The sequence below is a fragment of the Protomyctophum parallelum genome, assembly GCF_964188405.1.
Source record: "Protomyctophum parallelum genome assembly, chromosome: 14".
Classification (NCBI taxonomy): domain Eukaryota; kingdom Metazoa; phylum Chordata; class Actinopteri; order Myctophiformes; family Myctophidae; genus Protomyctophum; species Protomyctophum parallelum.
This window is the reverse complement of record NC_139709.1, coordinates 8,728,606-8,800,694: the sequence shown is the minus strand read 5'-3', so window position 1 is coordinate 8,800,694 and position 72,089 is coordinate 8,728,606. Positions and strand designations below refer to the sequence as shown.

Genomic DNA, 72,089 nt, shown 5'->3' with positions numbered 1-72,089 from the left:
TGCTATTTTTGACAAATCGTGAAAATGTGGTGCAAATCTTTGAATATATGTTCTTTCAGAACGTTTTTAACTCAAATCTTTGCTTCTGGGGGGTCCCTGGAAAAACATATTTTCAGATGGGGGTCGGCGGCCAAATACATATAATTCTGGGGGGCCTTGGCATGAAATAGTTTGAGAACGACTGACATAGAAACATGGGTTTGTCAGAAAACTGTCATGATTTAGAAGACATTTGTAGAATCGACCTCAGGTCTTAATATCACTTACCCTACCTTTTAGCTTACTTTATGCTCTGACTATAGTAGACCTATAAGCTCACAACGCGTTGCCTTCACCAGTGCCAGTACGGTCCCATCACCTCAGGCATCAACACAGGTGTGACTGTTTGAGCTCATGTAAAGTGTACTGTATATATATCGCCGGGGGGGGCGATATACTGTGTGTGCGTGTGTGTTTATGTTTATTTATGTTTATTTGGATCCCCATTAGCTATACTACCTTAGTAGCAGCTACTCTTCCTGGGGTCCACACATGAAATACATTACAATTACATCATATTAAATACATTTTACAAGACTGTAAAAAGACTGTAAAAAGTTTAAAAAAAAAATACAACTAAATATAAAACTGTGTTTTATAAAACGTGTGTGTGTGTGTGTGTGTGTGTGTGGGGGGGGGGGGGGGGGAAGCAGGACAGAGAGAGAAAGAGAGAGAGAGAGAGAGAGAGAGAGAGAGAGAGAGAGAGAGAGAGAGCAAGTGAGGGAGAGATAACGTTTGACCCTATTTTATGTATCAAACTATAATTCACTCAATGTCTGTCTGATTTAGAAGCCTTTTTTCAAATCGGCGTCGGGTCTAAATGGGTTAATTGCTGAAAATACGGTAACGGTAAAAGGTCTATATTGATGTGCACACGCAGGACCTTCCCCCCCCCCCCCCCCCCCCCCCCCCCCAAACTTCCTAAACTGCTGTCGGTACTCAAGATCTAATTAATATGCCTAGAGCACAGCTTGCATAGTAATAATAATAAAATAATAAACTGCACTTGTACAGTCAACACGGCAGCAAAACGGTGTGGTCTGAATCAACCCAGCCCACCCCTCCCCCCCCCCCTCCCCACACTCACACTTTCACACTAACTGGAAAAGAAATAACCAACTTAAAATGTCATATGAACTGTCACCCCATGAACGTGATTATTGAGTCTCCCAAATTTTGCATTTTAATAGCCCTTTCTGATGTCCATCATCTAAACATACATTGCGTGAGGGATGTGAGGGGCTCGAGGAGTGAAGCGTGAGGGATGTGAGGGAGTCGAGGAGTGAAGTGTGAGGGATGTGAGGGGCTCGAGGAGTGAAGTGTGAGGGATGTGAGGGGCTCGAGGAGTGAAGTGTGAGGGATGTGAGGGGCTCGAGGAGTGAAGCGTGAGGGATGTGAGGGGCTCGAGGAGTGAAGTGTGAGGGATGTGAGGGGCTCGAGGAGTGAAGCGTGAGGGATGTGAGGGGCTCGAGGAGTGAAGTGTGAGGGATGTGAGGGGCTCGAGGAGTGAAGCGTGAGGGATGTGAGGGAGTCGAGGAGTGAAGTGTGAGGGATGTGAGGGGCTCGAGGAGTGAAGTGTGAGGGATGTGAGGGGCTCGAGGAGTGAAGTGTGAGGGATGTGAGGGAGTCGAGGAGTGAAGCGAGAAGCGTGAGGGATGTGAGGGAGTCGAGGAGTGAAGCGTAAGGGATGGGAGGGAGTCGAGGAGTGAAGCGAGAAGTGTGAGGGATGTGAGGGAGTCGAGGAGTGAAGCGTGAGGGATGTGAGGAAGTCGAGGAGTGAAGCGTGAGGGATGTGAGGGAGTCGAGGAGTGAAGCGAGAAGTGTGAGGGATGTGAGGGAGTCGAGGAGTGAAGCAAGAAGTGTGAGGGATGTAAGGAAGTCGAGGAGTGAAGCGAGAAGTGTGAGGGATGTGAGGGAGTCGAGGAGTGAAGCGTAAGGGATGTGAGGGAGTCGAGGAGTGAAGCGTAAGGGATGTGAGGGAGTCGAGGAGTGAAGCGTAAGGGATGTGAGGGAGTCGAGGAGTGAAGTGAGAAGTGTGAGGGATGTGAGGGAGTCGAGGAGTGAAGTGTGAGGGATGTGAGGAGTGAAGCGTGAGGAATGTGAGGGAGTCGAGGAGTGAAGTGTGAGGGATGTGAGGGAGTCGAGGAGTAAAGCGTAAGGGATGTGAGGGAGTCGAGGAGTAAAGCGTGAGGGATGTGAGGGAGTCGAGGAGTGAAGTGTGAGGGATGTGAGGGAGTCGAGGAGTGAAGTGTGAGGGATGTGAGGGAGTCGAGGAGTGAAGTGTGAGGGATGTGAGGGAGTCGAGGAGTGAAGTGTGAGGGATGTGAGGGAGTCGAGGAGTAAAGCGTAAGGGATGTGAGGGAGTCGAGGAGTGAAGCGTGAGGGTGCGCTTCAGAAAGGAGGGGGTTGTGTTAACGACCCTGCAAAAGACCCGGCCGTAACTCGCTCATCCAAGAAGGGAGCTATCGAGCGACGCAGTCCCGCACCAGGACATAATTCCCAATTCATTTTCCCCAAAGACGTTTCAAAAAGTATTTATTTAAAGACCTTTTAAAGCCTCGGGCAAAGCCAACTAGGCAGGTGACAACTCATGACAATAAACACAAATTTCTGGACCGAACAAATAATTAAAAAGACGAAAACAAAAGTTGTTGTACCTTTCCCTTTTTTTTTCGTCTTTCTAATTATCTGTTCGTCCCAAAGATTTGTGTTTATTGTCATGAGTTGTCACCTGCCGGGTTGGCTTTGTCTGAGGCGCAAGAAATTGGGCACAGAGTATATACACAATGTACATTTTAAAACCGGATTTTTTTTTATGTAAGGGCCCTATGCAAAGGCTAGTGGCATACATGTCCGAACATGTGCAGGTGTTGGACTGTACATTTAAGATGACTCTTGAAACTTCTCAAAGGAACTTTTGAGGCCAATTTTAGTCTGGATTGCAGGTCATCCCACGACCAGGAATGGAAAGGTTATACTTTAGCTATTGAAAAATAGCAGATCTACACAGAGTGCCGCGATACGAGCTTGTAGATCTGCTATTTTTGACAAATCGTGAAAATGTGGTGCAAATCTTTGAATATATATTCTTTCAGAACGTTTTTAACTCAAATCTTTGCTTCTGGGGGGTCCCTGGAAAAACATATTTTCAGATGGGGGTCGGCGGCCAAATACATATAATTCTGGGGGGCCTTGGCATGAAATAGTTTGAGAACGACTGACATAGAAACATGGGTTTGTCAGAAAACTGTCATGATTTAGAAGACATTTGTAGAATCGACCTCAGGTCTTAATATCACTTGCCCTACCTTTTAGCTTACTTTATGCTCTGACTATAGTAGACCTATTAGCTCACAACACGTTGCCTTCGCCATTGCCAGTACGGTCCCATCACCTCAGGCATCAACACAGGTGTGACTGTTTGAGCTCATGTAAAGTGGACTGTATATATTTCGCCGGGGGGTGATATACAGTGTGTGGGTGTGTGTTAGGGCTGTCAGAACGAATTTCATAATATGAAAGAAATTCGAATATTAAAAAATATATATATATTCGAAAGCTAAAATTGCCATTCGAATGGAGCTTTTATCATTTATTAATTCTATTTAATATTTTTATTTTGTTTTATGTTATTTTATCCGCTCACTAAATGTATTGAGTAACGAATCTACCGCTGTGATATCTCCCCGGCCGCTTCCACTGCATGTGAAAACGTGCACGTTCACGTCTCGAGCGAATGTGGGCCGGGTTCCGGACCCCATGGCCTCGCGACCGTAATAGAGACGGCTTAGTGGCCCGGTGATAAATGAGCGGAGACTAGCCAGCTACACGAAGGTGACAAGGACCCCGATTGCAAAGGCTGAGCACGCGGTCAAAAACGTCGAAATGTCTCGAAAATATTTTCGGAGGCTCGATTTTCGTGCGTTCTAGGCGCCGTGGCCTCGCGGTACCGCCGCTAACAAGCCCGCGGTTCCGTGGGTCCTGAGCGGGCCGACGAGGGCTACTCCGCATGGTCAAGCCCGTCGCGCAGAACCCAGGCGGTACCCCCGAAAAGTTTCGAAATGTCCGGAGGAGCGGCGGCGCTTAGAGTGACCGCAATGACATGACATAATGTCCGTGGAAACACAAGCATTCGGTGGGTCTCGCGCTAGGCCTGTCGTTTTACGTTTCACGTTCACTCACTGTAAAATGCATTTGCACTATAGACAGACAACAATCTTACCGTGCTGAGTGCACTGTGCTCAATAAAACAGTTTAAACGCTATTTTGTGCGGTGAAAACCATTATTACGTGTGCTGAAACTGAAAGTACTGCTTTGTCGTTTGGAAGGGGGGGGCCTCTAGTGGACAGAACGTGCATCGTATTATATTCTGTGTATTATTAGAGGCTAAATATGAGCTAAAATAAACAATGTAAATATTCGAATATTTCCGAATATTACAAATAATGAAGCAATGAAATTCGAATTGGATTATAGAGGTGAACTGACAGCCCTAGTGTGTGTGTGTGTGTGTGTGTGTGTGTGTGTGTGTGTGTGTGTGTGTGCAGTGTGTGTGTGTTTAAGTTTAAAATAAATACAGAAAGCAAATATTTCAATAGGAAACAAGATTAGTTACATGTGCTGGAAGGGCACACGGCCAAAGAGAGGGGCAACGACGGCCGTGGCCGCCGTGAAATTCCTGCCCTGGTGGAGACCAGAGTTCATGGAGCTCTACTCTTTCACTGGCTGCACCTTCACAGAGAAACTCTTTATGTGGTGGAGACCAGAGTTCATGGTGCTCTACTCTTTCACTGGCTGCACCTCCACAGAGAAACTCTTTATGTGGTGGAGACCAGAGTTCATGGAGCTCTACTCTTTCACTGGCTGCACCTTCACAGAGAAACTCTTTATGTGGTGGAGACCAGAGTTCATGGTGCTCTACTCTTTCACTGGCTGCACCTTCACAGAGAAACTCTTTATGTGGTGGAGACCAGAGTTCATGGTGCTCTACTCTTTCACTGGCTGCACCTTCACAGGGAAACTCTTTATGTGGTGGAGACCAGAGTTCATGGTGCTCTACTCTTTCACTGGCTGCACCTTCACAGTGAAACTCTTTATGTGGTGGAGACCAGAGTTCATGGAGCTCTACTCTTTCACTGGCTGCACCTTCACAGAGAAACTCTTTATGTGGTGGAGACCAGAGTTCATGGAGCTCTACTCTTTCACTGGCTGCACCTTCACAGAGAAACTCTTTATGTGGTGGAGACCAGAGTTCATGGAGCTCTACTCTTTCACTGGCTGCACCTTCACGGAGAAACTCTTCATGTGGTGGAGACCAGAGTTCATGGTGCTCTACTCTTTCACTGGCTGCACCTTCACAGAGAAACTCTTTATGTGGTGGAGACCAGAGTTCATGGTGCTCTACTCTTTCACTGGCTGCACCTTCACAGAGAAACTCTTTATGTGGTGGAGACCAGAGTTCATGGTGCTCTACTCTTTCACTGGCTGCACCTTCACGGAGAAACTCTTTATGTGGTGGAGACCAGAGTTCATGGTGCTCTACTCTTTCACTGGCTGCACCTTCACAGAGAAACTCTTTATGTGGTGGAGACCAGAGTTCATGGAGCTCTACTCTTTCACTGGCAGCACCTTCACAGAGAAACTCTTTATGTGGTGGAGACCAGAGTTCATGGAGCTCTACTCTTTCACTGGCTGCACCTTCACAGAGAAACTCTTTATGTGGTGGAGACCAGAGTTCATGGTGCTCTACTCTTTCACTGGCTGCTCCTTCACAGGGAAACTCTTTATGTGGTGGAGACCAGAGTTCATGGAGCTCTACTCTTTCACTGGCTGCACCTTCACAGGGAAACTCTTTATGTGGTGGAGACCAGAGTTCATGGTGCTCTACTCTTTCACTGGCTGCACCTTCACAGAGAAACTCTTTATGTGGTGGAGACCAGAGTTCATGGAGCTCTACTCTTTCACTGGCTGCACCTTCACAGAGAAACTCTTTATGTGGTGGAGACCAGAGTTCATGGTGCTCTACTCTTTCACTGGGCTGCACCTTCACAGAGAAACTCTTTATGTGGTGGAGACCAGAGTTCATGGTGCTCTACTCTTTCACTGGCTGCACCTTCACAGAGAAACTCTTTATGTGGTGGAGACCAGAGTTCATGGAGCTCTACTCTTTCACTGGCTGCACCTTCACAGAGAAACTCTTTATGTGGTGGAGACCAGAGTTCATGGAGCTCTACTCTTTCACTGGCTGCACCTTCACAGAGAAACTCTTTATGTGGTGGAGACCAGAGTTCATGGTGCTCTACTCTTTCACTGGCTGCACCTTCACAGAGAAACTCTTCATGTGGTGGAGACCAGAGTTCATGGAGCTCTACTCTTTCACTGGCTGCACCTTCACAGAGAAACTCTTTATGTGGTGGAGACCAGAGTTCATGGTGCTCTACTCTTTCACTGGCTGCACCTTCACAGAGAAACTCTTTATGTGGTGGAGACCAGAGTTCATGGAGCTCTACTCTTTCACTGGCTGCATCTTCACAGAGAAACTCTTTATGTGGTGGAGACCAGAGTTCATGGTGCTCTACTCTTTCACTGGCTGCACCTTCACAGAGAAACTCTTTATGTGGTGGAGACCAGAGTTCATGGAGCTCTACTCTTTCACTGGCTGCATCTTCACAGAGAAACTCTTTATGTGGTGGAGACCAGAGTTCATGGAGCTCTACTCTTTCACTGGCTGCACCTTCACAGAGAAACTCTTTATGTGGTGGAGACCAGAGTTCATGGAGCTCTACTCTTTCACTGGCTGCACCTCCACAGAGAAACTCTTTATGTGGTGGAGACCAGAGTTCATGGTGCTCTACTCTTTCACTGGCTGCACCTTCACAGAGAAACTCTTCATGTGGTGGAGACCAGAGTTCATGGAGCTCTACTCTTTCACTGGCTGCACCTTCACAGAGAAACTCTTTATGTGGTGGAGACCAGAGTTCATGGAGCTCTACTCTTTCACTGGCTGCACCTTCACAGAGAAACTCTTTATGTGGTGGAGACCAGAGTTCATGGAGCTCTACTCTTTCACTGGCTGCACCTTCACAGAGAAACTCTTTATGTGGTGGAGACCAGAGTTCATGGAGCTCTACTCTTTCACTGGCTGCACCTTCACAGAGAAACTCTTTATGTGGTGGAGACCAGAGTTCATGGAGCTCTACTCTTTCACTGGCTGCACCTTCACAGAGAAACTCTTTATGTGGTGGAGACCAGAGTTCATGGTGCTCTACTCTTTCACTGGCTGCACCTTCACAGAGAAACTCTTCATGTGGTGGAGACCAGAGTTCATGGAGCTCTACTCTTTCACTGGCTGCACCTTCACAGAGAAACTCTTTATGTGGTGGAGACCAGAGTTCATGGTGCTCTACTCTTTCACTGGCTGCACCTTCACAGAGAAACTCTTTATGTGGTGGAGACCAGAGTTCATGGAGCTCTACTCTTTCACTGGCTGCACCTTCACAGAGAAACTCTTTATGTGGTGGAGACCAGAGTTCATGGTGCTCTACTCTTTCACTGGCTGCACCTCCACAGAGAAACTCTTTATGTGGTGGAGACCAGAGTTCATGGTGCTCTACTCTTTCACTGGCTGCATCTTCACAGAGAAACTCTTTATGTGGTGGAGACCAGAGTTCATGGTGCTCTACTCTTTCACTGGCTGCACCTTCACAGAGAAACTCTTTATGTGGTGGAGACCAGAGTTCATGGAGCTCTACTCTTTCACTGGCTGCATCTTCACAGAGAAACTCTTTATGTGGTGGAGACCAGAGTTCATGGTGCTCTACTCTTTCACTGGCTGCATCCTTCACAGAGAAACTCTTTATGTGGTGGAGACCAGAGTTCATGGTGCTCTACTCTTTCACTGGCTGCACCTTCACAGAGAAACTCTTTATGTGGTGGAGACCAGAGTTCATGGTGCTCTACTCTTTCACTGGCTGCACCTTCACAGAGAAACTCTTTATGTGGTGGAGACCAGAGTTCATGGAGCTCTACTCTTTCACTGGCTGCACCTTCACAGAGAAACTCTTCATGTGGTGGGAGACCAGAGTTCATGGAGCTCTACTCTTTCACTGGCTGCACCTTCACAGAGAAACTCTTTATGTGGTGGAGACCAGAGTTCATGGAGCTCTACTCTTTCACTGGCTGCACCTTCACAGAGAAACTCTTTATGTGGTGGAGACCAGAGTTCATGGAGCTCTACTCTTTCACTGGCTGCACCTTCACAGAGAAACTCTTTATGTGGTGGAGACCAGAGTTCATGGAGCTCTACTCTTTCACTGGCTGCACCTTCACAGAGAAACTCTTTATGTGGTGGAGACCAGAGTTCATGGAGCTCTACTCTTTCACTGGCTGCACCTTCACGGAGAAACTCTTTATGTGGTGGAGACCAGAGTTCATGGTGCTCTACTCTTTCACTGGCTGCACCTTCACAGAGAAACTCTTTATGTGGTGGAGACCAGAGTTCATGGTGCTCTACTCTTTCACTGGCTGCACCTTCACAGAGAAACTCGTTCCATTCTTCAGTCCACAGCCCATAATGATGCTTGTAGAAACTCTGCTCCTCTGAGAATTATCACCTGCTCCGAGAGACAGCGAAATCCAAGTTCGACCGCGACGGGTGGCCATGGCGTTTGGCGAGTTGCCATGCCATTTGGCCGATTCCGTCGACATTCATGAGTTTTCGTCGCGACGTGCGCCTTTTTTTCGCGACTTTCCACCCGTGCGCCATGACGCTCCTGCCTGCTCCACTACTTTTGTGGTCTACCTTATTAAGTGCCCATGTGGACTAGCATATATAGGTAAGACCATTAGAGCCCTCCGAACTCGCATTAGCGAACGTAGAAGTAACATTAGGTGCGGCGATGAGAAAAACCCTGTAGCAGCACAGTTTAAAAAAGTGTGGACATAACATCTCTTCTTTACATTATTGGGGCATGGAGAAGGTCGAGAAGTGCCTTAATATAATATTTCTACTTGACTATGCTCTACAAATGTATTTTAGCTTATGTCAGTAGATGTGTGTGTGTGTGTGTGTGTGTGTGTGTGTGTGTGGGGGGGGGGGGGGGGGTCATTTGACTACTCTGATTACCTTCATTGCAAAGACAGCTTGTCTGTATTTTAAACGGACTAGAATTGCAGACTACCCTATGTAGTCATAGCACTTTATAGTACACATGTATAATATATAATATAGTATAGTATGTATAGTTTACATAGATACTCCACTGTTACGTTCTTAGCTCACGCATGTTTCATGATAACTACTTTTTATATATGTGATGTATGCCATGCTTTTTCTTATTGCTTAACCCATTCTGAACGGGCACCCATTTTGGTGTTAGCGTCATGTTATGCTTTAGCTATTGAAAAATAGCAGATCTACAAGCTCATATCGCGCCACCGAGTGGCGCGATACGAGCTTGTAGGTCTGCTATTTTTTTTTAATCGAAGAACGACTGACATTTTTAGAATCTGATCTCAGGTCAGAATGGGTTAATCAGACCCAGTGTGTGTCCAGTGGAAACCTCGTATGAATCTGATCTCAGGTCAGAATGGCTTAATGTAAGTCGCTCTGGATTAAGAGCGTCTTCTAAATGCCTAACTTGTAAATTGTCGACCTGTATATAAAACACGCCTACTTTGGTGTATACTCATTCCTGAAGACCCGGACAGGTCGAAACGTTGATTCCTGATTCCTAATAAAATGAATGGGAGCTTAAAGAACGGTGTGCACTGTGCAGACTTCCTACCTTCTTCCTCTAGGATAGGAATGCAACAACATTAACCCATTTAGGCCTGGTAAAAAAAGTCTTCTAAATCCTGACAGTTTTCTGAAATATCTATGTTTCTAGGCCTATATCACTCAATATCTCATGTCAAGGACCCCAAAAATGATATGTAATTTGCCTCCGACCCCCATCTGAAAATATGTTGTTCCAGGGACCCCCCCAGAAGCAAAGATTTGAGTTAAAAAACGTTATATTCCAAATTTGAGGCACATTTTCACGATTTAAAAAAAATAGCAGAACTACAAGCTCGTAGCGCGTCATTCGCTGGCGCGCTATGAGCTTGTAGATCTGCTATTTTTCAATAGCTAAATTATAACATAATGTTTAAAACACCAAAAGGGGTTCCCGCCCCAAAATGGGTTAATGACAGTGAATTGTGTGTGTGTAATTGATATAAGTCATTACACGGCATAATACATCATTTTTGGGATGAACTACTCCTTTAACTATAATTTCCAGTAATATGTGGTACTGCAAATGTTTTCTATATCTGGCAGATTTTAAGTTTGAAGTTTCCCCCCCCCCCCAAGGAAAGAAAGAGGTGCAAGTAAACTCTGTGCCCCTGGAGACATCCACGCCACCCTCATTTGTCATAAATGCCATGTCTATTGTCAAGGCACACTCCCAACAGATGGTGAAATGCCACTTTTGTGTGAGCACACACACACACACACACACACATGCACACACGCAGCCACGCACGCACGCATGCACACACACACTCACGCACGCACTCAAGAGGACTTCAAATTTGTTCGATTTAGCAACGAAAAACAGGAGGAAATTGTCTAGGCAGCACTAATTGTAATGACCCTCCCTCTATGGCAGAGGTGGGTTGGCAAGTTGTTGGCACTGATACAATATAATGCGTGGCTGACAATCATCACTGAAGGTGTAACAGTTGGCTAATGATGCTATATAAACTAAAGCATTCCATTCAGACCACCATGTCAGTGAGAAGCGATGAAAGATGCAACGGGCTATTATGAAAGTGTACCGTGAGAATAAACACTACAAAGCAGAACGCCTGCAACGCTCCAGATTAAACAAAAGTCTCGACGTGCACGGCTCAACAAATCGCCCTCACGCTGAGGACACCGTGTGAGGTTGAAAACGCATCTGTTGCTTTTTGTCCATGGAGAGAGGGGTAAATGAACTGTGTGAAAAGCCCATTTATTGTGTGCTGGCTGACAGTTTCATTCTCTTATGAAAGTGCGACACTTTCCTCATCAGTTTGAGGTCAATAGACGGCACACCGATAAGAAACAGCATGCGCGCGCATACCGGCAGCACAAGAACCCTGCCTCTCATAAGATGCAATGGAAAAATTCGAACTGCACTCACGTGTAAAAACAAAAATCACCATCAAACTTTCAGATGCTGTTTTTCTCCCAGTGTGGAAGAAGAATGATTAGGATTTGTATTGTGATCTCTCGCCCTTGAAATATACAATCCTTGGTTTCTGTTGTGTTTGAACAATAATAGAGCAATTCAAATCAATTCAAAACCACATCTCCAGTCGCTGTCATAAGAACGGGAGGTGCGCTCATGAAGAGCCTACATGTTTTGTCCATGGCTGCAACGTGCACCTGCAACCCATCAAGTATAACCCATTCTGACCTGAGATCAGATTCATACGAGGTTTCCACTGGACACACACACTGGTCTGATTAAGTATAATTTATGCTTCGTCCCGCGATGGTGTCTCGCACGCAGACCTCTACGCTCACAACGGTCGCATCCGCGATGCGATGTGAGCTCGTATATCAGCTGTAAATAATTGTGCTTATTTGCCACAAATTTCGAACAACCTACATTGTGAAATATGATTAACAAGCTCTGCTCCGGACAGCTCAACCGTCTGGGCACCTAGGCTGCTGAGCCAGCCTGACGGTCAGCTCAACCGTCTGGACACCTAGGCTGCTGAGCCAGCCTGACGGTCAGCTCAACCGTCTGGACACCTAGGCTGCTGAGCCAGCCTGACGGCATGCCGCGGGTTCGACTCCCGATCCCGACGGCCTCCCCATCTCTCTGGTGCATTTGGATATAATCTCCTCTCTACTATGCATGGTAGCACGATGTTGACGATACTGGTTGCAAGTGACTTATTAAAGTCTGTTCGTTTCCTCTGTCAAAAGTCGTATACTGTGAAACTAAAATGCCTGCGTGCACATGAACTAGATAACACGATTACACATAATCTGGGGAATGGTAGCGTAATCACTGTTTATCATCGTCTCCGCCTTAGATACAGAGTTATGTACGTACACCAGAACGAACACTGTGAAATGAATCTCATTCTGTATTAAAGAATTATAATAATTTTGTCCATTCTGAAAAATACATGTAACAGGGTATCTGTCAAGTCAGATTTAAGTTTAATCTTATATGTATTCATATTGTGAGCTTGTAGATCTGTGCAAGCTGTTACTTTGGGCTTGTTTATCTGTAAAGACAATCGGACCGATTAATCGAACCGATGCCGATTAATAATGCAAAATAAATAGTAGAATCGGCCGATACCTATGCGTTTGCCGATTAATCTCCCATCACTCGTCTCCAGCCTTCGGGCCGTCAGGCTTGGCAGAAACAATATGCAATTGACCCAACAACAGCATACTATTTAGAAGTGAAACACGCAGAGGGCCTTTGGATTGGTATTATGAAGTACACAGGAGCATGGGAAGGCATCTCTTCTTACCCACACATCTCTGAAGATCCATTTCCTTCAAGGGTCATTACCAGGCAGACATCACCGTCACTAAGCAACGGCGAGACCTTTCTGACGGAGTGAGTGTGAAGAACATCGCATACATTATTACGGCGAGCTTGTCAAAGGTTCAACCTTGTGCGGCGTGCTCGTTACACCAGTGTGATGTTTACATACAACATGCTACATGTATATATATATATATATATATATATATTTGGCATCCTTCATCCTAACTTCTGCGGTATATACGTCAGTGCTGGACAGAGCCATTCAAAAGAGCCTGGAGGCGGTCAGCGTCATCAGCTCCTGTGTGGCCATGCAGGTCACTCTGGCTGGCCACGTTCTCCAGCCCTTGGACACATCACATGTATTCCTGGACCTTTATTCCCCTCCCCCCCCCCCCCCCCCCCCCCCCCCCCCTCTCTCTCCCTCTCTCCATCTCTCTCTCCCTTTCTCTCTCAAGGACACTTCGACACTAACTCTGGGGGAGCCCGGGATCGAATCTCATGGTTCCCATCCAGTCACTCTACCCCTGAGCCACCGCTGCCCCCGTGTCACACTGAGGAGGTGATATGACCAGGAGTGTCAACACCAACATGGCAAAAGTAGCACAAGACAGGAGGAGGGCAGCCAGCACAGGGGCAGACAGGGGGAGGGCAGCCAGCACAGGGGCAGACAGGGGGAGGGCAGCCAGCACAGGGGCAGACAGGAGGAGGGCAGGCAGCACAGGGGCAGACAGGGGGAGGGCAGCCAGCACAGGGGCAGACAGGAGGAGGGCAGCCAGCACAGGGGCAGACAGGGGGAGGGCAGCCAGCACAGGGGCAGACAGGGGGAGGGCAGGCAGCACAGGGGCAGACAGGGGGAGGGCAGGCAGCACAGGGGCAGACAGGGGGAGGGCAGGCAGCACAGGGGCAGACAGGGGGAGGGCAGCCAGCACAGGGGCAGACAGGGGGAGGGCAGCCAGCACAGGGGCAGACAGGAGGAGGGCAGCCAGCACAGGGGCAGACAGGGGGAGGGCAGGCAGCACAGGGGCAGACAGGAGGAGGGCAGGCAGCACAGGGGCAGACAGGGGGAGGGCAGGCAGCACAGGGGCAGACAGGGGGAGGGCAGGCAGCACAGGGGCAGACAGGGGGAGGGCAGGCAGCACAGGGGCAGACAGGGGGAGGGCAGGCAGCACAGGGGCAGACAAATCTTTTAGAAATCTTTTGAAAATGTGGCGCAAATCTTTGAATATATATTATTTCACAGCGAACGTTTTTAACTAAAATCTTTGCTTCTGGGGGATCCCTGGAACAACATATTTTCAGATGGTGGTCGGCGGCCAAATACAGATAATTCTGGGGGTCCTTGACATGAAAACCCTAACCCTAACCACTGACAGAATTAGAAACATGGGTTTGTCTGAAAACTGTCATGATTTAGAAGAATTTGTAGAATCGTCCTCAGGTCTAAATAGTTTAACATTGAGCTCTCGTTTGCACTTATATACATTTGTATATATATATATATATATAGCATCAAATTCAGCTTAATCCCAATTGGCTATTTGTATTATAGCCGATCTACAAGTTCACACAAAGTGCCGTAAACTTGTAGAATATATGGAATAGGCTTGTGAAGATGTCTGACCGGAGACTCACAAAAAAGATTTTTAACTGGGATTTTAGATTTGGTCACCCCTGGACAAATGAGTTGAGGTGTTTATTTTACGTCTAATGATTTGTTTTTGTTTCCAAAATTCAGATGGGGGTCCATGCAGTGCATGCACGGCCAAATACATAATGCCAAATTGGGGTGTCCTCGACATGAAAATGTCTATGCAGGGAGGGGTCTAACGCAAGGAACAGGCAGTCTGCTCAAGCTCCGTGCAGTCACGTGCTGCCAGGCGGCAGGCAGGCGCCACTTCTTCGTAGCAGTGTTGATTTTGACAGCAAATTTTTTAAAAGTTCTCATTTGGCTTTAGTCACATTTTACTTTAGTCAACTGGAATGTCTAGTTTTAGTCGATTAATCTACAGTTGATTTAGTCGACTAAAATGTATTTTGGCGGGCCTTGATGCCGTCGTAATGGCTGATTTTACACTTGCTGAAAATAGCCGATCTACAAGCTCACAATGTGTCACAGCGCGACGCATTGTGAGCTTGTAGATCTGCCATTTTCAGTATGTAACCAAGTGTAAAATGACTTATACTGGATCTCTTGTCCACTAGTCCCTTCCTAACATTTTAGCCCGATTTTTATTTGATGATGAAATTGACAATTTATTTAGTCATAGTTTTAGTCATCGTAGCTTAGTTTTCATTTAGTTTTCGTCAGTGAAAAAAAGGTAGTCGACGAAAAAATAATTGTGATAGTATTAGTCGAGGAAAGCAACACTGCTCGGTAGACGGTTGGTACGTCTTCTCCTCTGACTCCCGGGTCTCCCGGGTCCCAGTTAGCGGTGCATACTGTACAGTAAGTAGTACAGTAGAGGCTCTGCCGACTCCCACTCCTGCTTCCAGGATGCCGCCAGCCATGTGTTTGTAGACACATGCCCTCAGGGATAGTTAGAACTGAGCATCTCTTGTGCAGCTTATTATATATGGGCGGGAGATGAGGCTTTTTGGAGGTCTCTGATGTCATCCGACACTGGGCTCACTTCCTTCCTGGACTACAATTCCCATTATGCTATAAGTTGGTCCACTGCTCCTCCTTGTGGATAGGGGGAGGGCTGTCTGAAGCCCAACACACACCAGCATTTTGAATTTAATTGTGTCCACAATTCCATGCTGTATTGATGTGGTACCATAGGGGAAGAGACACAAACGTTGATCAATAATAACACTCTTGAGTGAAAGATCTATATATGGGTCCATTTGGTTACCAACTCCATCATTTAGCTGGGGACCACCTGAAACCCAAGGACCACTGGTTGAAAATAGATGGATGGATAGATAGAATAAAACAATCGTTCTGACAGGTAGAACACATGCAGGCGAGTTGTTAATGACGGCATCAACCTTCACTGAACTGTGACACGGTTTAATGCACTCCGACATGTAGGCTAATTGTCTCCACCAGGCCGAAGGCATGGGGAGAGAGTATGTTTTGTACTCCGGCCGTCCGTGTGTGTCCGTCCGTCTGTGAACAGCTAATCTCCGGCACCGTTAACCCAGTCGATGCCAAATTTTGCACACACAACGATGAACCTCTGCCCCAAGATTTCCAGAACGGCCTGTTATAGCGCCACCAGGAGGCCGCTTTGTGCAAAACAAGTTTCTGGACAGTACACCTACAGATTTTGTCCAAACATCACGCAAATTGGTACACAGTCTCTCTAGAGCCATTCAACAAAACGGGTCTTTCAGATTTATCAGACTCCATCCTGATTGGCTAAGATTGGCTTCCAAAGTTCGTAGGAGTGCTCAGTTTCAAACAAAATGCTGCAAATCATGAACACATCATGTGACTCCCCAGAAATTGTGCACGCACATTCCCACTAGGCCGAGGAAGAAATGCCACGTGAACATTTTCAACTCAGCCTCATGGTGGCACTATAACTGGCTGAAAAGTGTATTTACCTCTAACTGCACGGATCTGTGGATAACTTGTATGCCAACTCCCTAGAGGCCAAGGAAAAACCTTTGCCTGGAAATTTTCACAGCTGCTCTTTGTAGCGCCACCAGGAGGCCAACATATGTAAAACACATTTTCTAATATTACTAATATTATTATTACCGATTTTAGCCAAATTTCACGCAAATCGGTACACATGCTCTCCATAGTCATGTGCTCAAGACGGGTTTGTTTGATTTATCATAATCCACCCTCATTGGCTACAATTGGCTTCTAAACTTTTCAGGAGTAGCCCGCTTTGTAGAAATCGCCACAACTCCTCAACGCAGCGTCCGATTGCGGTGTGCATGCATAATCAAATAAAATTCAAATCAGCCTCATGGTGGCGCTACAACACACACACACACACACACACACACACACACACACACACACACACACACACACACACACACACACACACACACACACACACACACACACACACACACACACACACACACACACACACACACACACACACACACACACACACACACACACACACACACACACACACACACACACACACACACACACACACACACACACTCCTGGTGGAGAGCTGTGCCACTTTTTCTAGTTCCTTTTAAATTTAAACCAAGCTGAAAGTGACAATGAACACACAGATAGTACTTCAGGACAGCAAACTACAGAGCACAAAAGGACACTGATATTAAAGACACTTACTGTAAGTGAATCTCCCGGTATGAATTGCCCGTGGCCTCCTACAGCAGAGGATTTAAATGTGTCCGAAGTGAAATCTTTTGTGCCAGTACAACTATTGTAGGGGAACCATGATAGAACCACATGATAGAACCACAATGTGTCTGCATGTGTGTGGACGATGCAACTGTGCCCTAAGGGCGTGCCGGTCGTACAAAATTACAGCATTATGGAGAAAACAAGCAAATATTGCCTCCCCTATTGACTTATTAAGGTCAATGATTGCAATCTGCCAGCAACGCACCATGAGCAGTTTAGGACAGACAAACCTCTATAATCCCTCTCTGAGGGAAAACAAACACAGCCAGATGGCAATAAATTCACTGGGAATGACAGACTCTCAGAGGCACATTATATCAACGCCACGCGCATGTCGGAAGCTGATGAAAACAAAGTGCAGACAGACAGACCCAGGTGGCAGAACCACCATTACCACCCATCTTCTAAATCATCTTTTTTTTTCTGAAAAACCTCATGTTTCTGCATCAGTAGTTCTCAATATTTCATGTCAAGGACCCCAAAAATTATACGTAATTGGCCGCCGACCCCCATCTGAAAATATGTTGTTCCAGTGACCCCCTGCAAGCAAAGATTTGAGTTAAACATATTTGCTCTGAAAGAACATTTTCACGATTAAAAAGAAAATTAGCAGAACTACAAGCTGCAAGACAAATCATAAGCGCTCCTCCATTACAACCATAAGTTTAACTAGCTCCGTTGTTTATCTCTGCTAGACTTGAATGTATCGACGTTCAGCTATGCCAAACTTGTGGCAACAAACCACCAGCCTAAACTCTCTTTATGGACACTAATGGATGGATATTTGATACCATGGCAGATTTCATGATTCTCTAATTAATCTCAAAAGAACATCAGCCTCAGGACACTTTGGGTATCTGTCCCAGAAGTGCATTACTATCAAGAGAACACCTACGCAATCAAAGAGAAAAACAAGCTCATTAGAGCGGTTTCCCCCTCAAACAGCAAGGGCTGTGGAAGGAGATGAGCGTGGACAGACCTTGTACCATTGTTACCACAGTGACAGCCACAGGTATTGAGGCAGACAGGGAGCTAGGGAGTCTGCCTTCTCCCCTGCTAATTAGAACCTAGGGACACCTTTTAAAAGGGTAATGTTGGCCCTGTGTCACTAACCCGAGGGGAGATGTGCTGACAAAACAGGCACTGCTATTAACTTAAGTATTATGTCAATGTGATCCTCTCACACCCAACAACCTGGAGAAAAAATATGTGGGAGCGGAACTATCTTTCAAAGACAGAAATAACGCACAGCCATCCTTGGTCTTCAGTGTTGAGTTAAACTGCAAAAGCATCAAAGTCATCAACGGAAATGTTGATGGCCTTAAACGTGAGTTGTGAGAACTTGCATCGAATGCTCTACGTAACCTTTATTCAAAGCAGTTAATTTATTATTATTCAAAGGTTAAAGTCCTACTATTTGTCACATACATTGCTGCTGTATGCAAGATTTGTTCATGTCGCATTTGACCCATCTCTTGGACCGGTGAGCTGCAGCCGTACCGCGCTCAGGAATCATTTGTAGTTGATCTAACGCCCCAACTCTTGATTAGGGTTCGAGCTAAATAAAAAATGCGCTGTCAATCAAGCGCAGAGAAGCGCTTCTGCGTACCAACAGCTAGGGCCGCCCAGAATGATAATTATGGCCAGTACATTCTGTGGCGAGAGCATTTCCCACCGACTGCCACTCAAAGTGGCTACTGGCCAATCACAGCACGTCTTGCGAGAGTGCACTGGCCATTGTGGCCAATCACAGCGTGTCCTTACTCAAACGAGGGAGGATTCCAAATCCATGCACCCATGCTGCTTGCTACTGGGAGGAGAAAAGTTTACTAGGAGAAAAAGTTACCCGACACATAATTCTTACAGTATTACAGCCAAACTCTCGTCAAAATGTCCAAGAAGCAAGCGCCATTAAGTAACTATTTTGGTGTTCCAGCACCACCACCTCCAAAGAGACGCCAAACGGAACCACCACCTGAACCGTACAGAAAACGTGTGTTTGCGGAAAAGTGGTTGGATGATGTCGGTGATGCAAAATATGTCGTGAGCATCCCAATCTGGCCGATAAAAACTGCACCATACAGGGACAAAGAATTTCAGTCACCCAGCTTTTATCATAAAGTCGCGTAGTGTACATTATTTATTTTGCACCGAGGAGCCATGTTTGTCTGACTCTGTGTTGACTGTGTACATCGCCTCGGCTAAAAACAAACGGGAAGCCTGACATATGCTCCGCCGTACGACGTGTCGTATGTTAAATAAATGTCTGATCTGCAAGCTCACAACGTGTCGCCACCGCAGCGCGTTGTGAGCTAGTAGATCGACTATTTAAATAAATAAAATAAAAAAGTATCTAAATATTGCTTTGATGCTCATATTATCCTTAGGAAGTATTAAGAAGTTTGTATTAGAATATGCATATAGGGCTGGAATACACATGGACCTATAGCTGCAATTTGCAACTCTAGATTTCTTTTTATAATGGGATGAATCTAGAGTTGCAATACTCTCCATTGACTCCCCAGTCCCCACTTATCCAATAAATATCGTTTTGCTATAAGTTATTCATGCATCCCTCTTTTATCCATCCGGCGAGATGGGTCGCCGCATTTTAGGAGCACCAAGTAACTCCTCCAGGTGCTCCTCTGAGTACTAGACCAAAAAAGTTGTGTGCAGCCCTGCTTATTAAGTACCCGTTATCAATAAGCTTTGGGCTTATCAAGCCTGTTATCGAGCATAGCGGCCCATGACGACATGAGGCGATCACGATATAAATGTAAACACCCACGCTGGCATAAACATGTCGGTCTAAAAGTGTATTGATACCTGCCAACCAGAGGTGTCCGGGTAAACAACATTACGCTTTTAAAGTGACTATACACAGTTAACAGTTTCTTTAATATCATTTTCCAAAAGTAAAATAGTCAATTGCCTTCTGTCTGTTAGAAAAGTACTGTATAGTAAAAGATACTGGTTCTGTTCAGAATGTATTGTCTCGCCTTGATGCTGAGTGCCAATCCAACGCTTGATGCTGAGTGCCAAGCAGGGACTGACCCCCCCAATCCAAACGTTGATGCTGAGTGCCAAGCAGGGACTGACCCCCCAATCCAACCCTTGATGCTGAGTGCAAAGCAGGGACTGACCCCCCAATCCAACCCTTGATGCTGAGTGCAAAGCAGGGACTGACCCCCCAATCCAACCCTTGATGCTGAGTGCCAAGCAGGGACTGACCCCCCAATCCAAACCTTCATGCTGAGTGCCAAGCAGGGACTGACCCCCCCAATCCAACCCTTGATGCTGAGTGCCAAGCAGGGACTGACCCCCCAATCCAACCCTTGATGCTGAGTGCCAAGCAGGGACTGACCCCCCAATCCAACCCTTGATGCTGAGTGCCAAGCAGGGACTGATCCCCCCAATCCAACCCTCGATGCTGAGTGCCAAGCAGGGACTGACCCCCCAATCCAACCCTCGATGCTGAGTGCCAAGCAGGGACTGATCCCCCCAATCCAACCCTTGATGCTGAGTGCCAAGCAGGGACTGACCCCCCAATCCAAACCTTCATGCTGAGTGCCAAGCAGGGACTGACCCCCCCAATCCAACCCTTGATGCTGAGTGCCAAGCAGGGACTGACCCCCCAATCCAACCCTTGATGCTGAGTGCCAAGCAGGGACTGACCCCCCACTCCAACCCTTGATGCTGAGTGCCAAGCAGGGACTGATCCCCCCAATCCAACCCTCGATGCTGAGTGCCAAGCAGGGAGGCAGGGATTAGGGTGTATTAAGTGTCTTCTTAGAGCAGGGGTTCTCAAACCTTTTCATTTCAAGGACCCCACTTTGAGAACCAGTGTCTTTAGAGGAAACTGGTGAGAGCACAGGGAGGAAACTCCTCAGTGCAGGTGCACGTCAGCGAGGAGCGGGGAGGAAACACAACAGTCCCTCGGCCATGGAAACGCACAGTAGGGATGATATTTTCAGCCTGTGACGCGTACAGTATGCTGGGAGTTGGAACGAGCCGGTGGGGTGGGAGAGGGGTGAGCAGAAGGGACAGCCCAGTCCCCACCAGGGTAACTTGGGTGTTTGAGGCAGGATGGAGAGATCAAGAGAGATCGGACAAAGTGTTCTGCGGCCCAAAGCCCAAACAGCCCAAACCTCTACCAAAGTGAAATTGGGCCTTTAACTATCACGATATGAGGTTCACGATACGATTTGTCACGATATTAAAAAATATATACAGTTTTTTTTAATTTTATATAATTTATCTCCCCCCCTGACATTTTTTATTTAACTACATTGCAAAATAAGTAGCATTACTTTTGACAGTGCAGAAACATATTTGCCTTCCTTGATGAGCATCAACGACCATCATCACCTGTGCACAGACACACACAGCTCCCCTCTACAGTCACAGACACACACAGCTCCCCTCTACAGTCACAGACACACACAGCTCCCCTCTACAGTCACAGACAGCTCCCCTCTACAGTCACAGACACACACAGCTCCCCTCTACAGTGCTCTACTACTGAAAGTGACTATAATTTCTCTCCAAAAGCACATTTCACATCACACACTAGCCCCCCTAAAAAGAATAAAGAAAAAAGAAATCGTCTGGATTAATATCGATATACGATATATCGTTACATGCCTATAGCTTTAACCGATTGAGACCAGCTCAGTGGCCTTGTGGTTAGAGTGTCCGCCCTGAAACTGGGAGGTCGGGGTTCGATCCCCGGCCGGGTCATACCAAAGACTGTAAAAATGGGACCCAATGCCTCCCTGCTTGACACTCAGCATCAATGGGTTGGATTGGGGGGTCAAATCTACTAATCAAATGATTTCCGAGCGCGGCACAGCTGTAGCTCACCGCTCCTTGGCTGCTGCTCACCGCTCCAAGAGATGGGTCAAATGCGGAGAACAAATTTCACTGCGGTAACGTGTGTGAAAGAACTTACGACTTTGACCTGAGGCCAATTTAAAAAATAACTTTTAAATCGTAACAGTTTTCTACAAAACTTAAGTTGCTATATCTTTGTTGTCGGGTGGAAACTGGAAACCTTCTACTGTATTTCCAAACCTTTTTATCATAATTTTTAAAACATTTTAAAATTGTGAAAATATATCTACAATCTCGCAGCGGCGAGGCGTTGCTTGTAGGTACTGCGACACTCATGTATGATGGAAGTAGGCCGGGCATTGATTTACGAAATGATATTAAAAGTTGAAACATGAAGATACATAAGGCTGTAGCAACAGCTACAATCTAAAATGACACAGATGCTTTCCCGGTTTTTACGGGTTAAGACAACCAACAGTGTTTTTTAGGCTAATTCTGAACACCCATGAACATAGTGTCAGACTTGTGCACTGGACTGCAGACCAGTCTAAACACCCATGAACATAGTGTCAGACCTGTGCACTGGACTGCAGACCAGTCTAAACACCCATGAACATAGTGTCAGACCTGTTCACTGGACTGCAGACCAGTCTAAACACCCATGAACATAGTGTCAGACCTGTTCACTGGACTGCAGACCAGTCTAACCAAGATTTAGGCGCATGTGCCTCCTTTAGAGCAGCACTTGGTTCTCAAACTTTTTCATTTCAAGGACCCCCAATGTTTGACCCGCTGTTATAGTATAGTTTGTGGGACCTCTGGGACCCCCCACCCCAAAGAATAACATCATGTGGAGAGACTGGAGACCCCCAGGGCCCAGGCCCCAGGGCAGGGGGGGCAAGGGGGGGCCCAATTGACTGACTTCTATGTAATCCAAGATTCGATTACCCCCCCCCCCCCCCCCCCTCTAAATAGCATACCCCCCATAGCACCCCCAGTCACAATTTCCTGGAGCCGTCGCGGTCCCGACCCACAGGTTGAGAACCAGTGTGTTTAGCCCATTTAGACCTGATTTAAAAACATTCACTTTGAAAGAATATATATTCAAAGATTTGCGCCACATTTTTACGATTTTTCAAAAATAGCAGACCTACAGACCTCGTAGCTTGTAGAAATTATAACAATGTTTAAAACACCAAAAGGGGTTCCCGCCCAAAATGGGTTAGAGGAAGCAGGTGAGAGCACAGGGAGGAAGCTCCTCAGTGCAGGTGCACCTCAGCGCTTGGCGGGGTTTTTGATTGATTGAAATCTTTATTAACAGTTTGTAGAATTTACAGTACATTTTAAGCACAAACTCAATACAAAGACTGTCAACTGTGAGTGGACGACCCAATTAAGCATTACACTTGTTTACAACAGGGTCCACATTGTTCAATTCATCAAAACATTTAAAGACATACAAACATTTAGAGACATACAAATAGACATTTCTCTGTAGGTAAAGAACAGAACAGGAATTCATCATATGGGAAGCAAAAAAGGGAAAAGATACTATATACAGTGAGGGAAAATGGGGAGGGAAACACAACAGTCCCTCGGCCACGCATGGAAACACGGCACAGTAGGGATGATATTTTCAGCCTGCTATCCTCTGTACAGTATATGCTGGGAGTTGGAACAAGCCGCTGGTGAGGAAGAGAGGTGAGCATACGGGACAAAAGACACTGTGCCAGCAGGGACCCCCCCCCCCCCCTCCCAATACACGATTTGTGCCGTTAACCCATTCTGAACGGGCACCCATTTTGGTGTCGGCATCATGTTATGCTTTATCTATTTAAAAATAGCAGATCTACATCTACATGCTCATATCGCGCCACCGAGTGGCGCGATACGAGCTTGTAGGTCTGCTATTTTTGAAAAAAATCGAAGAACGACTGACATTTTTAGAATCTGATCTCAGGTCAGAATGGGTTCATCAGACCAGTGTGTGTCCGGCGGAAACCTCGTTATGAATCTGATCTCAGGTCAGAATGGGTTAAAAATGTTACAAATTGCGTCATAATATTTCCAACATTTGTTGCTATGTCCGAGGGGGGTGAGCATAAGGGACAAGCCACCAGGGTAACTTGCAGGGGACACACACACACACAGACAGGTCCAAAGAAGTGGGGGAGAGGCAATCAAGAGAGAAAAGACCAGTACTCTGTATACTTCAAAAGTATATAGTCCTGCAGGTCCAATATAATACTGAGTTGCTCTCTCTGTCAAATCTGTACTTACAAATTGAAAATACTAAATATCCAAAAGTACAAAATTACATTTTGTAATAGCAAACAATTTTTACATAAATGTATTGTTGTATTGATATTATTGGTCGTTTCATGTTGGTGCAGGGCAGGCTATACATCTTCCTTACATACTTCCTTGTTGAATACTGTAGTTAGTTAGTTAGTGGTTGAGATATTGCATAATGTAATGTATTGGGGCAAATTGGGAGTGTGTAGTGGACAGTAGGTAGGTTCTCAAGGTGGGGTCTTGGGACCGACCTAGGCACAATTTGCAACTCTGGTTTTGTCAATTTATAGGTTGTCAGTTTATATCCATTACCCTACCCATCTGAACTCGCATGCTTGAACATTAGCATGTTAGGACATGGGTGGGTGTGTAATCTGTGTATATAATATATATATATATATATATATATGCATATATTTATCTTCATCATGCATTGCTTGCACTGCACAGATTGTTCTTCTCATATCCCTTATTGCGACCACAGGTCGCAGTCAACTATGAAATTGTGCATTTCCCGTCAGTCAGTCAGTCATGCCTCATGCCTCGTGACATCAAGTGAATAGTGATGTCATCAATATTAAGCCCATTATGGAGATCCCTGATGTCATCAATATTGTCCAGCAACGGCCCAGGCCGTAGCGTAACGGTCTGGGCACCGGACTGGTAATCCAGTCGCAGTGTGCCGCGGGTTCGACTCCCGGACCCGACACGGCCTTTACTGCATGTCATCCCCCCATCTCTCTCCCGTTTCCTGTCAGCCTACTGTCTGTCCCTTCAAAACATCAATAAAAGGCGTAAGCCGCAAAAAAATATCTTAAAAAAATATATATATTGTCCAGCAACTCTACATCTCACCTCAAACCCTTAGATCTCCATATATGGAGCTGACCTGTTCTAACATTCCATTATGTTGATCCTTCCCCCCATCCATCCTTCCTCTTCGATGTCTCCCTTTTGATTGATACATGTCCATTTAAACTGTAGACGAACGTTGATCCGACCACATCAAACCCTGTTCACTCAAGACACGCTCCATATATGGCCAGTACAGAATTCATTCCATATGTTGATCTGACCCCCCCCCCCCCCCCATGCCAAAGCGCCAAAGCTCGCCAAGCAGTCTGCTGTCACCCAGACGGATATGTTGATCTGACGCCCCATTCATTCCAAAGAGCCAGCACTCGCCCAGCAGTCTGCTGTCACCCAGGCAGATGCGTGCACGCGACCTCGCTCGCCCTCAGGCATCTTACTGGTTTATATTATACTTTGTTCTTTCCAACTTATTTATTATATATTATATATTCTGTATGTATTCTCTCATTACTGCATTACTTACTGTATTGCACTTCTGGCTAGACACCACTCTTCATAAGATTGTCTGTCGTATTTTTTTTATACTCTGTGCAGTGACACAAAATATAATGTAATCTATTCTAAATATGTAGCCTGTAGTTTTAATTTCGGTTACAGTGGGAATGCTACTGTAGTAGGCAGGTAGCTTACAACTGTACGTGAAACATGCAAAGAAAAGTTATCTTATCAATGTCATCGTGGTAGCCTCTAGGTACCTTTGCCATTGACACACACTCATCATAACTTAAAGGTAGGGTAAGTGATATGTTTTGGTAAATTGTTAAAAAGGTTAAATCACTATATTCTGATAGTAAGCATTGCTACTTTGCTAGTCTCCACTAGCTCTTTAATAAACAGAAAATAAATTTTCAGGTACACACTAGGTGACAATATTTCAGTCAATCAGGAGAAAGTAGCCAGTTAATTATCAGCTTTTTGGGCTATATATTGTTCCCGTTTGTCATCACTTATAATTCCACTTGTTTAATCTGTACTAGGCCTATCCTGACTTGACCTGAGTTCTTTATCTAGAAAATGCATGTTCTGTTTAATAAGAAGCTGGAGAGACATCCTGTTAGTGTTACTGACAAACACAGCAATGAGTACAGTTATCACAAAGAGCTTTTTATCACTTTTTTTAACCATCACTTGCCCTACCTTTAAATTAAACAACAGTTGGACCGAGTAAAGTGGACTCACCGTTCTGTGCAGCACCCTCAGAAGGCTCTCTGTGTGGAGTTTGCTTCTTGGACCCTTCATCATCATCACAGTCCGAATCTGGTACCGGTGGCAGCGCCTCGGAGAGCAGGGACGACGGTCTGCTGTTGTGCGATCCTCCACCCCCTAGGCCAGGCTGGGGCGACACCACGTCCACGCGGCCAGCCCCGCTTGTGTTCCTGGGCCCCCGCTGTGAAGACCCACCTGGGCCAGGCTGGGGCGACACCACGTCCAAGCCAGCCCCGCTTGTGTTCCCGACCGGCTCCGAGTCCGAGTCAACATGCTGGGGCTGCTGCTGCTGCTGCTGCTGCCTGTCCGGTTCTGAACCCACTTTCACCAACGCCCTTGTTCTGGTCAACGCAGATGTCACAGAGCCCATTTATTACCGAGGAGGAGGTGGTGGTGGTGGACGCCTACCTACTCAGTATAGTTTGGTTAAAAGGCAGCCAATATTTCATTTTAACCCGAACTGTAGCCTACTACTACTACTACTACAAACAACAAAGTCACTTTGTTTCCTCAACTAGAACTGTGGCCGGACTCAGCTGAGCACACAGAGAAATAAACAAACACGCGGTTGGCTACACAGTGTAAATCATAAAAACACACTGCTTTGATATCCTAATTCGTGTCTTCATTTTTGATTAAAATAAATCAATGAAATTGTTAGTTAGTAGTCAGGCAACCCGCGCGTTTTAGGAAGCCAAATAAACATCTTCGGTTTGAGTTGAATCATCATGCTTTCACCCCCCCCCCGGGCACGTCACGACACTGAGCAGAAAGTTGTCCTCATCATGGCAAACTGATTGATCTCTCTCGTCGGGGCAGAAGAAAACAAGCCCGCTAATTACCTGGCAAGTATCCAGGATTATTAGAAATGAACAGGAAAAAGCAAGCACCCAATTAAAAAATACTTTAAGCCTGCAGTTGAGTTGTTTCTGTTAATTCTGCGTTTTCTAAATGTGTCTGATAGGGCTACCCTATATTCTGGCTATGCATTAATTATCTCCGTATATATGCATGACTACGGACTAGTGTGAATTTATTAAATTAAAGCTCAAAATCATAGCAGCCATAGTAGCTTTTTGGTGAAATAGACGCAACCTAATTAATGCATTCAACAACCAGCAGATGGCAGTCACACCTAGAAAGTGCAAGAGCGAAACCTCCACTATTAATACTACTATCAGAACAAACAAGCCATTAGCCTGCTTTAGTATTATGAGCTTTTCATATGAAAGACAACCTTTATTTGCAAATATTAGTTATTTACATCTAATTAATAATTATAAAACTCACAGGTAGGCTATTCCATTATGTTACAATGTTATCCAGATCTGCTTGAACAGCAGCCTATAGTAGGCCTACTGTATGACCAAAAATAATGGACACAACATAATATTTATTTGGCCACAGACCCCCCTCTGAAAATATGATGTGACCCCATCGTGTTGTTAAACTGTTTAAAACATATTCCAAATTGTTCCTTGGCAGATCTACAAGCTGTGAGCTTGTAGATCTGTGAGCTTGCAGATCAGCCATTTTCAAATAGGCAATGTATAAAGTGGTTAAATTGATTCTGATGCTATTTTAACAAATGTTGGAATACCCGCAAGGACCCCTGGGGGTCCCCGGAGCCCACTTTGAGAAACCACTGGAATATCAATCAATGCTTTATTTCAGACCCAGGGAGATCCATATTACAGAGGAATAAAATAAATACAAAACAACTACTCAACTTCAGATTTATAGTTTTCTTTTTTTGACCTATTACCAGATAACCTTCTACAAAGTTCACTCAAAAGTATGTTTCTCAAGTGACTGTGCATCATTGTTATTTTCCTGTGACTTGAACTGAACGTATGTGGCGGAGGCCACATATGAATTGCCACGATAGGGCCCAATATTATTTATTATCACCAATGTGAAAATGTCCCAAGCCCCGAAGGAAATGTACCATTTTAATGATGCCACTTCATTGTGAAGCCGTTTCAAACCAGAAGCACCCAGAATCATGAATTACTGTCTAAATGGTTTATTGCTGCTTACACGTGACTGTCATATCTGTTGGCATACATAATGCCTGGAAGCGTGCGCATTGGATTGTACTGTTCAAAAATACTTTTTTGTGTTTGTGACATTTTGTGGACAGTGGACCTCAAAAAGTATTTCTATTAAATGATATTATTCTAATGTAAAAGCTGTCTAAACACATGTAAACAAACGACAATACTATTTTTTTTTCCCGTCTCAACTAAGGAGCATACTGGATATTCACATATAAAGGCACTTTTAGAAGCATTTGTACTATAGTTGGTTGGTTGGTTGGTTGGTTGGTTTGCTCGCTTGCTTGTAGAATCAGGGAAATGCATTTGTCCATTACTGCAGAGAATGGACATTTGTCATCTAAGATGGGGAGATTACTCCAAATCGTCATCATCATGGTCCAGGTTAAACTCATTGGTCACCTGGCGAAGGACGAGGAGACAAGAGTTAGTGTGATGAGCAGTCGTGTGTTTCTGGCGTTTAAATTGACCATCGGAAAATTCAAAATGACTAAATTGACTGAGAGATGCTTCAGTATGATTCTACCTGACCATCCCTGGTTTCAATTGTCTTGATATGGACCCTCTTGAATGATGTGCTTTCAACTTGAGCTTTGGAATCAACCATGGCTTCTGTGGTCATATAATGGGACAGGATGTATTATTAAGTGACAATAGACATGATTCCACACCACAAATTAATCTTCTCAAGACAAGTAAAGTGGAAGCCAAGCCTACCTCTCAGGTTTAGAGCAGAGAAATTTGGCAACGGGGTGGAGATTCTGCAAATGCAAGAGGATATTAATGAATGAAGTGGACTACTAAACTATTTAACCACATGAACCACAGTGTTCACATAACCACATACCGGTATTCAAACATTCGGTGAAAATAACAGTGGAAGCTCACGTCAAAGCATTCAATAATGTGTCGCGATACGACACTCTGTGAGCTTGTAGATGGTCTATCTTTGCAGAAGAGATCCTGGTGTACAATAGACACTAGACAGAAAAAGGAGGTGGCCTACCAGGCCTAGTAAAGACCCCTGGGGGGGGACTCTGTTCAATAATTGGGTTTAAGTGGTTTATTGCTGCATATTAGCTTAATTCAATGAAGTATGAACACCACTCTGCCATTTAGTCTCAGGGTAGTGGTTTTCAGACATGATGGATCCACTTTGCCAGTGCTATTTTCAATCATATTGATTTTACTTGTAAAACCTTCCGTTATATTTTAAAGAGATCAAGTTGCTCAACTCTCAAGACTCAATTAAAGCCTGATGATCAATCTTTAAAAGGTTTTTGTTTTGTTTTTTTAGGAAATCCCAGAATATACAGTATATATATTTTTAGATGTTTGGTCTGACAGAAGCAAAACACAATCCCACTCTCCCACCTGCTCTCCTCTCCTTCCAGCAGTTTCCTGTACGTGGCGATCTCGATGTCCAGGGCCATCTTGACATTCAGGAGGTCTTGATACTCCCGGAGGTGACGAGTCATCTCGCCCTTCATGTGGCCGATGTCCTCCTCCAGGCGGACGATGCTGTCTTGGTAACCATTGGTATCCATGGAGAAGTTCTCCTCCACCTCCCTCAGCTGGCGCTCCAAGGACTCATTCTGGGACGACAGCCAGGGAGGGGAGCGAGTGATACAAAGTGGTGCAAATTAATTCTGCACAGATGTGTTCAGAATTTGGTCAGAATTTATTGAAAGGATAGCCCCTTGTGATGCAGCATCTCATTTTAGAGGGGGTCCCGTATACAGGGAAAAACATTACATACAGTACAGTGCAGTTACACAGATAGACAGTGCACAATAGACAATACAGACATGTACAGATACAGTTAGATTGCTCATCCTCTCCCACCCACTCCCCCATCCCCCAACTCTTTTTGGACAGTGCAGTGTTGCTATTGGCAGCAAAATTTGATTTTAGTTTTAGTCATAGTCTCTTGAATAGTTTTCATTTAGTTTTAGTCACATTTTAGTCACCTGGAGTGTCTTTGTGTTAGTCTAGTTTTAGTCAACTAAATATAATAGGATTTTAGTCGACTAAATCTACAGTTGATTTAGTCGACTAAAATGTATTTTGGCGGGCCTTGATGCCGTCATAATGGCTGATTTTTCAGCATGCAACCAAGTGTAAAATTGCTCATACTGGATCTCTTCTCCACTAGTCCCTTCGACCCTTCCTAACATTTTTATTTGTTGACGAAATCGTCAGTATATTTAGTCTTGGTTGGCTTGTTCTCATACTGGAAAATACTAAGGCCTCATTATAAAACACCATCAAACAATCATTTTTTTAGGCCACCACAATGCTTTTCCAATGGGAGTCACATGGTTTGACCAAACATTTTTGTTTGATGGGGGGGAGGGACAGAACACCACCAGCCATCAGCAATCAAACACAAATGTTTGGTCAAAAGTATGCAGTTTTAAATTTCAGGCAATGAGCTGATGTTGGTATCCTAACCTAAATAACTTGAAGCGATTGAACAGTTAATGTTTCAGGGTCTTAAGGAAACATTAACAAGAGCCAAGACGGATAATGGGCGAATATGCTCTTTCTAGCATTTAACCAAATATACTGTAGCTATGTAGGTAGCCATGTAGGTAGCTACTAGCTGGCTACATGGCACCCTCTTCTTGCAGCTGATGTTGCAAATTAATATTATCGTGCAATGCAAGTGTATATCTCAGTATACTCACAGTTCCTTTGAGGGCATCCACCTCACATGTAAGTGACTGCAGCTGGCGTCTATATTCACTGGCGTCCTGTTTGGCCAATCTCAAAGCTTCATTATTACGGGCAGCAGTTTCAGTGAGATCAGAAAACTGGCAATCAAAGCAGAGGACAGGAGGGGAAAAAGAGTGGGAGAAGAGGGGGGAGAGAGAGATGTACCTTAAACCATTTAGGCCTGACGTCGACAAAAACAATTTCTTCTAAAAATGGGTTAAACCAGTCATGACTCAGATGTTGAATGGAGCGCCAGATAGATTAAAATTTCAAGTATACCATCACGCTGAAGGCGGGCCCCGGAAATAATCACTGCACAACTTAATTCTCTCAGCTTTCTATAGAAGGTATGCGTGTGACATCATCGTACCTGGAAGTTATGCGGGAAAACTTTCCATAAAAATCCACCATAGAAACGTTATGAGCTACTTTCTGTCAAGAAATGCCCTGCATTTGATTATTAAGTGTCAGAGTTTGGAAGTGCTTGTTTTCAATAACACAACATTTTGCTGCCTCCTGCATTATGTGACATTTAGAAACAGGTGGTTGAGTGATTTCCCACGAGCGCTTCCAAACTCCCAACACTCCATGCTGCTCAATGTTTTGCCACTCAGTCTAGAGGGGGGGGCGTGTCCTGATGGGAAAACCATGCATGTGCATGCTCTCTATACCTTGGACTTGTACCATTCCTCAGACTCCTGGATGTTCTTGGAGGCCAGGCTCTCGTACTGCTGCCGGACGTCCCTCAGAGCTGCGGTCAGGTCAGGCTTGGCCACGTCCATGTCCACCTGCACATGCAGCTGCTCCTGGATCTGACTCTGCAGGTCCAGCAGCTCCTGCAGGGGGCAACAGGGCATTGATACGTTGTCACACGACTGTGCCCTTTAGTTTTATTTATTCGCACAATAAAGAAAAAACGGTACAAAAAGGTAAACTTATTAAAAGAGAAAAATAAGTGCAGGTGAGAAAAGAAACCCATAAAGGGCTTATACATGGTTGATGCATGGTTCTCACGAAGATAATAAAGAAATAGTAAATTAGACAAAGTAATCAAACATAAGGTATGACAAAAAACAAATACACTTGTGTGCAGTTGAACGTGTGGGTGCATGAGTCTGTGTGTGAGTGTGCGAAAGTGTATGCGTGTCCGTCTGTGTATGCAGAATAAGGCTACATTATATGGTAGAAGCAAGTGGAGAGGCTTGATTCATGAGGCTGAAGTGAAGATGAGGAGTTGACAATAAGTATGTGTGTATTCCAGAGTAAAGGACCTCTGTCTTTAAACAATACAGCAAATTTTCGACTGAAATAATTGTTGACGAGACGATTTCCTGACTGCAGCAATTGGGTTCAAGAGAAGGGCTGTGTCTGAGCAGGAATTTTGGCCACACTGCATAATATAATATTGTGATGGAACAACTACAATATACTCTTTATCTAGTTTAGTTCTCTTTATGTGTGTGTGCGTTACTAAAGTATGCTGTGTCTATTATATGTGAATGCTCTGCCTGAAACGCCTGATACGAGTCTGACTTGAGATGTATTTTTCTGCAGTCTGTATGTCATGGCATGTTTAATGGGTTGAGGCACCACAAAATACGCTCACCTCTTCATGCAGCTTCTTGAGGAAGTTGATTTCCTCCTGCAGTGAGTCAACTTTCCTCTCCAGGTCCAGTCTAGCGAGGGCTGCATTGTCCACATCCTGTGCCATGACAATAGGGTGACTTTAATCTAATGTGAAGGTAATGTACAGTATGTGCATTATGCACTTGCTGGCACAGATTTTCTGTTTTTTTTAAACTGCACTCCCATACATACCACCCGCACGCACAGGTCAGCAAGGTCCCATAGCACATGCATCCAATATAAACCAACTGTTGTGGGTCTTTCTTGTGTTTTTTTTTTTTTTTTGTAAGTGTTCTCCATCAACTGAGCATCTTTCATTCCACCCTGAGTGATTCGATTAAGGGGGATTGGCAACATATGAGCTGTGTGTGTGTGTGTGTGTGTGTGTGTGTGTGTGCGTGCGTGCGTGCGTGCGTGCGTGCGTGTAAACAGCCTGTCTGTAGCAATCTCACACCCGGGCACAACGGTGTGCTTTGTCAGTGCATCGGCTGGCTGGTAATTGAGGTACTGTATCAGCTCTAAATACAAAAACAAAGTGCGCTATTCAGCACAGTTCCCCAGTGGTGGACGGTAATGATGTACTTACTGCAAGCGCCGTTTTGAGCATCTATGCGATTCATTCATAATGTATTTTTAATACTTTTGGTTGCAAGACACCAAATGTGTCTTTTGGGTCTCAAGCGGGAAGGTTTTGGGAACACCTGGTCTAACTTTAGCACAGATTTTCATTTCTACGACTATGGAGTTGTTCCAGTAGTTCGTTGAATGCGCGGAGGCTTATAATTCACTGTCATTTAAAAATGCTAAACTGTCATTATGAACACAATTGGCCGTATTTGTGGGAGGGAAGCCGGGAAGGCAGTCTTTGACGCTGCACCAGCGACTCCGGCGGTCTGGGCACCGGCCTGTCAGACAGACAGACAGACAGACAGACTCCGGCGGTCTGGGCACCGGCCTGTCAGACAGACAGACAGACAGACAGACTCGGGCGGTCTGGGCACCGGCCTGTCAGCGCAGCGGTGGTATGCGTTGTGAGGAGCCAAAATGGGCGGCAGTGACATGACTATACAGAATGTGTGTAGGGATTGGGGAATTCATTCAGGGAATTGGCTTAACAACAAAAATCAGGAGAACAAACTTAACAACTTAAGATATAATTGGCAACTCTTAAGTGTACAAATAATAATAATAAAACAACTGAACGTGCAGACTCTGTGGCGGGCCTCCCACACAGTAAAATACTGTTAAATGTGAGGGTGTAATAGTCCACTTCACAGATAAATGAACACTGAGGATTTCACTGTGCAGTCCCCAGACAGACAGACAGACAGACAGACAGACAGACAGACACATCACATGGTGGCTTGTCATCTCGCTCTGATAACCACATCGGGGCCGACACTGTTGTACTTGTAGCCAGAGCGAGCAGTCAGTCGGGCAAAAATGATCTCCTCTTATTGCTGGGCCGATTTAACCCAACAGTCACAACTTGGCCTTTTGTGCCAGACGAGGGCCACAGCTCTGTTACAATGCTGTGCTGGATTACAGGGTCAGAAGCTGCTGTTGTGTCATCAGGACAGCACATTCCTCTCCCCCTAGCTCATGATGACCCATAATTGGATAAAGGGAATTTGTTTGAAAATGTGGCTCCTGGTGACAATTCAGTTTTAAGATGTTTGCAAATGTTATATGCTTTTCATGATATGCATTTCTTGGCTACATTACTTAGTTGTTGTTGCTTTGTAAGTGGTGCAACCACTTCATTAAGTAGCTGTGTGTGTCTGTGGGTGGCTGGCTGGGTGGTTAGCTGGCTGGGTGGCTGTCTGGGTCTGTCCGAGCACGAAAATAGAGTTTGGTTGGTTTGGTTTGGTTGGTGTCACTGTTGTGCAGCCTAACACACACACACGCGTGGGGTGGCTCGCTGGAACCGTCCCGGCCCCCTGGGCGCGTTCCTGGGGGTTTGGATGTTCCGGGGCGGTGCTCTCCCTAGGATCCACTATAGGAGTTCTCACACGTACTGTATGTCAAAACCAATATACAGTACGGTATCCATGCTCAACACTGGACCCAAACCAGCTAGGGGGGTCTATAAAGCAGGGCAAAACAGCTCAAGGGGTACATGAGACAAAAGTTGTAAACCACTGGAGTAGAATTTACGCAGGAAATCAATAATTAGAAATGGGGGGGAATAGAGGAAAGAAAGAAGGAAACTTATCATTAACTAATTGTCACTAATCGTGATAATGGTGCACGTGTTTCTGTTTACATTTTTTGCTGTGAGGTAAGGGGACGCTTTGTGTTGATTTTGACAGCAAATTTTGATTTAGTTTAAGTCATATTTTAGTCATCTGAAATGTTTTTGTCAGTCTCGTTTTAGTCAACTAAATACCAGAAGATTTCAGACGACTAAAATGTATTTTGGCAGGCCTTGATGGTGTCGTAATGACTGATTTTAGAGTTGGTTGCATGCTGAAAATAGCCGTTCTACAAGCTCACAGCGTGTTGCACTGCGACGCATTGTGAGCTTGTAGATCTGCTATTTTCAGCATGCAAGATGCAACCAAACATAAAATGACTTGTCTTTAATAGTTCTATACTAGATGTCTTCTCCACTATAGTCTCTCCCTAACATTTCATATAGTTTTAGTCACGATAGCTTAGTTTTTATTTCGTTTTTATTCAGTTTTACTGAGTGAAAAAAAGATAGTCAACGAATATTTTTCGTCATAGTTTTAGTTGACGGAATCAACACTAGTAGGAGACACAAATTTGTGCTTTCCACAGTCAGGTGCTCATACCTGTCTGAAGCTCTGCATGGTGGCTTCTGCCTCCTCCCGCAAGCCTATTTCCTCCTGCAACCTATCACAGAGAGAGAGAGAGGGAGAGAGAGAGAGAGAGAGAGAGAGAAAGAGAGAGAGATTGTTGACATTCTAGTTTCACCCATAGGACCCACTTGCTATTCTCTGGCCTCTCTCCAACTCTTGACTGCTTTTCCTTTCCACTCTTCAACAGCATTCATAGATATGCAAACCTTCAGTGAAAAGAGAGGGACCAGGAGAGGGTTGAGTGGGTGGGTGGGTGGGTGGGTGGGTGGGTGAATGCATGGCTGCTTCGTATGTTTTCTCATGCCAATAAAGCCCTTTGAATTGAATTGGCTGCCTGGGGGGGGCTTTTCAGTTTTCAGTGAGCCACAAAGCTGGTGCTGTCATATGAAATTTGGCACAGTCTGCAAAATGTGCATTTGGTGCACAATTGCACATTTGCTTGATAAACCTGCGTAGGCTAATTAATGTGAAGAATGCTGATCAGTCCTACACTAGGGACTGATCACAGGGGCGACTGTGGCTCAGGAGGTGGAGCAGGAGGTAGAGAAGGTCGTCCAATGATCCATGGGTCAGCGGTTCGAATCTCGGCTCCTCCTGTCTACATGTCGAAGTGTATACCTTGCATGGCTTCCGCTACAATCGGTGTGTGAATGGGTGAATGTAATGCACAATCTATGTAAAGCGCCTTGCATAAAGGCGCTATATAAATGCAGCATTTTATACTGTATATAGATAGATAGATAGATCCTACTTGTCCTTCAGAGTATCGATGTCATCGGTGAGGTTGTCGCGGTGCACCTCCACCCGGGCCTTCTCGTTAGTGAGCAGGTCCACCTGGCGCCGCAGCTCCCTCATCTCCTCCTCGTACAGGTCTCCGATGCGTGACGTCCCTTTGCCCCGCAGCTGCTCCAGCTCCGCCTGCAGCAGCTTGTTCTGCTGCTCCAGGAAGCGCACCTTTTCCCAGTGGGTGGAAATATAACTCAGTATAGGCTACATTTCGGCTATAGACGAATTCACAGAGGGGTGCCCTGGGCGCGGCCATTACTGAGGGGTAATCCATGGAGCAGGTGCTCCGTAGGCCAGGTGTAGCTAATCAGTGCTGCTGCGCTTAATGGTACACCTCAGTAATGGCCACACCCAGGCAAGCCTCTGTGAAGTACAATACTCTGTACAATACAATGTACAAGTTTGAGGTATTTGTACTTTACTTGAGTAAAGTTTTCTGTATACTTTTCCTTCTATACTCCACTACATTTCAGAGGCAAATATTTTAGGCCTACTTTTAATCCACTACATTTATTTGACAATTTCAGTTATAGAACTAGTTTATTACTTTTTGTAGATTTTGAATATTATCACTACATTAACAAGTTCAGCCCTATAAACATTTCCATTTGAAAATAGCCGATCTACTGCTCGCAATGCACTGTGATCTTGTAGATCTGCTATTTTCAAATGTTTTTTATACATTTGAAAACTTGAAGCACAATGAGTAGCCTAGTTTTACTTTTGGCACTTTAAGTACATTTTGATACTAATACTTTTGCATATTTTCAGTCAGTTTTGAATTCCGGCCATTTAAGTATTTCCACATTGCAGTACTTTTTCCACCGTGCACCGGCGGCACTGACCTTCTCTATGTAGCTGGCGAAGCGGTCGTTGAGGGACTGCATCTGCGCCTTCTCGTTGGTGCGGTTGGCTTTGAACTCGGTGTTTATGGCGTCGGACAGGGAGAAGTCCAGCGGGCTGTCCGAGGACAGCCGGGGCATGGCCGCGGCGCTGCTGCTCCGCACCCGCTGGCTTCTGGCCGCGTAGCCGTAGGCGCTCTGCGGTGCTGAGGAGAGCCCACCGAACGGCCGGGCCGAGGAGGAAGAGGAGCGCTGCATCGGACTGGAGAACTGGCGGCCGGAGTAAGTGGAGCGGTTGTTCACTTGGTGTCTTGTTTCCCCGCTAAACATCTTTCTGTACGAAGACTGCTGCGTTCCCGTTTTGAAAGACATCTTGTCACAGTCGTAGTTTACGTGTGCAGTTTAAGATGAATGTTGTCTGCTCCTCCTCGGGTTGTGTCCAGCTCTCGTTGCCCCGCCGCCGGTATGCCTGGAGTTCGCCCCTGGTGCAACAATGTCCGCTTACGGGACGAGCTGTTATTTATAGCGCCCCCGCCATAGTTTCAGTGACATCCTGAGCAAATGAGGATCCTATCAAATGGCGGGATACATGATCACTTTTTGACCCTCCCCTTTTAATTTATTTATTTCCGATGAACTATCCCCACATTTCCCCAGTGATGCTTAAACCTTTTCTGGACCCCCCAAACAATTATAATATAGGTCCTATAGGCTACTGGGTCTATGTTGCCACAGATCCCACATCTGAAAATATTTTGTGGCAAAAAGATTTGTGTTGTTTAAAATGTTTCAAACATTCCACATTGTTAACATTATTTCAAGATTATTTTGGAAATAGGCAAAGTAAATAGGCAAAGTAAAAAAAAAAGTGATTTTTATGCTACATTAATTAACTAATTTTGTTGGGGGTCGTTGCTCCTCAGAGCCCACTTTGAGAACCAGCTGGTCTATTCAAGATGTATTTTATTCTGAGTAGTTAACTCACCTTCAGTGTGTCATCGAGTACAAGCATCCAACCTTGTATAAAATGTAATTGTGAGTACCATTAGTAACTATATCACACGTGATAAATCTAATTGATGAGTGGTAAACAGAGTCTATAGGGGTTCAATTAGGTTAAGACCAGGGGGGCAGTCAGACAGATATTTTGTGAAGCCTGAAACTCCTGAAAGTTCATATAATGGCCTGTTGTGGCGCTGTCACTGGACCCAAAAAAACCCCATAGCCCCATAGAAGTCCATGTATTTGGGCCCAACTTCACCTAGACTGTATTACCTTAATAAACATGGTCATGAATACTCTCTGCTTCCAGTCACTAGTTTAAAGTCTCATTTCTAATGTCATAATATTCTTTTTGGAAAATTATGGTCCCATTTATAAAATAAATGACCATAAAGTCGCGTATGTTCTGAGGGGCGTGGCTACCGTTACAGTCTATGATCGGGAGTCCCCACCCACTCGAGTCAAAATAAAAACCAACGGAGAAGAAGGGGGGAAGTCCCGCCTCGTTGTCTGGGCAGCCAATGGCCAGCTGGGCCCAAACGGAGCCAGCCAATGGCCAGCTGGGCCCAAACGGATCTAGAAAGATGGCGACTTACAGTGCAGGAATAACAGGCTTCATTTTACGTCCATGTTAGACCCGGGGAACGCTTTGTCCATATTTTTTACAGTCTATGGTTAAGACTTAATTCATGTCTTAATTCATTTAAGGCAGCAAGTTTGTAACCACACATGGATAGATGAAAGGTCTCGGTCAGTGCATGCGCTGTTGTGTGCTGTAGTTGTTGCACTTCTGAGATCATGTGTACCTATAGTTTGGTGACAATTCATGGTTAGAAAGTAATCCTCTTTCTATAATTAGGGGTCAAGACCGAAGGGGTCACCATTTTTCGCAGTTTTGGCAGTATACTGTGTTGTCAATTTTCCACAAAATTCGGCAATATGGTAGAGGGTCGTGGGAATCGCTCACGAACAGAAGCTCACAGTCATTCGTCAAAGGACCTCTGACCTTTAGGTCTCCCAATTAATCAATTGTATGATTTGCTCGATCCACTCTTGACGATGTTAAAAAAGCGACGTCAAAGCATTTCGTAGGCTGGTTAACCACTCCCCCTTGAAATACATGGTTGGTTGCAGGAGTAAGTAAGGAAGTAATAGTGACATTTGTAGCCTTTGTGGCACTCTCTAAGTTAAGAGTGTGTGCAGTGTTGCTGTGATCAAGCCAACGAGATTAGCTGCATGTTCACAGACGGGCACACAGTCGGATGGACGGGCGGAAAGGAGTACAAGACAGTCTCGGCCATGCGTTCGGCCTTGCGAAGACAACAATGTTGGTATAACTGCTGGTAACTATGTGGATGATTTGTAAAGTCTGGGGTGGAGTAGCCTGGAACTCATATGCTATGGCATAGGCAGCTCCCGGCAGGAAATTGAAGTGGACCCAGACTTTTTTTTTCTCCCTGGAAATAGAAACGTCTGGGTTTCCGAGGCTAGGGGTGGAGTCAGAGAGAGAGAGAGAGAGAGAGAGATAGAGAGGGGTGTACTGTGGTATGGACCTGTGTATTCAGCCAAAAAAACACCAACGTCAGCTTTGCCGCAGGCTGTCGAGGTAAAAGTTGCTCATCAATCTTCCCTTCCCTGATCTCTTAATTGCAGTGACTAATCAACATGTCTCAGTGAATGCATGCATGCTGCTCTTTCTCAATGTTGCCTATTTGTCTGTATGCATCTCTCTCATGTGCACCCTCTGTCTAGATCTTTCTCTCTTTCTCTTATTTCTTGTCCTGCTCTCTCTTTTGCTCTCTCCATCTTTCTCCATCACCCATCGTCACCCCACCCCCCCCTATCCGCCCTTTTGGGCAGGAACCCCTTTTGGTGTTTTAAGCATTATGTGTTATGCTTTAGCTGTTGAAAAATAGCAGCTCTACAAGCTCATGAACTTGTAGGTCTGCTATTTTTTAAATATCGTGAAAATGTGGCGCAAATCTTTGAATATTCTTTCAGAGTGAACATTTTTAACTCAAATATTTGCTTCTGGTTTGAGAACCACTGATATAGAAACATGTCATGATTTAGAAGACATTTTGTAGAATCGTCCTCAGGTCGAAATGGGATAATGTGGAAAGTTCCTGAATTGCTGAGACTCAGGCCATTTTGATGCACTGGATCCATTTGGGGGGCAATGAAAAATGAAATCAGATAATTTCCTCAGTTTTCTTTATGTTACGCTGTTCTCAACTATTTTCTTTTTTAAATTGGGATACTTTTAATCCTACATTTTGAAAATGTTTGATACATTCATATCAGAAATATATGTTTCTTCTCCCATAGTGGAGACCTTAGATTGGTTTGTTTTACAATGCACTGGTAAATGTTGTATTTGTACTTACATAATCAACAACTCCCATCACAAGATGTGGCCTCATAATAGTACTCTGCAGTGGAGATTTGGATAGATCAATGGATGTTACACATCACAATGCATAAAAGAATATCTGCACAATCTCCATGTTGTGTTAATTGGAGAATGGTTTGTGGTGCAAAGTTGGCACTTGCTTAGCTCAATGTTTGCAAACTGAACTGACCCTGAGCCCTGACCTTGTTTGGGCTCTTTGATACGTGTGTGTGTGTGTGTGTGTGTGTGTGTGTGTGTGTGTGTGTGTGTGTGTGTACTTGTTTTGGTGTTTAATGAGGACATTTTTCATGAATACTACCACACTATGAGGACATTTGGGATTATGAGGACATGTCCAGTGTCCTCATAAATCAAACAGTCTAGAAGTGTTTCTATACCTCTAGAAAGCCCAGATACCAAGTTTCAGCCAATGTCCTAATAATACACAATTGCTTTATGAGGACTATCTCAATAGTGTCCCCAGTGGCCGGCTGTATGTATTGCACCCGCTCATGAATAATTCACACACGTGTATATTTTGAGGCTTTTGATTGGCTGACTGCCGAATGTCCCCATAACTCACGATTCTGTCCCCATAATTCTTGTGTGTGTGTGTGTGTGTCTGTCTGTCTGTCTGTCTGTCTGTCTGTCTGTCTGTCTGTCTGTCTGTCTGTCTGTCTGTCTGTCTGTCTGTCTGTCTTAGGGGGTTCCAGGGGGTCACCAGCAAAATAGTTAATATAGCACTCATTTTAAACACTTTTTCCATATTTTATACGTTGGCTGTAACCCATTCTGGGCGGGAACCTCTTTTGGTGTCTTACCCCCTCAGGTCGGGAACCGATATTTGCGTTCTGTACAGCAGCGGTTCCCAAAGTGGTGTCCGCGGACCCCTAGGGGTACGCGACGCATAGCCAGGGGGTACCCAAGCCCCCTCAAAAAAATTATATATATATATATATATATATATATATATATATATTATTATTCTTTTTTTTGAGGGGGCTAGTGAATCATGGTGTGTGTGATATGAAATGTCCAGTACCTCCCCAGTGCCTCCCCAAGTGCCACCCCAGTGTCTGCCCTGCAGTGTCTGCCCAGTGCCTTCCCAGTGCCTCCCCAGTGCCTTCCCAGTGCCTCCCCAGTGTCCCCTCAGTGCTTCCCCAGTGCCTCCCCAGTGTCCCCCTGAGTGCCTCCCCAGTGTCCCCTCAGTGCTTTCCCAGTGTCTCCCCAGTGTCCCCTCAGTGCCTTCCCAGTGCCTCCCCAGTGTCCCCTCAGTGCCTTCCCAGTGCCTCCCCAGTGTCCCCCTGAGTGCCTCCCCAGTGCCTCCCCAGTGCCCAGCCGAGTGCCTCCCCAGTGTCCCCCTGAGTGCCTCCCCATGCTCCCCAGTGTCTCCCCAGTGCCTCCCCAGTGTCCCCTCAGTGGCTCCCCAGTGGCCCCTCAGTGCCTCCCGAGTGCCTCCCCAGTGCCTCCCCAGTGCCCAGCCGAGTGCCTCCCCAGTGTCCCCCTGAGTGCCTCCCCATGCTCCCCAGTGTCTCCCCAGTGCCTCCCCAGTGTCCCCTCAGTGGCTCCCCAGTGGCCCCTCAGTGCCTCCCGAGTGCCTCCCCAGTGTCTCCCCAGTGCCTGCCCAGTGTCCCCCAGTGTCCCCCCAGTGTCTCCAATAGCAATACAAGAGCAATAATACAAATTAATCTGAATTTATTAATCTTATTAATTAATTATTGAATCAAATTAATTAATTAATCAAAATGTTCGACGCAAGAAGGCCCCCCTGCGGCCTGCGCCCAGCACCAAGCCAAAGCTTTTTCCTGCAGGAAAAACTGCTTGTGGTTGTAAATATATTATCTGTGTTGCGAGGATGAGGGGGTACCTGGAAAAATATCTACCCCAAAAGGGGTACCTGGTCCAAAAAAGTTTGGGAACCCCTGCTGTACAGTATATACAGTATTAAAAAATTACAGTCCGACAGTCCCCAGTGTCCGACAAGTGCCTCCCCAGTGTCTGCCCAGTGGCTCCCCAGTACCTTCCCAGTGTCCCCTGAGTGCCTCCCCAGTGTCCCCCTGAGTGCCTCCCCAGTGTCCCCCTGAGTGCCTCCCCAGTGTCTCCCCAGTGCCTCCCCAATGTCTCCCCAATGGCTGCAGTTTCTCCCCAGTGCCTTCCCAGTGCCTCCCCAGTGCCTTCCCAGTGCCTCCCCAGTGTCCCCTCAGTGCTTCCCCAGTGCCTCCCCAGTGTCCCCCTGAGTGCCTCCCCAGTGTCCCCTCAGTGCCTTCCCAGTGCCTCCCCAGTGTCCCCTCAGTGCCTTCCCAGTGCCTCCCCAGTGTCCCCCTGAGTGCCTCCCCAGTGCCTCCCCAGTGTCCCCCTGAGTGCCTCCCCATGCTCCCCAGTGTCTCCCCAGTGCCTCCCCAGTGTCCCCTCAGTGGCTACCCAGTGGCCCCTCAGTGCCTCCCGAGTGCCTCCCCAGTGTCTCCCCAGTGCCTGCCCAGTGTCCCCCAGTGTCCCCCCAGTGTCTCCAATAGCAATACAAGAGCAATAATACAAATTAAACTGAATTTATTAATCTTATTAATTAATTATTGAATCAAATTAATTAATTAATCAAAATGTTCGACGCAAGAAGGCCCCCCTGCGGCCTGCGCCCAGCACCATGCCAAAGCTTTTTCCTGCAGGAAACACTGCTTGTGGTTGTAAATATATTATCTGTGTTGCGAGGATGAGGGGGTACCTGGAAAAATATCTACCCCAAAAGGGGTACCTGGTCCAAAAAGGTTTGGGAACCCCTGCTGTACAGTATATACAGTATTAAAAAATTACAAAAAATTGATGCTGCTATATAAATATTAGAAGTTTTTCAGAAAGCTTAGGTCAGGCTTTACAAGGCGTTTTTAGAATCAGCCTTAGGCCTAAATGGGTTAAAAATAGTAGATCTACAAGCTCACAGCGCATACACCACTGTGTAACCGGATTTCAACATAGTATTTACAAATAGCAATTGACCATTAACCCTTAACTGCCACAACTAAACTATGCCACCATTTTCAATCAAAAGATCACTATCTGTTTTATCCATAATATTAAACTGCCTTTACAATTGGTTGATAAGGCAAACCCAAACACTCATTCCCAATTTAATCATTTTTGATTCAACTTGGTCAAATTAATGAATTACCATAATATACTTTTATATTATTAAATTAAAACCATGCATATCAGTGACACAACTGTCTAACTGATCTACACCAAACTCACAACACAAGGTGCTGAGCCACATAAATGGCATTATTGTCAACTTTAGAGGCATTAACAGTTGTCTTAAAGGAACTAGGTTGGACATTTATTAACCATAGCCTTGCTAGTTACCAATTATGATGATTATAGAGTTCTTTCTGGGCAAAATGCTTTCATAGCAGCTCTGTACAGTCATAACTGAGACACTACAATGTCTCACTGCATTCTATGATCTATGATCTATATATCCATGGTGGTCCGGGGACCCCAATCTAGCCTCGATACCCAGGCTTTCATTTCGTCTGCGCGAAAGATGAAAGCCTGGAAAAAGCCGTGGGCTGAACCAGTCTAAAAGTGGGAGTCAACCCTTCCGGGTGGGCGTCGCTCTAAATGATGTGACGTAGCGCTGCACTAGGGGGGAGAGGAGGGGCCGGGGGTGACGGACAGATCGATGAGATCCAATCAGGGTGCGCGCATTTCTGAGGCGCGACCCTCCCATCTAGGCCAGAAATGTCTCTGTTTACGTCAGGCTACCCCCAATCCAACCCTTGATGCTGAGTGTCAAGCAGGGAGGCACTGGGTCCCATTTTTACAGTCTTTGGTATGACCCGGCCGGGGATCAAACCCCAACCTCCCAGTCTCAGAGCGGACACTCTAACCACAAGGCCACTGAGCCAAATGGACCCTTATTATAAATCCTTAACTCTGGAAGTGTAAAATGAAACCAAATGAACCCATACCCTTATGGGTCCATTTGGTTTCATCTTACGCTCTCAGGTCGGAGTAACATTATTGTAAAACATACATTCCATAATTTGCAAGAAGTCTACACAATTAGAGAATGTAGAATAATTGTTATTTTGATCAATGTTTGCCTGTTATCTCTCCTAATGGTACCAACACAATATTCTACGTTTTAGGTCTGAGAGGCTAAATGTCATCAGATGGTGGTCCGTGGCTCAGATGGGTCTGAGAGGCTAAATGTCATCAGATGGTGGTCCGTGGCTCAGATGGGTCTGAGAGGCTAAATGTCATCAGATGGTGGTCCGTGGCTCAGATGGGTCTGAGAGGCTAAATGTCATCAGATTGTGGTCCGTGGCTCAGATGGGTCTGAGAGGCTAAATGTCATCAAATGGTGGTCCGTGGCTCAAATTCAGAATAAATATTAGAACTTTATATCAAAATGTTTGAAAACCACTGATCTATGATATAACATATATTTTCTCTGCGTTCTATGGGCCTAATTTATCAATGTAATTTACACCAAAACAATTGGTGTACGGCGCGATGACCGCAATTTTCAGCATTTATCATTCCAGCCTGACTGATGATTCCACGCCAAAACTCACACCTGGTTGTGATTGTCCGACCAGCTGACAGGCATCCAAACATGCCGGTTTTCACTTCTAACTGTATAGCTAAAAAACTAATAAATAATAAATAGGCCTATGTGAAAAGATATATATATTTTGTAATGGCATATATCAAGGTTGTGTCATATGAAATTGGAAGGATATTTCCAACTAAATTAACAATTAAAATCATTCAATAATAAATAGTGTTCCTTTTATGCCCATACAGTATATTCTGTCTCTCTGTGCCTTTATTCCGATATATGTAGTTCTGTGTCAGTCATGCCCAAATATGGAGTGTTGTGGTGTCAGAACAAGCCAGCTCCATATATAGAGCATGGGCAGGGGCCCGGTTCAGGGCCCGGGCAGAGGCCTTTTGTGATGGTTCTGGACACCGTGGTTCCGACCGAATCAACACCGGGCACTGCAGTCCCTGTGGGGGTTCGGAACGAGTGTGTCGAATTTGAAGGCTTAAGGCAGGGGTCCCCAAACTACCGCCATGTCATTTTATGTGGCCCGCCTGCCACAATTTTAGGATTTATTTATTATTTTATTTTTTCATTAGCACTGGATGAGAGCAAATAATTAGATTAATAAATTAAGATTAATTTGTATTATTGCTCTTGTATTGCTATTGGAGACACTCAGGGGGACACTGGGGAGGCACTGGGAGGCACTCAGGGGGACACTGGGGAGGCACTGGGGAGACACTGTGGAGACTCTCAGGGGGACACTGGGGAGGGACTCAGGGGGACACTGGGAGGCACTGGGGAGACACTGGGGAGGCACTCGGGGGGACACTGGGGAGGCACTGGGGAGACACTGTGGAGACACTCAGGGGGACACTGGGGAGGGACTCAGGGGGACACTGGGAGGCACTGGGGAGACACTGGGGAGGCACTGAGGGCACACTGGGGAGACACTGGGGAGGCACTGAGGGCACACTGGGGAGACACTGGGGAGGCACTGGGGAGACACTGGGGAGGCACTGGGGAGACACTGGGGAGGCACTCGGGGAGGCACTGTGGAGACTCTCAGGGGGACACTGGGGAGGGACTCAGGGGGACACTGGGAGGCACTGGGGAGACACTGGGGAGGCACTCGGGGGGACACTGGGGAGGCACTGGGGAGACACTGTGGAGACACTCAGGGGGACACTGGGGAGGGACTCAGGGGGACACTGGGAGGCACTGGGGAGACACTGGGGAGGCACTGAGGGCACACTGGGGAGACACTGGGGAGGCACTGAGGGCACACTGGGGAGACACTGGGGAGGCACTGGGGAGACACTGGGGAGGCACTGGGGAGACACTGGGGAGGCACTCGGGGAGGCACTGGGGAGACACTGGGGAGGCACTGGGGGGACACTGGGCAGGCACTCAGGGAGGCACTGGGGAGATACTTTTTTTTTTTTTAATAGCCAAAATATAGGATTTTTTCATTAGCACTGGATGAGAGCAAATAATTAGATTAATAAATTAAGATTAATTTGTATTATTGCTCTTGTATTGCTATTGGAGACACTGGGGACACTGGGGGACACTGGGGAGGCACTGGGGAGACACTGGGGAGACACTGGGGAGGCACTGGGGAGACACTGGGGAGGCACTGGGGAGACACTAGGGAGGCACTGGGGAGGCACTCAGGGGGACACTGGGAGGCACTGGGGAGGCACTGGGGAGACACTCAGGGGGACACTGGGGAGGCACTGGGGAGACACTGGGGAGACACTGGGGAGGCACTGAGGAGGCACTGGGGAGACAGTCAGGGGGACACTGGGGAGGCACTGTGGAGACAGTCAGGGGGACACTGGGGAGGCACTGTGGAGACACTCAGGGGGACACTGGGAGGCACTGGGGAGACACTGGGGAGGCACTGAGGAGACACTGGGGAGGCACTGAGGGGACACTGGGGAGGCACTGAGGGGACACTGGGGAGACACTGGGGAGGCACTGGGGAGACACTGGGGAGGCACTGGGGAGACACTGGGGAGGCACTCAGGGAGGCACTGGGGAGACACTGGGGAGGCACTGGGGAGACACTGGGGAGACACTGGGGAGGCACTGGGGAGGCACTCAGGGAGGCACTGGGGAGACACTGGGGAGACACTGGGGAGACACTGGGGAGACACTGGGGAGGCACTGGGGAGGCACTGAGGAGACACTGGGGAGGCACTGAGGGGACACTGGGGAGGCACTGAGGGGACACTGGGGAGACACTGGGGAGGCACTGGGGAGACACTGGGGAGGCACTGGGGAGGCACTCAGGGAGGCACTGGGGAGACACTGGGGAGACACTGGGGAGACACTGGGGAGGCACTGGGGAGGCACTGGGGAGGCACTCAGGGAGGCACTGGGGAGACACTGGGGAGACACTGGGGAGGCACTGGGGAGGCACTGGGGAGGCACTGGGGAGGCACTGGGGAGGCACTCAGGGAGGCACTGGGGAGACACTGGGGAGGCACTGGGGAGGCACTGGGGAGATAAGTGTGTGTATTGTCCTCACAAACCATCAGTCCCAATAATACAGTTTTTATCATGGGCGGAGCTTATGAAGCTCATTAACAGTGTCCTCATAATGTTGGATGTTGTATTTCCAGTTCTGTTGTGATTATTCAAAATATGAAGTGAGATTGGTGTTCTGTGGCTCTAACTGGATTTTTTGATACCCTCCACTGTGCTGTAGTGGCAGTGGAAAGGGGTGTTCTCATAATGTAGGAAAAAACACAGTGTCTGCACAAACCACCACAAACGGGAACGTGTGTGTGTGTGTGTGTGTGTGTGTGTGTGTGTGTGTGTGTGTGTGTGTGTGTGTGTGTGTGTGTGTGTGTGTGTGTGTGTGTGTGTGCGCACTTGCACGCACATGCATGTGTGTATGATCAGTGCGGGCAGTCATACTGAGTAATGTTATTTCCGTTGCCAGGATCAAGCGTTAGAAAGCATCAGACATGTCAAAGTATCCTCGGATACCTTGATGTCCATTTCTCAATCAGATTAAGATATCTAATAAAGGACAGTGGTGGAAAGTAACTAAGTACTTTAACTTAATTACTGTACTTAAGTACAATTTTGAGGTATTTGTACTTTACTTGAGTATTTCCAGTACTTCCAGTACTTCTACTTCACTACATCTCAGACTTACTTTTACTCCACTACAATTATTTGAAAACTTTAGTTACTAGTTACTTTGTCTATTTTAATTTTGATTAGAAAACATACATTAACCACTTCAACCCTATACATTTCGGCCATTTGAAAATAGCCGATCTACAAGCTCACAATGCGTCGCATTGTGAGCTTGTAGATTGGCTATTTTCTACAGATTTTGTACACAGTTTGAACTTGTGAAATGGGACATTCTGCAATATGAGTACTTACTTTGTCACCCATACTTTTAGTACTTTAAGTACATTTTGATGCCGACACTACTCAAGTACATCTTCAATTCCGTACTTTTTATTGTAACGAAGTAGTTCTAAATTGCAGTATTGGTACTTTTACTTAAGTAAAACAATTGAGTACTTTCTCTACCACTTATAAAGGGGACAGTGGCAAAACATTCACCTCAAGTCACCGCTTCCAATGTTATCGGGTAGAGGCTTTAGTTCCGACACTATTATTGGTCCGACAGTGATTAGACCGACAACCTATACCTCAAACCCTAACCTAACCATAACCAACCTATACCTCAAACCCTAACCTAACCATAACCGCAAGCACAGGAGCAGCGCATGTTCAAGCACTAGTCCGACCGTTGTTCACACATTCGGATTAATGCTCCGTGGGATCCCATGTTATCAACCGATAATCACTAGTGGCAGTAGGTTATACTTATCACTCCAATGCAATCGAGGCCAGCAGGCTCGACGGAGTTCATTTGACACCGAAGCAAAAACATTGTGAAACTGACGATTCGATTCCAGCGATAAGTAACCTATACTGGTGATAATCGGTTGATTTTCATACGAATCCGTTGCTCATAGCCTGCAGGCCACGACCATTTGTGCACCATTCCAAATGGCTATGACTGACTTCTGTGATCCCTGAGTAGGCAAGGAGTGTACTTTTGTGGTCCTCCCTTCTATAAGGATAATTCAAAATGTATTTATGAATTCTGATTATTATCATTATTTTCATAATGCTGAATCATGATGTCCTGAAATCGCCTGAGTCTTCAGAACCTCAAGGTTTTGAGCAGAGGTATCTCTGATCACTCTAGTGTCTTTTTTAATTATTTTATCTTCTAATAAACTCTGTAATTGATGTGTGTAGATTAGAATATGTCAGGTAGACGAACTAGGCTCTTAAAGTCGGCCAAAGGCCTTGGAGAACAATAACAATGGATTGGATAATAAATGAGAGGCAAGCAGGGTATTAATACAGACCCTTTGATGCTGCATGCCAGGGTCCTCACATTGTTTACCCTTAAGGGTAACTATGGGTGAACTGTGGACCCCCTTACATACAGTACTTACAAAATCTGTGAAAATTACAGCCATTGGCAAGCAGTGTAGGGTAGGTGCATCACAAAATATCCTGTTCCCGGTCCCATCATGGCCTGTGATTTTTCAGCGGTTAGCCAGAGACTGAGAAGGTCTAGGATTGTCACAGTACAGAGCAGAGGATTGTGCATGGCCGTTGTGTCACCTAATAGAACGCAGACAGTAGGCTGTAATTGTTGTGAGTAACCCAAGCATCCACCAATGGCACAATTTGGGCCAAACATTTCCCCTTATTGCAAATGCTCGGAATTCTATTGTCAGTTCCCTTTGTTTTATTCACCCAATTATTCAAAAACAATAATATAATAGTAGTAGTATTGTATAATTAGACAGATACGTACAAATGTGACTGAGCAATGTTCATTTGCAGACAGTTGACCGGGAGTATCTAAACTTTGACTTTGACTTTTGACTTTTGACCAGAAGTACTGGGGTTTAGTAGTACTTTGGCCACTACTGCTAATAATGTAATCAAAATAAGTCGGCCTCTAAGGGCACGAGTGCAGTACTTTCATCCGACGGAGCATTGGTCCGAACGACAACCTACCTCCTCCCTCACCCTAACCCTAACCTCCCCCGGGGCAGACACCTAAACCTAACCGCAACCCTCTCCCGACCCGCAGCGCACCTCGGAGCATTGCTCCTTCGGAGCAGTGCTCTGTCGGATGATAGTATGCCTCCCTAAGGGCACGGGGTGCTCAATACTCTGCCCTGTTTCTGGATGTCATCAGCCCAGACCACAGGCGCTGCATGGGCAGCAGAAAGGCATCCTTTGTTTTCATCCCCCATGATTGTGAATCACCAACCTGCAAATACTGCTGGCAATCTGCCCCAATCTGACAGCTTTAGGGGCTCGCACGCTGCAGCATTTAGGGTGATGTTCTCAGGGTGCAATAATGAATGTGCCGTTACTAATTACTGTCGCAAATAACCCATTCTGAACGGGCACCCATTTTGGTGTCAGCATCATGTTATGCTTTAGCTATTGAAAAATAGCAGATCTACAAGCTCATATCGCGCCACCGAGTGGCGCGATACGAGCTTGTAGGTCTGCTATTTTTGAAAAATCGAAGAGCGACTGACATTTCTAGAATCCGATCTCAGGTCAGAATGGGTTAATCAGACCAGTGTGTGTCCAGTGGAAACCTCGTATGAATCTGATCTCAGGTCAGAATGGGATAATGACGTATAGCTACTCTAACTCGGTGGTTCTCAAACCTACTCTAACTCGGTGGTTCTCAAACACATTGTCCCCCAAATGTGTTGCCGTGTTTGTCCCTGGAGCCCCATCTGAAAATATTTAGTGACAATGAAGGACCCCCCGTTCCCTGGGGGTCCCGTTACCCCTGTAAATGTACTGTGTTTATTTTTTTACCTCTGTGGTTCTAACACACTTTATGTCAGGTTTTTATTCGACATATCATTTGTTTAAAAAAAAAAAACAATTTAGTGGAGGCCACAATTCAGTGTGGACTTGTCTGCAGGCCATGACATGGCAGGTTTAGTGGTGGGGGCTGTTACAACACAATGCACAAGTCCCCCCCTCCCCCCCCCCCCCCCCAAGTGAGTGTAGATCAGGATGAATTAAAGTGTGTGTGTGTGTGTGTGTGTGTGTGTGTGTGTGTGTGTGTGTGTGTGTGTGTGTGTGTGTGTGTGTGTGTGTGTGTGTGTGTGTGTGTGTGTGTGTGTGTGTGTGTGTGTGTGTGTGTGCGTGCGTGTCAGGGCACTTTAGGCAGAGACAAATGGGGGGGGGGGGGGGGGGGGGGGAGGGTCCCTGCAGACTGCAGGTTTGGAGTGCCAGACCCAATCTCCCCAGGGATATTTTCTTTCCCCTGTGGCAGATTTGTCTGGTTTTCAGGCTATACCTTTGAGTTGGCAAACTTGGCATCATGTCTGTGGTTACAGAAATACTGAGTTGCATTTCAGAACACAACATGGCTATAGGAGTCTGGGATTGCTTGTGAAGAGGTTTTTCTATAGACTTTTTCTTTATTTCTCTCTCTCTCTCTCTCTCTCTCTCTCTCTCTCTATTCATAAAAAGGACAGTATAGTCTAGTTTACTTTAGTGGAGTCCCGTAGTTACACAACAGAGGGACTGCACAGCCAATGCTATTGTCCACATCTCTATGGTTACAGACTGGGGCCTTGGAAAGTGTCCAAGATGTTAATTCTAGGAGAGAAAAAAGGAAAAGTTCACGGGCAGTGCCCCTACGGTGCCACCCCACCCCCCTATACCTCCCACTACACGTTCAACCACCCACCCATCACATGTCTGTCTTCTCTCTGTGTGTGTGTGTGTGTGTGTGTGTGTGTGTGTGTGTGTGTGTGTGTGTGTGTGTGTGTGTGTGTGCGTGCGTGCGTGTGTGTGTGTGTGTGTGCGTGCGCCGCCCCATGGGCTTTGTGGCCATATTTGGCTGAAGTTTCACAGTCCTGCTGCTGTACCTTGAAATGTTCAGCATACTGACATTCTATATAGTTTTTCTTCAAACTAATTTATGATGAAGATCAATGGCCAATATTCTCCTTTCAACAGTGGTGTAAATTTCCACATAATGGCCTTGACAATTCTGTCTTTTTCCACCACTGCATTTCAAAGCAATCTGTTGTTTTCCAGCAGCCCTCAGGTGTCACATGCAGAAGTCTCCCTGCATCCATGGGTTGGGGTTAGCACCCCTCAGATGTCACATGCACATGTCTCCCTGCATCTTTGGGTGTCATCTAGTCTGAATGACAGCAACAGGTGACAGTCACACTCCTCACTGAAATACCTCAACGACATCACCTGCTCAAGTACTAGGTGTAACGGAGTGAAATATAAAATATACAGAATTCAAGTCTTATTGAGACACGTACATCTCAATTGCATTTTATTTATTTCAATAAAACATTATTATTCAAGTACAAACATTAGACATATTTTATGACATTGTGGTTCCTTGATTCTTGATCCCTGGCAGTGGTCTTCTTACTCAGCCATGTCCTTTATTATTGAGTAAAAATGCTAAGAAAATCAAATTTTTATACACGATGACTGTCATTTACAACTTAGCCATTTAGCTGACCCTTCCAGAGCAACTGACTAAGTGAGTCAACAAACAACAGGTTACATTCTGGTCGAGGAATAGAATTAAGCAATATTACACGAGAGGGTGTGGTTTAACGTGATTATTGCCACGACAGCGATGCGGTAAGGAACGATTTCCTCGAGTTCCGCAAGCATCACTGAATTGTTATTGTGTTATTGTTATTTCGATCAGCATTTGCCTGTTATCTCATCTATATATACCACATCAACACAGCTTGGAATTGTGGACAACATCGTATTAAGTTTTGGGTCCGAGAGGCTAAATCTCATCACATGGTGGTCCGTGGCTCCAATGGCGAATAAATAATGGACCTTGACATGAAAAAGGTTGAAAACCACTGGGTTAAATAGCATAATTATTCCCTGTAATCATACCTTTTTCAGTCACAGTCACGGCCCTACTTGGCTCTCATCTTGTTGAGCTGCGACTCAGCGACGCCAGCGCGCTCCTCCGCCTCTTCCAGATCCTGCTGAACCTTCCTGAACCTCGACAGGTGACAGTTGGCCTCCTCCTCCTGGAAGTTAACACGTTGTGAAATGTAACACCTTTCAGCATCTCCACTGTGACTATCACAGGAACTGTTATGGATTCTAGATGATCGGGGGGGGGGGGGGGTCTGTCTCCAGATGACAGTGAAGTGGCATTTAAAGGTCATCTGACATTAAACAAAAACAAGGTTTTCTTATTATTGTTTTGTAGGCCTATAATTGCATGATTACTTACAGCCTCCTCCGCCTGCCTCTTGTAGGCCTTCACTTTACCCTGCAGCTTGTCCACCAAGTCCTGCAGTCTGTTCACGTTCTTCTTGTCCTCCTCAGTCTAAAATAGAGTGACACATGTGTTCTTTTATGTTTTACAGTTACGTTATTTATTTTCATTCCCTTGTTTCAGATTCACAGACAGCTACAGTATGTTGTTGGGTCGGGGGGGAGAGACTCATACCTGATAGGACAGCTCCTTCACTCTCCTCTCGTACTTACGAACTCCCTTTATGGCGTCGGCACCGTGTCTCTGCTCGTTCTCCACTTCCACTTCAAGCTCGCGCACCTGAGAAAGATTAGAGTGTAGTGTACACATAATTAATAAGACTGCAAGGCAACTCATACATTGATGTGCAATTATTTAGATATCAATCTAAATCAACTGTCGATTAAGTAAAACATATAATATGACTACAAGTCAAACTAATTGGGATTTCATTAAAAAAAACTATGACAAAAAACCTAAGAACTAAATACATTTTCTGTCAAAAATGAACACAGTTCAAAGTACCCTATCCTCCAGTTTGTGGAGCTGCCTCTTGCCACCCTTCTCAGCCTCATTGAGACGATGCTGCAGGTCCTTCACTGTGACCTCCAGGTCCCTATTCATCCTCTCCATGTGAGCGCTTAAGTCCTGCTCCTTCTGCAGCTCTTCGGCCATCATGGAAGCCTAAGATATACGAGGGAACAGTTTTATATTATATATGTATATATGTATTTTACATATGTATTTATTTATTTCATCCATCCATTCCATATTCAGCTGCTTATCCAGAGTATGGTCGCTGCAGGGCAACAGAGAGCTCCAGTCCAGACGTCCCTTACCCGAGCAACACTGTCCACATCCCGAGGGGGATCCTGAGGCGTTCCTATAGGCCAGTGTGGAGATTTAATCCCCCTATCTGGTCCTTGGTCTGCCATGGGGTCTCCTCCCAGTGGGATGTGCAGCGAGGACCTCCCAAAAGGAGACGCTCGGTGAAGGAGAAGTTCTCACTTCTCACCCTATCTCCAAGGGAGAGGCCAGCCATCTGTCTGATGAAACTCATTTCGGCCACTTGATCTTATTCTTTCGGAAATTACGCCGCACTTCATCACCATAGGTGAGAGTATAGGAAAGAGGATTGCTTGGTATACGGGGAGCTTCGCCTTCTGACTCTGCTCTCTTTTCGTCACAACAGTGCGGTACAGCGACTGCAATACCGCTCCTTCCGCTCAGATTCTCTGGCTGATCTCCTGCTCCGCCCTGCCCTCACTTGAGAACAAGACCCCGACATACTTAAAGTCTCGTTCCCTACTTGGGAGTGCACAAATTAACCGTCGATTTCCTGCTGAGAACCACTGGCCTCAGATTTGGAGACATTTTATTTTATTTGACCTTCATTTTTATACAGGTGAGGTCCTGACTCTTTTACGAGGAAAGCCGTGTTCAGTGTAGCAGCAATACAAAACATGTATGTAGATATACTTTATAAGACGGATGTACAGTTATTGTTTTACATTCTGCTTACATCAATGATGGCCCTCCTGGCCTTCTCCTCTACACTTCTGAATTCCTGAATAATTTCGTCCACCTCACCCTGAACCTGAACCAGCTCAGCGTCAGTCTTCTTCTTGCTGTTCAGAAGTTTTGTATTCTAAAGGAGAGAAGGGACAGTTAATATTCCAGGAGCTACAGTGTCTGATTACCATGCAATCTGGAAAACAATATATATCTATCTGCAGAGAGATCAAAGTAAGCAGTGTTCTTCTTCTCACCTGGGAGTGCAGCAGTCCCAAACGCTCACTGGCATCCATCAACTCCTGCTCGGTGATCTTGCGGCCTCTGTCGGTCTGCTCGAGGGCACTTCTCAGCTCCTCCACCTCGGCCTTCATCAGGCTGTTTCTGCGCTCCACCGTGAAGGCTTGTTCCCTGTGGTCATCTTCAGCCAGGAGGGAACCTTCAAGCTGCAGTTGTGCGTCCTGAGATGACAGAATAATGAAATGTCATAACTGTTGTATTGATTCCTCACACAGCAATGGTTTTCAAAGTGGATTCCAGGAACTCTCTGGGTTCCTTTAGGGGGTGTCTACATTACAAGTCTATAACTCTAACAGTGTACAAACACAACCAAATGGACCCTTAAGGGGGAGACCTTGAAATGTAAAAGTCGGAGGCTCATTGCTCCACAACTATGTACTCAAGTACCTTGAGTTGTCCCTGGACGATCCCGAGGTGTTTCTGGGACTCGGCGGCCAGGCGGTTGGCATGGCTCAACTGAACCTGGGAGTCGTTCAGCTCTTCCTCCATCTTCCTTTTGACCCTCAGGGCCTCGTTCCTGCTCCTGACCTCAGAGTCCAGCTGGCTCTGCATGTCGTCCACCAGTCTCTGGCTGGTCCTCCTGATCAGCTCCAGCTCCTCCTGCTTCTCCGACAGCTTCCTGTCCACATCGCCCTTCACCTGCTTCAGCTCCAGCTGCGTGCGGACCATCTTGGTCTCTTCGTGCTCCAAAGTGTACTGGAACAATTAAGGTTATTATAGTCAACGAAAACTAAAATTGAAAAACAAAAAAACACCTGAAAAAAAAAACACCTGTATTAGGCTTATGTACTTAACAAGAAGTCTACACAAAAATTATTCTTATTTTGATCAACATTAATTTTCCTGATATCTCTTCTATGGTACCACATCAATACAGCATAGATTTGTGGACAAAATCGTATCCAACGACAACAAAATATTCTTTAGTTTTGGGTCTGTGAGTCAAAATCTCATCAATTGATGTGCGTGGCTTAAAATAAAGGGCCTGGCCCTTGATATATGAAAAGGGTTGAAAACCTCTGCTTCCTCCAGACCAGAGGAACCATTCTCCTCATGGACACATTTGAACCGAAAGCTGTGGACAGAAGAAGCTGTGTTTTACGTAATTTCAGAGTTTCTAGACAGCTGGTGGATCGTGGAGGTGGAGCTTCTTTTCCATCCACCAGCTTCTTCTGTCCGCGGCTGTCGGCTCAAGTCTGCGCATGCTGTCTACAGATGACGATCTAATCTAAGACGTACCTCTGCTTCCTCCAGACCAGAGGAACCACTCTACAGATGAACGTTCTAATCTAAGACTTACCTCGGCCTCCTCCAGAGCGGTCACTAACTCAGCATTCTCAGTCTCCTTGGCCTTCATGGTCTTCTCCATCTCATGGATGCTCCTACCAGTCTCACCCATCTGTTCCGCCAGGTCTCCAATCTCCTCTATTTAAAAAATAAATAAAAAATCTAATTACTAATTGACTGTAAAGCACTGGCACCCTATATACTCAGTTTGGCGTGCCTGCTCTGAACTTCCATACACTCACTCACTCACTGCTATGTCTTAATTTACAAGGCCATAATCTGGATCTACACGTATGTTTGTAATTTAAAAAACAACCACTGACTGTTCTCCCTGGTGAAAAGGCATTCTTGCAATCTGCTCCCTCTACATGGAATAACTTTTTAGACATTCGTAGATTGGGCCTCATGCAGGTCTAAATGGGTCTTCTGTTAACTCATTCAGGGCGGGAACCCCTTTTAGGTTATACTTTAGCTATTGAAAAATAGCAGATCTACAAGCTCATAGAGCAGCACCGAATGCCGCGCTACGAGCTTGTAGATCTGCTATTTTTGAAAAATCGTGAAAATGTGCCTAATTTTTTTTTAATATACTGTATATTCTTTCAGAGCGAACGAATCTTTGCTTCTGAGGGGTTCTTGGAACAACATATTTTCAGATGGGGGTCGGCGGCCTATTAGGCTATACTATACATATACTTTTTGGGGTCCTTTTTGACATGATATTGAGCACCACTGATACAGAAAAATAGGTATTTCAGAAAACGGTCATGATTTAAATTCCGCCGTCAGGCCTAAATGTCCTCCTGGTACCCACGCTGGAGGTTCTTGTTCTCCCTCTTGGTAGAGTCCAGCTGATCCAGAGCCTCCTCGTAGTAGTTCCTGGTCTTGAAGAGCTCGGCGCTGAGGCCGCGGGCCTCTTTCTGAGCGGCCTCCAGCTCACACTGTCCCTCCTGCAACTTCTGCTTCCACTCAGTCACAACCTGGAAGTGAGGGCGCTCTTATCATCATACATCATCAATACTGTACAATACATCATCATACATCATCTATACATCATCATACATCATCTATACATCATCAATACTGTACATCATCATACATCATCTATACATCATCACATTCCGGCCAATCACTTTTGGCGTCCTCACTTTTCTGTCCTCACTTTTTATCCTCATTTTTTAAGCCCTCAGCCAACACACACACACGCACACACGCACACACACACACACACACACACACACACACACACACACACACACACACACACACACACACACACACACACACACACACACACACACACACACACACACCCTCCCTTTATTTCCCTTTTTTTCTTATCAACTATACTATAGTACCAACAAGGTCGACTAGTGGATTTACTAGTCGACTAGTTGAATAGTTGCTTAATGCCCTATTACGTGGGTGCAGTGTGTCGTCGGGGATTGGTGTGAATGCAACACCTCCTATTTTGGGAGGAGCAAATATTTCCACTCCCTTTTAATTTTGATTCAGGTTCTGATTGCTGAAATGACAATTTAGTCAAGATGGCATTAAATTAAGCACTGTTTGTATTTCCCCTGGGCTTTAATCTGAACCTTGTCAAAGTTCCTCTGCTTCTTGTCGAGGTCGGCGGCCATGTCGTTGCTCCTCCCCACGTCCACCATCAGGTCCTCCACCTCCCCCTGCAGTCGGTGCTTGGTCTTCTCCAGAGAGACACACTTAGAGTCCACAGCCTCCATCTGCTCCTCGGCCTCCTGGAGACCCTGGGCAAGCTTCTTCCTGTTGGATCATATGGAACACAGCGGCAACGTCTCTGATCAGCTTCCGGTTGTTTTTAGGATTGATTTTAAAATTATTTTACTTGTCTATAAAGCTCTCAATGGTCTCGCACCTTCCTACCTACATGACTGCCTGCCTAAATATGTCCCAAACCGCCCCCTAAGGTCTTCCACCGGCGGCCTGCTCGCTTTGCCCAAAAAAATGGCAACTAAAAAATACGGGGAAGCAGCTTTTTGCTTCTACGGGCCGTCGGCATGGAACAAGCTCCCTCTGTACCTTCGTCAGGCAGCCTCTGTAGACATTTTTAAAGCTCAGCTCAAGACCCACTTCTACAACATTGCCTTTAATTGATCTTGTATTTTTTATTTTTCATGTCCTCACTGTACTGCATTACTGCTTGTTTTTTAATGTCGTTGCCTTGCTTTTCTTTTATTCTCCATTGTTCTGTAAAGCACTTTGAGCTGCATTTCATGTCATGAAAGGTGCTATACAAATAAAGTTTTATTATTATTATTATTATTAACTTATAGCTTTACTTAATTAATACTTAGAAATGTGATGAGCCCAGGCGGTGGCGTAACCGTCTGGGCACCCGACTGGTAATCCAGTCACAGTGTGCCGCGGGTTCGACTCCCGAGCCCGACACGGCCTTTACTGCATGTCATCCCCCCCATCTCTCTCCCGTTTCCTGTCAGCCTACTGTCTGTCCCTTCAAAAAAACAATAAAAGGCGTAAGCAACTTGGACACTCAGGCATGAAGGAAGCATGAGTTCAAGTCTGTTGCTCTCCCCTTGTCCCCCATATATGAGGACTAGGTTGGTGGAGGGTGTGTAGAGCCCAGGATCACATTAGATGATTGACACAGGGGTGAAAAATGGGTTACAAAATTGTGGGATAAAAAATATTTAAAAAAAAAAAGGCGTAAGCCGCAAAAAATATCTTAGAAATAAAGAAATGTCATGACGTTCCTGGTAACGTTTATACTCACTTGGCGTCCTGGAGCTCGTCGGTGCGCTGCACGGTGGTGCTCTCGTACTTAGCCCTCCACGCGGCCGCCTCGCGGTTGGCCACGGCCGCGGCACGCTGTAGCTCCGCCCTCATGTCCTCATGCTCCTCCTCCGAACGCTGTAGCTCCGCCCTCATGGTCTCCTGCTCCTCCGCCAAATGCTCGCGGAGCAGCTCGACGTCGCAGAGGGACGACTGCAGGCCGTGAGCCAGGGCGCGCTTGGCCTTGACCTCCTCGTCCAGCTGCCTCCTCAGCTCCTCCACCTTTAAAGACCCATTTAGACCTGAGAACTGATTCTACAAAATGTCTTCTAAATCCTTTTTCTTTCAGTTTTCTTGAAAAACCTCAGTTTCTATGTCAGTGGTGCTGAACCTTTTTCACGTCAAGGACCCCAGAACCCCCAACTGAAAATATGTAGTGCCAGGGACCCCCCCCCCCCGAGAAGCGTTAAAAATAGTTAAAAATTCTCTCTGAAAGAATATATATTCAAAGATTTGCGGCACATTTTCAAGATGCGTCGACTGCCATGGCTATTTTCTAAATTCTTTATAAATTTGAAAACTTGAAATGAGACATTCTGCATAATAAGTACTTTCACATTTGGTACTTAAAGTACTTTTACTTTGAATCCCGGACTTTTACTTGTAACGGAGTATAGTTCTACATTGCAGTATTGGTACTTTTTTTGATACCTCTTGGGTGTGGAGGATTTTGACGGTGACTTTGCCAGCCTCCTTGCTCAGCATGGAGGCCTTAAGGTACAGCTCCTCAATCCTTTCCCTCTCAGGCTTACAGAGGTAAACGGCGGCTTTGCTGGCCATTTCCGCGTCCGTACTCATGGTGGCGGCTACAGAGGGTTGTCTGAAATAACAAAAAGCATGAGCTCTTGTATGTGTGCTCTTCATGTGGGGTCCAAGTTTCTTAATTACTTCATCCTTATCCAACATTGCATGTGGCCTGAACTAACTGCAACCAAGCTAAGCTATACTCTTAACACAGGAATGGAAAAGACTGTTTAACATCAGGGTCCTATTTGTATATGTCTTTAAATGTTTTGATGTGTGTATGTATATACAATACACATCTAAGGAAAGAAAAAAGTTAGAAAAAAGGGAATACGTGTAGGCCTACACCCTACAGTATAGAGAAAAAGAAATGCCTTTTTTGCAGTTACTGGGATTATTAAGATCATGGAGAAATATACTTGCAACAGTGATGAAAACCTATAAGACTAAGTCACAGTAAAATAAATGAAACCATACTGAACTGTTTTCTTCTGTGGCAGACAGTACCTTTCAACTGGAGCAAGCTGTTGTCCTGCTGGCCTGCATGTGCCTTCTGTTGCTCTAGGACCCCTTATATATGTGGGTACGGGGGATGCTAAACTGCCAGCAGCTGAAGCAACACTGCCTGTTTCTCAGTCACGTGCCATTTTATTTCACATAACCGTTTCCCCGCCTATAGACAGAACACCTACATTTGAAGAAGAATTTTACCAAATCCTATAAATCCATGCAATGATGTTTTAATTTTTCTGTGAACATTATTTCAGGCACCTTGCATTAACATTAATTTATTTGTTTTTTTGATTGATTGAAATATTTATTAACAGTTTGCAGAATTTACAGTACATTTCAAGCACAAACTCAATACAAAGACTGTTAACTGTGAGTGGACGACCCAATTAAGCATTACACTTGTTTACAACAGGGTCCACATTGTTCAATTCATCAAAACATTTAGAGACATACAAATATACATTTCTATGTAGCTAAAGAACAGAACAGGAATTCATCATATAGGAAGCAAAAAGGGAAAAGATACATATACAGTGAGGGGAAAGGGGGGGGGGGTGGGGTGGGGGGGATTCAGATCTTACAGAGGCCAGTTTCGAATTGCAGCCATCCGTAGGTGCCCTTTGAGAGCGGTTTTGAAGGAGTCAAGGGATTCACATGTCTTAATGACTGTTGGTAGGGCGTTCCACATTTTGGTGGCATAGGAGCGAAAATAATTTAGTCCCTTGTTTGTGCCGAATCTGGGTTGTACATGGTTTGTTGCACTCCCTCTGGTGTTGTGGGTGTGGACTTCGTTTACATTAAGGAAGTATTTAGACAGGTACATGGGTATCTTGGTGGTGTAACGAATCTTGTGGACCAGACCCATTGCAAGATGCTGTACTCTGTCGTTGACCCTAAGCCATCCCAGCCTGTCAAAGTGGCCAGGGGTGAGGTGGGTTCGGGGGGTGAGGCCAAGTAGGAGCCTGACCAGTTTGTTTTGGGAGGTCTGGAGCCTTGTTTTAAGGGCCTTTGAGGTGCTGTGGTACCAAGAGGTGGATGCATAGTCAAAGAAACCTTGTACGAGGGCTCCTGTTAAGGTCTTCAAGGTGTTTTTGCTGACCAGTGAGGAGATCCTGTAAAGGAATCTTGTTCTTTGATTGACTTTTTTGATTACGTTGGTGGCCATTTTATCACCGGAAAGATTGGCCTCCAGGATGGAACCTAGGTAGGTAATTTGATCTTTTCGTGTGATAACATTGTCACCCACTCTAACCAAGAAGCCATCTGCCTTGTAACATACTCTTACATTATGTTCATTTAAATATAGTTTTGTTGCTTACTTACTTACTGTAATACAGTGCTAACTGTCAAAGCCTGTTTCATGAGAATCATTCATCATTGATATGACTGTTATTTATTTCACTTTGATTTAATTTGTTCTAGCTCAGCATTACAATAGATGACTGGTCTGTCTCCTTATACTATTAAGGAAAGTTCTCTCACAACTGCAGAGGGAAAACAACATGCTAAACCATTTCTGCAAAATTAATAACTACCGGTATATTTGTTTTCTCCAGATGATATACGCCTTATACGGTATCCAATGATGGTATTATAGTAATGCTGACACCTCTCCTTTGTTCTGACACATCACAAGCGATCGTATTATATTCACATGATGTTAAGTTGCTGAAATGACAGCCAACAGCCTCAGCACAAGGATCAACAGCTGGTGGTCATTATTGTAGTGTGTTCTTTGTCTTGTTTGAACAGCCAGTATATCATTCTTAGAACAACTGCTTGCCAACCACAGGTGAGGTCATTTCTGTCTTTCTGATCAAGCTTCAAAACTTTAATTAGACGTATACAACCAGCATTGTGTTTTGCTAATGTGAATGGGTATAAGAATATTATTATTGTTAATTTAAAGACATTTTGTAAAATCTTGAACACTTAAAGGGCCATTTCACAGCTGGAAGAAGCTGCGGTCACTCAATCTTAATAGTATAAAGCCTATTTGTAGTAGATAACAGTAGCACAATTAGAAATTTGCACCCTATGGCCAGAGAAATAATGTAGTCTAAATAGTCTAAATAAGATCTGGGGTTGGCGAAAGGGCCTTTCTGTGTGGAGTTTGTATGTTCTCCCCGTGTCCCCTAGGGTAGGTACCCTCACAAAAAACATGCAGTAATCCTGGACTGGTCACTAAACTGCCTCCCCCTGGCCAGCAGGGGCGCCTGATGGAGGGGAAAGGAACTGGTTGGAATAACGTGTTCCTTCCACGCGCTACGTCCAACCAGGGAAACTCCCCCCTGTCAGGTGTAAAGGAGCAACTTGGACACTCAGGCATGAAGGAAGCATGAGTTCAAGTCTGTTGCTCTCCCCTTGTCCCCCATATATGGGGACTAGGTTGGTGGAGGGTGTGTAGAGCCCAGGATCACATTAGATGATTGACACAGGGGTGAAAAATGGGTTACAAAATCGTGGGATAAAAAATATATATAAAAAATAATAATAAGATCCGGTTGCAAAAGGGGTGAAGTGGCCCTTTAAGCAAATGGAGAAACCACGTGACACTTGTTGTTGTTCATGAATGCAAATGTGTTACTTGTTTAAGTGGACTCTACCTAGAATGCCTTAGTCATGACTGAATTGAGCTGAACCTCGGTATTGTTTCTAGAAATGGAGACATGTTGGGAGGTCATCAGCTTCAGGATGGAGAAGTACCATATCAGTGGTTAACCTGTGGGTCAGGTCCCCCAGGGGGGTCCCCACATGATCATGAGGGGGTCCCCAGATCACAGGGAAGTGACAATTTAAGGATTTCTATGAGACTTTTTAATAGTTTAAAAAAAAGGATGAAAAGAATGAAAAGAAAAAGACCACATAGGACTATTGCATCAAAAGTAATCAACAAACATTGGCCAATTGTCAAATAATAATTAATAAAAAAAAAGGCAAGAATTGTGAACATATGTGTTGTGAGCTTGTAGCTCTGCTATTTTCACAATATTTGTCTGTGGAACCGAGTCGAACGAAATTGAATGCCTTCACTCCTACATTGGGGCTGTAGGGGATCCCCAGTTGGAATGTGATTATGTTCTTGCATAATGGGGGGGGGGGGGGGGGGGTCACGGCCTGCAAAGGTTCAAGCACTGCAATAGGGTTGAATAAATACAAATCATCATATTACCATACATGATGATGTTGGTACAGCACCTCTCCTCTCCCACAGCAGAACCTTATACAGAATGCAGAATGTGGTCTTTGTTGTGAATCAAGGTGTGATCTATCTCAGAGGCAGACAATTCAGGAGCCCTTGATCCTTTGTGTGGGTGTTGGAGGTGTCACTTTGGTCTGATTCTGAGTGAGTGAGTAAGTGAGTGAGTGAGTGAGTGAGTGAGTGAGTGAGTGAGTGAGTGAGTGAGTGAGTGAGTGAGTGAGTGAGTGAGTGAGTGAGTGAGTGAGTGAGTGAGTGAGTGAATGCGTGAATGCGTGACTAGATGTCCTGGTTTGTCCTTGTTTTGCCATGCAGTATCAAACCGGTTTCAGACAACTACCGGTATCCATAAACGGTAACAAGAAGACTCACCCCGGTGCGTGCCCGTTTTTCCTCCCGGAATTTTCCCCAGTGAGGGGGATAACTTTGTAATATGCTATTGGCTGTTTGTATTCTTTTTGGAAAAATATAAAAAGATACTCCTGTGGAAAGGCTATATTATATTACTTATATTGAACCTATAAACAATTTAGTATTATTTAGTATACAAAGGTTTTGCCCCCTCAAATGGTACCTCGTCAGATAATCCCCACATATCCTACAACAACTTCTGTGAACAGACTTCACTGTAGTAGCTTTTCATAAATTATATTTGTACTTAGGCTGTCTGCTGTCATGAAAGTTTATAGTTAGATAAATTCAAAGTCCAGCCGTCTGCTGTCCAGCCTCTCCCACCCCTCACTGGGGAAAATTCTGGGAGAGGAAAACAGAAACGGGGTGAGTCTTCTTGTATTCCCATAAACATGGGGTGGTGGTGGCTCAGGGGTAGAGTGGCTGGATGGTAACCGCTATATAAATGCACCATTTACCATTTATTTACCATTTAAACGTGAAAATGGCCTGGTTAGCTGGTTTTAAACATACCAAAATGTGCTAATCTTTTCACCACTTTCTGTTGAAAGGTGCAGTCACTAATTGTGCTAAAATATTTGCCATCAGGTGAATAACTGAATATATAAAAATACAACAAAAATCACAATAAATTGTCAAAAGTAATGAAAATAACCAATCTATAAGCTTGATAATGAATAATCAATTGATCAGTGCGAAGAAATTAAACGTTTAAAAGTTTATTCAATCATGTTACATTCTGACAAAGCCATGAATACAATTTTGACGGAAGCTGCCTTTCAATGGATTCTGTTGGACAATCTGTTTTTATATTCGTACAATCATTATTTCACAATTGAATTAGAAGAACCTACTGTAACTGTATTACAAAACAATGAACACTACAATTAATTTACTACAGCACCTTCTTGAATAATTAAGTACTTTATTTGGCAGAGTATGTATAGATTAGTTATGGTGGATTTTATGTACCATTGGCATGGCGTTATTTTCAATATATAAATGTATACATTCCATCATATAGTGAACTATTGTATCCACCATGTAAGCATTGTACATATATCTTTTTTAAATGTTATTCTTTATTGTCAATATATTCTTTTTTAAATGACCACTTCACCACTTTTCAACCTATCTTCATATAAATGGTCCTCACTAATAATCATGATAAAATAGCAAAACAAAATCCTACTCAGTCATGTGTCTCATAGGAACAGTGTTGTTTTTTGGGGCACATTTTGATTTTAGTTTTAGTCATAGTCTCTTAGTCACACACAAATCGAGTAAAAAATTGTGGTATTTCATCATGAACATTAGTGAGGACCAATTGTATTGAAAACTGGTGAAGTGGTCCTTTAATGCTATGTTTATTGAGCACTGTCACATTGCAGAGGATGTACATTTAGAAATACAAATTTACAACAAAATAACAGGTCAATGATAACTTTTAGTCAAAGTGTATGTCTCATTTTTGCCACATATTGTCTGTCTTGTATACCAGTGTAAGATAAAGGCACGTTTTCTTTTAAAGATGTGTTTCTTTGGCATCTGTATATATGCTTTATTTCAGATATATGTGTGTATTTCAGGGTAGAGAGACAACACTCCAAGGGCAAGAGAGAGAAGATACAAGAATGCCCATGCTGATCACTGATTACAAATAAGGGCATGGTGTGTGCAGTAGCTGCATGGCACCAGGTAGTAGGTACCCTGTGTGTGACTGTGTGTGTGTGTGCGTGTGCATGTGCGTGTGCGTGTGCGTGTGCGTGTGCGTGCGTGCGTGCGTGTGTGTGTGTGTGCGAGCGAGCGAGTGGCCGCGCGTGTGTGCACACATAAACATATGCATAATATACAAATACATATAGCTCCCATGCAGTTCCACTTTGTGTTCCTCACAGCTCCAAGCTTTATAATATAGGACAGTATCGTCCACCACACCTGTTAGGTTCTCTGGAGTCTTGTGCTTGCAGTACTCCCCCTGCTACACTAGGCCTGTCAGCCTGTGCCACGGCAGAGGAGCACTCCCCCTCGGGGTGCACTCTGCTGTCCGCCAGCTTAAACTCCACTGATGTAAACGAAGAAAGGCTGCTGTTTGTCTTTGCCCAGGTTTTGCTGGTGTCAATGGTGGGCGAGACCCTGACACCCTTTGCTTTGCTACTCCTGCGAGCGCTTTTGACACTGGCGTCGTCCAAAAAGGGGTCCGAGTCACTCCCGTGTTCCATATTGTAATAGGCACACTTGGGGGTTTGAGGCTTTGCCAGGTCTTCGAGCTCTGACGAGGATATGACGTCGAGGGGTTTGTGCTGCGACAAACGATCCGCCTCGTTCTCCGGACATGACTCCATGGACGTCGTGTCTGCATTGCCATACATTCCCTGATTGTCGCTGGAGATTGGAGGGGAGTTTCGTATGAGGTGGTTCTCCTTGAGGAGCCACCTACCTTGATCAATGAGAACCCCTTTGTTTGAGTCGGCCTCTGGGGAGGCCGAAGCAGGCTCTTTGGAAGGCTTGCTTGCTGAGCTGTGATTAGACAGATCCTCCCCTACTGCTTTTGTCCCTGAGTCACAAGTGGAGAAGCTCCCGCCGCTCTTGAATGTGGGCCTTTCTGAAAACTGTTCTTGTGACAATTTTGAGTCGGAGCGCCCCTCACTTTTTAATGTGGGTCTTTCGGATATATTTCCTTGTGACAATTTTGAGGTGGAGCTTCCCTCACTTTTTAATGTGGACCTCTTTGATATATGTTCTTGTGACAATTTTGAGGTGGAGCTTCCCTCACTTTTTAATGTCGGTCTTTCTGATATATTTCCTTGTGACAATTTTGAGGTGGAGCTTCCCTCACTTTTTAATGTGGGTCTTTCTGATATATTTCCTTGTGACAATTTTGAGGTGGAGCTTCCCTTACTTTTTAATGTGGGTCTTTCTGATATATTTCCTTGTGACAATTTTGAGTCGGAGCTTCCCTTACTTTTTAATGTGGACCTTTTCGATATATTTCCTTGTGACAATTTTGAGTTGGAGCTTCCCTCACTTTTTAATGTGGGTCTTTCTGATATATTTCCTTGTGACAATTTTGAGTCGGAGCTTCCCTTACTTTTTAATGTGGACCTTTTTGATATATTTCCTTGTGACAATTTTGAGGTGGAGCTTCCCTTACTTTTTAATGTGGGCCTTTTTGATATATTTCCTTGTGACAATTTTGAGTCGGAGCTTCCCTTACTTTTTAATGTGGACCTTTTTGATATATTTCCTTGTGACAATTTTGAGGTGGAGCTTCCCTTACTTTTTAATGTGGGCCTTTTTGATGTATTTCCTTGTGACAATTTTGAGTCAGAGCTTCCCTCACTTTCTAACGTGGGTCTTTCTGATGTATTTCCTTGTGTTAATTTAGATTTGGTGCGCTCAACGTTTGTTCTCCTATTGGGTTTATCACTCATATGCCTTGCGCCTGTGTAGTTTGGAGACTGACTCTCTGAATTCTCGAGACTCGTCGAGAAAACGTCTAAAGATCTTTGAGTCTTGTCGTGTCCACCGCTGTCTGAAGTCTCCGGCCGATAATCAGATAAATCGGAGGTATTTGGGCTTGGAAGTCGCTTTAGGCCGTACAGGTTATCACTTCTGCTTTTGGGGATTATAAATCGTTTTGTGTGCACTACCTGAGCTTTATCCTGCTCTATCCTAATGTTACCGCGAGCATCATATGTGAATATCAGGGATGAAGATTGCAGGGCAGAGTTAACAAAGTCTAGCAATTCTTGTGATATTTCAACTGGTTGGCGTGGGTTGCAGCTTCCGTCCTCGTTCTCATCTCCCTCCCCTTCATCGGTTTTATCTTCGTTCATGGTGTCTGAACCGTGACGCATGTCATCCTCTTTGTCCTGTTTGTCCTTCGCCCCTCTCTCTTCCTCAGCCCCCTCATCGGACAGGCTGTCCTGTTCTCCTTCCCTTGCTTCCTCAGCCTGCTCTTCCACCCCTACCTCTCCCTCATCCTCCTCCTCTCTGTCTCTCTCCTCCTCCTTACCACTCTCTTCCACTTCACCACCCCTGCATTCTTCTACATCCTCCTCCTCCACCTCCTCCTCTGTATTTTTGTCCGTCGCAACCTCGCCCTCCTCCATCTTCTCTTCTTCCCCACTCTCGTCCTCCACCACCACCTTGTCATCCCTCGTTCTCTCATCCCCCTCTTCCTTGTCACTTTCAGCAACTGCCTCTTCTCCTCCCACTTCCTCATCCTCCCCCACAGTATCCTCCCCCATTGCTTCCTCCTCCTTTTCCTCGATTATTTTGCCCCCCCCAGCAGCTTCTTCCTCTATTTCCTCGTCATCCCGAATCTCCATTTCCTCCTGCTCCTCATCCCCTTTCTCTTCGCCCTCTTCTGACTTAGAATGGTGTGTTTCTTTTTTTAGCATGGTGCTTTCTTCTACCTCATTTCTATTGTGCTGGAGTGTTGACGTAATCTCCTCCCTAAGGTCTGGGGGCATGTTGAGCTCAGCCATGAGCTCATCAATAACCAAATGTTGATCTTCAAATGGGTTGCCCCCTTCAGAAACATCTAATGCAAACTCAGATAATTTGGGAGACAGGGGTTCACTTTCAAGCCTCTCCCTCAACACTTGGAAATCACTCCAGCGTTCTCTAAGCTTTAACGAGGTTCTGCTTTGGAGATCTGTTAGACTTGCTCTCTGCTCCTCCCCATCCACAATAGTGGAGATTTTCTGCAAGGATTGCAGCATTAGCATGGCCTCTGAGGTGACTGCAGAATCTGAGTTGGTGTCTTCTGATGTAGAGCCTGATAAGGTATCTCGCAGAGTCATTACTGACAGAAATGAAAGGAACACTTTGGAGGATGAGCCAAACACTGAGGCCACTTGTGATGAGAAATTGGGTAGATTGCTAGACATTTCAGTGGCACTTCTGATGGACTGAATTGATGAACACAGCTGTTGCAGAACAGGTTCTACCTTTGATTTCAAACTTAAGCGGTTGGATGTGGAAGATGACGAGTCACACTCAACTGGACCAATGCCTTCAGCAGATTTGAGTGTTCTCAGTTGACTCTCATTGTCTACAGGTTCTATAATGACAGTTGGCATCGAGACACCCACTGCTCTCTGCCTATTATTTAGCACACCAGTGGATGTTGTAGGCGCCACGCTGCATACAGGCACAGATAAAGACGTGGATGCAGGGATACCGTCGTCACAATGCAAATTGGGTTCCTCTATATTAGCTTGGCATTCACTCTTGTCCTCAGATTCAGAATCACCACCTATCTGAAAAACTGCCTTTGGAGTAGATGATTGCTCTGTGTCTGCGTCCTCCGTGTATGGCGTTTGTATCGCATCCGGCTTCATTTGCTGCAGCCACTTTTCTACATATTGGTGGGGGTCAGACGGTGTTGTATTAAAAGCCGGCATTGACATATTCTCGGTCAATTCTAATGTTTGTTTTAGCATCCTTTTCTCACTCGTGGTTTTTTGCTTGGTCGCCAATGATCTTTTCTTTGTTGCAGTTCTACTCTCATGTGTATTTACATTATGTCCAGTGTTTCTAGGAGTTATTTGACTCATATTCGGTTGGCTCTTAGATGACATCCCTTTCGGATTTTCTACATTACGTGATCCAGGTTGTTTCTTTATTGGTGTCCTTTCATCCCTACTTACTTTCTTCTTTGTTTGAAATATTTCTAATCTCTTAACATTACGATCATTATTATTACTTTCTGATGTTTTTCCACTCTTTGAAGACCGTGCCAGGCTTTCCTTTAGTTTTTTACCTGAACTAATTACTGAAGGAGACATTTGCTTCCCAGTAGTTTTCGCTGTTCTCCTTTTCTTTTCACCTTGAACAACATTGGATTTTTTCACAGACTCCGTTTCCTTAGGCGGAGATTCATTTTGAGAGTCTGCTACAGTCTGGGCCTCATTGTCAGGCAAAGAGGAAAGGTTTTTGCTAATGTTCGGTGTGGGTGCCTTGGGTTCAGATGACAAAGACAAGATCTCTTCTTTCTGCCTGTGTAGTGGGTCAGTGATGGATGATGGCAGGGTAAAATCAACATCACAATCATTGCTAGATGAATGTTGCCCTGAGTCACACGAAGTCGGTTTATTCTGTGGGACTGGAGTAGAACCATGTTCAAATACGCTATCTGTGCTGTTTTCCACGTTTGCAGAATAGCTGTCAAAGCAACCCTGCTTCTCGTAAATGTGCATCACAGTCTCTGTAACCTCATAATTTGGTATCTGTAGTACCTCTGCTGTTCCTGGTGACCTGACGGAGGAGTGAGACCCTTTATTGCTAACCCCGGCAGCAGTTGTGGTTTTGCGGGGCTTTGGGACTGGCCTGCTGCTGCTGCTGCTGCTGATCTGTCTGAGCACACAGTAGCCCTCAGTGAGCTCGCCATCGGCAGTCCTCTCCGTGTAGGAATACTGGCCCAGTGTGCTGCTGGCTTCCACCCCGGACTCCGTCACCGTCTTCACACTCTCTACAGATGCTTTCTTTCTGATGTGTCGAGGACTTGGGCTTGGGTTTTGCCGCGAACTTGATTTGGGTGATTCTGTCGTGGGACTCATGTCATGGTTCTCTTGTTTGGCTTCATCCTCACTAATACCAGGGTTGTCCCTAGCCATGGAATGGCTCGAGTCAGGTGGACTTTTGCCTGACCTGGACTTTGAGGCACGACCTGTGGTCTTACTAAGGCTGACACGGCTGAGTGTGGTGGTCCAGTGGAGCATCTCCTCCTCCTTTATGTTCAGACGCACCTTCATCTCCACCGTCATGCTCCCGTCTGGGTTCACGCGGAAGGACTTCTCGATGTCGTCGTCCTGGGGAACAATGCAATCGCGGCCATTCTCTGCTCCAGAATGTTCCGAGCTGTCCATATCAGTGGAGCTGTGGCGTGGGTTGCCTTCAGTTTCAGTCCTCCGTTGGTGACTGTCGGTGCTTCCATTCAGAGACTTGTTGATCTGGTCGACAATGTGCCGTTCTGATGATAATGAGAAATTCCTTGACCTTGAGGCTCTTCCACAGGATGAAGATTTATTTTCCTCTTTAATATGAGGATATTTCATGAGAGGAGAGGAGGAAATGGAGAGAGAGAGAGAGAGAGAGAGAGAGGGAGAGTGGGGTTAATGAAAGAGTATCATTCAAACCTCCAAAATCATGGACGTATCAGCCATTGAAGTATTGTGTGTACAGCATACTGCTTCATTTAAATATAGTGAATATATACTGATTAATGAACACTTACGAGTTAGAGGTTGCATCATGTCGATTGGCTCTGCAGCCTCTGAGTTCACCAACATCTGTGCCACCTGAACCGTTCTGTGAAGGCTGTGCTTTCTGAAGGGTTCACTGCCTGCTGCGACTGGAGGATATTCCATGAAAGGAGAGGAGGAAATGGAGAGAGAGAGAGAGAGAGGGAGTGGGGTTAATGAAAGAGTATCATTCAAACCTCCAAAATCATGGACGTATCAGCCATTGAAGTATTGTGTGTACAGCATACTGCTTCATTTAAATATAGTGAATATATACTGATTAATGAACACTTACGAGTTAGAGGTTGCATGTCGATTGGCTCTGCAGCCTCTGAGTTCACCGTTCTGTGAAGGCTGTGCTTTCCTAATCTGAAGGGTTCACTGCCTGCTGCGACGATGATGCCAGAGCACAAGATCAGGGCAGCAAGCCCGTCAACCTGAAAAGGACGGGGAAAAGAGACAAAGTTAATGGTGTCACTTGTTGATTTAGACGAGATGCATTTAGTTATCCCATGTTTACTGTTGGCTATACTGAGTACTGACTCTGAGCTATTTAAAGGACAACTTTAGTTTTTTTCAACCATGGTTCATGTTTTAGGTTGTTATTAGAGAAACTAAAAGGTGAGTGTTATTTTTCTTTCATTTGCTGCTTTCTTTCATTTTGGGAATTTTAGCAGTTTTTGACAGGGGGGCGGGGGCATTCGAGCATGGGGCTAAATATGTATTTATTTACAACATACTA

At 45.4% G+C, this 72,089-nt stretch overlaps 1 protein-coding gene across 1 annotated transcript; it reads right to left on the bottom strand.

The window, feature by feature from the left end:
- Positions 1-28,452: 28,452 nt before the first annotated feature.
- Positions 28,453-37,347, bottom strand: LOC310870341 (vimentin-like). The gene is made up of 10 exons (XM_083781524.1): positions 37,001-37,347; positions 36,121-36,323; positions 35,343-35,403; positions 32,525-32,620; positions 31,590-31,754; positions 30,891-31,016; positions 29,575-29,795; positions 28,918-28,961; positions 28,727-28,812; positions 28,453-28,602 (listed from the first exon to the last, which is right to left on the bottom strand). Exons 1-10 carry the CDS (start codon positions 37,325-37,327, stop codon positions 28,555-28,557), a joined length of 1,377 nt encoding a protein of 458 aa, XP_083637650.1. The 5' UTR covers positions 37,328-37,347; the 3' UTR covers positions 28,453-28,554.
- Positions 37,348-72,089: the final 34,742 nt, after the last annotated feature.

What these genes read in the sequence shown, in the direction of transcription:
- LOC310870341 (XM_083781524.1), bottom strand. Translation starts at nt 37,327, where the DNA reads ATGTTTAGCGGGGAAACAAGACACCAAGTGAACAACCGCTCCACTTAC. An exon ending in CCATGCAGAGCTTCAGACAG is followed by an intron (nt 32,621 to 35,342) that starts GTATGAGCACCT and finishes GTCATGGCACAG; the next exon opens with GATGTGGACAATGCAGCCCT. An exon ending in CTGGAAGGAGAGGAGAGCAG is followed by an intron (nt 28,962 to 29,574) that starts GTGGGAGAGTGG and finishes TTGCATTTGCAG; the next exon opens with AATCTCCACCCCGTTGCCAA.